The following is a 71,925-nucleotide window of genomic DNA, read 5'->3' on the forward strand; positions in this document are numbered from 1 at the left end:
ATCCTGGCCACACTGACCTGACAACTGAAGCTAGGAGCCCTCACAGAGCTGGTGAATTCGAAAAGACAATCAGAACAACGTAGGGAAATATACAAAAATAACTAATGTATACATCAAACACTAAATAAAGAATTTGATAGAAATATGAGAAAACTAAAGAGTGTCAGTGCTTTTACTGTTGACATGTGGCTGCAGCTGTGACAATGAAACTCAGGTGTACTAAGATGTTTGTTGTAAACATTAGTGTGAACAGATATCTGGAAGGTTACTCCACACACTGCGTTGGATTGGATTTATGATTGACAGAACTGCTCCTTGTGTTTCTCGTGGGTTGATTCTGCACAGTTTTGCTAAAATGCAATGAGAATGTTGCGGTAACAGTTTGTTTCTGACCCGAACAAATGCAGGTTTAAAGCTTCATCTTCCCACAGCACCATGGAGCAGGACCGCAACCTGGCAGAGAATCAACACTGACAATGTAAATGCACGATAACTATTTGAGTCACTTTTATAGTAAACAGCCAGCCTTTCATTTATTTACATAACTTCCAGTGGAAATTGTATGGAAATGTTTGAGAAATATTTTATAAGTAGAAGTATAGTATATATAGAAACTTTTGGCATTCGGTTGGGGTTTAAATCCTCAGGTTGCTTTCTTAACGGTTCCCTCTAACTGTTACTGTCCACTCTTTGTGCCTTTGAGAGGCTACTTCACCTCCACACTCAGCAACAGTGAGCGGTTGTGGGCGGCTGGTTACACTAAGAAGCTGATTAGACCTTAACAAATAGAACCTCACAACGTGCTGAGTGTGTGTGGGTGTGTGTTGTAGGGGAGGTGAGCCTCACTACTTAAGACATGTGTTAAACATTACGGCATACACATACACATACATCCAGATTGAGTAGGCAAATCACGGCAAATAGATTGTGGTGTGGTCAAAGTGATGGATAGATGCCGGGATTTCTTTCCTGCTTCTCATTCCACACCAGCCATATGGAAATCACACAGACACACACATATACACACAGGCACACGTACACACACACGCACGCACAAACACACGCACAAACACACACGCACATACACACACACACACACACACTTATACATACATATGCACACATGGGTTTGTTTATTTACAGCCAGTGTCAAATGTTTGAGATTGATTATAAATGACCACTGGCTCATGATTAGCTTTAACATGATGGTGTACGTGTGTTTATGTGTGGGTGTGTGTGATATATATGAGTCTCAAGAAGTTGTGGGTTAATGACTGGCTCTACCTTTATCACGGGAATACTGACTTTCTGTGGTATAAGCAAGTGTGTGCGTGTAATATGACATAAGAGGAGATGCAGACCTCCACCTTCAGCAAGCGGTTTCAATTAGCTGTGTTCTGTCCATAAATTCCATGAGCGTGCACACACACACACACACACACACACACACACACACACACACACACACACACACACACAGAGTCAGTCACTTTATCCCTCACACACATGCCCAGGTTTGTCAATCACACTGTCAAGCGTCGCCACCACCATCATTATCATCATGTGAAACTGCTCAGGTTGCTGTTTGTGTTTCCCAGTCGATTGTAAAAGAAACAGTTTGTTATATATGTCCAAACTAGTGATTAGCTTATAGTTATTCACTTTGTTTGGATAATCATCTTCATCATCATGTGTTCATGGAGATCACAGAGGATGAGCTGTGTTGCCTTGCATTGCAGAACCCACACTACTGTGTGTTAGAAAATATAGAATGCAGCTTGTAGAGCTTTGTCATCTACAAATAACATTCATGCACAGATAATTCCCAATAGCAAGTATGTCTTAAAAGAAATCCCCTCCATTTGCTATGCTTCTTATCCTCAGAGGGTCGCAATGGGAGATGGAGCCAATCCAAGCTGACATTAGGCGAAAGGAGGAGTACACCCTGGACAGGTCGCCAGTGTGTCACATGGCCAGCAACAAACAGAGACAAACAACCATTCATACTCACGTATTGTAAATTTAGGGTCTCAAATTCACGTAACCCAATCTGCATGTATTTGGACTGTGAGAGGAGGCTGGACTAACCAGAAAACCCACACAGAAACTAAGAGAATCGGCCAACTTCACCACACACCACCATATTGATCCACACAGAAATGTAATGACTACATTCTATTGTCTCATAACACAACTGGAACTGTTGTAAATTTGGTGAGTCAAAAACTAACCCAAAAGTAAACAGAGAATGATCATGGTCTGGAATCCCAATATGTTCATTGAGATTAAATGAAGACCAAAATCTTTCTCCGACCCTAAACAGAGGGAGGCCTAAATGCCCAGAGCAAGAGGTGAGGATTTGAACCCTTCACTCTGGCTTCAGAGATTTACCTTGTGTATGCCCACATCCACCCTGACCATATCAGCTACTCTGGTGCAGTTCAAAGTTATGGTTTCCTATTAATTAAAATTAATCACTTTAAAAAGGATTATACTAATTTATCAAAAAGGTGTTACAAAAATTGTCCCCAAGCATAAGGCAGTAATTACAAATTTGCCACAAAATAATTGGGAGAATGACGGCACAACTGCTCACACCCGCTAACATCTGGCTTTTGTCCAATGAAGCCTGGGTGGATGTGCTAATTTGCCCAAAAGATGACAGAGCGCCTCAATCTTAGGTGTTTGTGATGTCAAACATGATGCACTGGGAAAAAAACAGAAAGGCAAGCTCTTCCTCTGGCAAAAGAGAATGAGTCAATTGCATTTTAAGGAGGTTTACACACATTTAAATACCTGTGTATACCTGCTTATTTAGGGGTTAAAGAGGAATACGAGGTATAAGTCATATACTGTCTCACCCTCAAACAACAAGCCCCACCTACATAGGCCCCTGCACGGTGTGGACACAGTTTCTGTGTCCGTCTGTGTTTGGTCTGAATCTGCACTCCCCATTGATTTTGCTCTTTCAATTTGCTTTGTTGATGGTGGCAAGTACAGAGCTGGTCAGGATATGGAAAACCAACTCCAGCTAAACACTGAAAGCAAAGGTAAAAAATCTGTCTGACCCATTCCTCTCCAGCTCATTCATTCCACCAGCTCATTCATTCCACAACTTCCACGTTGTTTCTCATTAGTATGGAAAAAAAGCAAAAACACACACCAAGTTGAAGCTGTAGTGGTAGTGAAATTACAAATACTGAGAGAAGTTGAAAGGGTTGCGAACTGTAAATCCTGGATGACGATGAGCAAAATTAAAGCGCTGAAAGAAGTCTAGATGTCAGTTAGTGGTGATGAGGAAAATGGAGGTCGGTCTTGAAAGAAATCAAATCTAATTTTGAGCTCATAAAGTGAAGGATGATATTTGCTAAAACAATTGGGTGAGGAGAAAACACTGACCTCAGTTAAAGTAAACGGTGTAAGAAGATGTTTGAGCTGAATGTGTTTTTGTTGGATAAAGTAGAGAGCTGAAAAGGTCAGAGGATTCACGCAAATTATAAGCACTGAAAAGAGTTGAAAATTAATTTGATGGGAGGATTAATGCGGCTAATGTGTCACTGGTAAAATTAGGTTTTGAATTTCATTTGAAGTGGAAACACTGAAAGAAGTGTCAGTGAACTGTCAACAGCTGAATGGTTGCATCTGCATTTACATCAACATAAACAGCTAGACATTTAAAATATAGTGAAACAAAGTCAGTCAGTGCTTATTGATTATTTTCAATGCTTATCTGATATATTCAATCTACATCTGGTTGAACGTCGTATAGTTTCTTTGTCACTGTGTCGGCTGCGCTGCTCAGCAACAAACACAAACAAACAGCAGCATGGCTCCCACAAAGCCCACCCAGCTGCCATCACATGTCAGTCAAAGTCTGCCATGACCAATCAGAGGAGCCTGTCACTCCCCCTTTGTCCTCCATAGCCTTTGGTCATTTTAGACAGGCGGAACGGACAGCTATTCAAACCACCTGTCTGTCTGTGTGCGTGTGAAAATAAAAATGTGAGTGAATGCCATTGTGACAATCACAGAGGAGCATTGACAACAAGCCTGTGTGTGTGATTGTGTGTGTGTGTGTGTGTGTGTATGTGTGCGTGTGTGTGTGTGTGTGTGTGTATGTGTGTGTGTGTGTGTGTGCGTGTGTGAGTGTTTGTGTGCATGTGTGTGTGAGACAGAGCGGTCACCATTTGATCAAAGCTGATCAAGGCGCCATGGTTGATGCATCAACACATAGTAATGTCATGGCAACACACTGCAATAATGAATTTGACCAATTTTCCATAAATCACTGCACATAAACATGGGTGTGAAACATGATACTGGATATCACGGATATCAAGGCACTTTTTTTGATGGGAAGACAAATGATCAAAAATCAAGCAACAGAAACTGAGATTCTAAAAGTTATTGTGTGTGTGTGCGTGCGTGCACTTGCTTCAAATTTATCATTCAAATTAATTACTTTATCACTTATTACACAATAATAAGTGAAGCTGAACAAGATGAATGTATGACCATTTATGCGAGCATCTTTCATTTCTCGTGTGGCAGCAGGACAGTCAAAGGCCCCTGTTCAGAGAGATTCTGTGAGTAAATCAATCTGAAGCTGTGAAAGTGAGAGGCGCTTCATTTTGGAGGAAGATGATAGAAGTGAACATCAATCAAAGGTAAAGCAGTGGAGCTCTTTGTGATGAAGATAAAAACATCAGGCAGCATTAATTATGAGAAGCTATCAGGTCATTATCATACATGGTCATGTAGTTCATAAACTACAACTACTCCAAAATCAAATATTGTGAAAGCGTCCACAGGGGTGCATCTCTAACATGGAACGTTTGTACAAGATGATGTAAACAGTAGATACACTACAACATAAAGTACACAGTTGATCATTCATTTTGCACAACACGTATAGTTACCCACAATCACTATTATTGATTGCTGATTAATGTGTAAAATGAATGAATTTCTCAATGAGTGAGAGAGAGAGAGAGAGAGAGAGAGAGAGAGAGAATAGTGATTGTTGTCCTTGACTGTAAACTGATTTTTTTGCACCATCTAGTGGTTAATGGGCCAAAATGCATGAATGGCTGTGCCCATTTGTCAAAACATGAACTACATTGTAACATGACAAATCTGCAGAAATATGAAACCAACTGTTATCGCTCATTCTATTCACAAGGATACATTCAGTAAACAGGAGATTTGACCGGTCTTGAAGGTGATGGTTTTCAGGCAGAGCATTTGGCAGAGCAGAGACAAAAAAAAACTTTCATAATCTCTAAAAAGCAAATGAAAATGTCTCAAATTTGGAACATTCATGATGATATTATTTTGTTATGTAAATGCTGATCACTTGACAGAACCATTGCATTTTCTAAGAATGTTGGGTACAGACCTGGTGCTTTGTTCAGTTTACTGTCGTAGTGAAAGAATCCAAAAGTCACGGAGTTAATCCAAAGCCCTCCCCTGCTCTCTGGCTTTTTTGCCCCACCTCTGCTTTCCCTCTATTTTCATTAACTTGTCTCCACATGTTTACCTTCACACTGGGATAAATGGTTTTCCTGTTGCTAATTGTGGCCGTGTGTTTTTTCTGCCGGCTGGTTTTGTGTTTCTCCAATCAGAGCATGAGACCCTGCGTGGAACCAGTTTGTTTTCTCAAGCACAGGGGCATCATTTATAACCCGTGAATGAGCATTCATGTGTGTGCGATCCCATTTTTTGCTGTCTCATGGGTTTAACCTGTCCCACAAAGTACAGCAGATCAAGTGATAGATTATGAGTATTTCCTAAGCCTGGTACATTTTAAATTTTAAATTTAAAATTACACTTAGATTTAGGCTTTAGTTAGAGGTTCAGGTTTAATGGATACAACATATATACTCTTTAACCCTGATTTAAGCCTAAAACTCATCATAAGTGTGATGTGAAGCTGTGCAAGGCTGGACAGGGATGTGTGTGTGCTTCATGGGAAGGTGAAATGGCTTTTTGATATTGAGTGATTCATCTTGTACAGATGATCTTTGGCCAGATGGGGACGTGAGGCCCCTCTCTTCGCTGCAGCCAAGACTTTGGTTATATTTATTCTGTGTCTATTTATTTAAAAAAGGAGCCATGCTGCTGAACAGCATAAAGGCCATGTGTTGCGTTTCTCTTTTCACTGCCGAGGGAGGATTGATTGAGTTTGTCCATGAGGCCCACCTTACGCCACTTGGGCACACCGACAGCTCTGGATTGCTAGAAGTCTCTACGGATCATGTTTTAATTTATTGTGGTGGTGATATAACCTCATTGGGGCTATAAGGCTGAATAAACTAGACAGATCTGGTCTGGTATTATAAACCAGTGTAAAACCAGCCCATCTATACAGTATGGTGAGGACTATGGGCAGAAAAGGTCTCTGGTTTGTCTCTGGTTTGACTCCACAGAGAAAAAACAAAAAGACAAACCTGGATTGATCCGTCCAAAAATCCAAGCGGATTCTCCCTACCCTGTCTAGTGCCCCTGAGCAAGGCACCTTACTCCCCCAACATCTGCTCCCCGGGCGCCGTACATGGTTGCTCACTGCTCTGTGTGTCCTGCACCAGATGGGTTAAAAGCAGAGGTTACATTTCCCTACAATTTCATGAGTGTGTCTGTGCATGTCTGTGCATGTGTTTGGGATAAATAAATGCATCTTAATCTTAATCTTAATCTTAACATTCTGTGGAGACTTTCAAAAGTTTCCAAAGTATCTGTGGACTGTTGGGGACTTCTCGAGGTTTTTAGATCTATCTGAACATTGTGAGAGTCGTAGGAGTTGAAAGTATTGAAAGGTCCTCCACTGGCAGTTCTGAAAACACCCAGAGGTTTTATTCTAGGTTTATGAAGGTTTGTTCACAGGTTTCTCAACATATTTTGACATTACAAGAAGTTTCTTTAGGTCCCTGAATGTTTAAAGGTTTCTAGACATAAGTTCCTGATCTTTAAGATGATTTTTGAACTGAAAGATTGAGTTGGGTTGTGGAGTTTGAGTATAAGGTCTCTGGAAGAACAGGAATTTAAAGACATTCTCTTGATTTCAGAGCTCAACTCTTTAGAAGGAGAGAAGAGAAGGTTTTGTGAGATACACAATCGGGGTTGCTGCAGAGTTACATGAGGTTGAAGCCTGATTGAAGCTAATCGTCTGCTCGAACTGCTACATTTAATGCACAAACATGAGAATGCTATCAATCTCATCTCATTTTACTCTTAGCAAGAACATGAACATTAACCAAAATGTCAAACTACTACTTATAGTGGCTACTTCTGGGGGTCCCCAGGGGTCTTCAGATTTGCTCTCAGTCTCTCTGGAGATCCCTGGAGGTTTCTGGCGGCCGCGGTGTCTGGCTGTTGTTGGCAGTGCCTCCTGACTCCTTATGGTGTCAGAGGCTTGGCGTTTCTTGGTGCTAATTAGTTTTTACAGCCAGGCTTCCAGCTGGAGCCGGCTGTAGAAAAAGCACATAATTACATTTCCCCATCAGATTAAAGGTGATGGTTTGCAGGCAGAGCATTTGGCAGTGCAGAGACCAGCCAAAATGACACACAGCTCAAACAACACCTGAACATTGAGTGACAGAAGCCAAATGGAAATTTAAAACGTCAGTGTAGAGACTGAGTAGAGATCTATCCTTTCTCACTCATCCAACCCAGCTTTTTAAATCTCATAAATTAAGATGGATAGAGCAACACACACACATACCTCTCTCTCTCTCTCTCTCTCGCCCTCTCTCGCCTCTCTCTCTCTCTCTCTCTCTCTCTCTCTCTCTCTCTCTCTCTCTCTCTCTCTCTCTCTCTCTCTCCTCAATTGTATCCCACCCACTTTTTCTCTCACACTCATACTCAATGTCTCTCTCCCCTCCATGTTCCCATTCTCTCTCTCTCTCTCTCCCCTCAATTTTATCCCACCCACTAACTCTCTCCCACTCACACTCTATGTCTCTCTACCGTCCATATTACTATTCTCTCTCTCTCTCTCTCTCTCTCTCTCTCTCTCTCTCTCTCTCTCTCTCTCTCTCTCTCTCTCTCTTTCTTGCTCTGCCCTCTGCCTATCCTTTTTATCCCGCCCACTCTCTCTCTCTATCTTACATACACACTCTATACCACTCTCCCTTCCATTTTCTCTCTCTCTCTCTCTCTCCTCATTGGTGTCTCTCTCCCTGTTTTGCCCAACCCACATTCACTGGCATCACAGCTTAATTATCCAATCAGAAGCTGGCCAATTTATCACTGTCAAAACCCTGGCCAATCAGCGGCTGTATGTAAATTCCCTCCGGCCAGTGGTAGTGAGAGTGACTCTATTAGTGTGGTATATAAACCAGGCAGTGAAGCAGGCACACACACGTCATGGCAGTGAGAAGGAGTCTCTATTCAGCCCGAGTCTCTTGTCAACAAGCGAATGACGACATAAGTGGAAAGAACAGAAACAACTGTGAACACAAACTTTAAGGAGTCCTGCCTGTGCTGTCCGACAGGTGATCCGTCAAACTGTCTACTTTCATGATATCATTTCCTTCAGCTGTGGTAATGACTTCTAAATGAAAGGAAGTGATCCCTTCATACACACACACACACACACACACACGCACAGACTTCAGATTTGACAACTGCCATATCAGACAGGATGAGGATAAAAACCTGAGTTTACTGTCTTTATACACATACCTGCACTGCTGAAAACCAAACCACCTGTTGAGGATGATGATTATGATGAAGATGATGAAGATGAGGACGATGATGCTGCTGCTGAGGCAACTCTTCTATTGTTGTGTAGTACAGTCAGTTTGGAACAAATTATGAATATTTATCTAATGCTGCAGAGAGTTACTAAGAACTTTAACCTGGTAGACTGCTGTGCATTTCCAATTTACTATGTAAACATGTCCACACCCAAGCAAACTTTGTTCCATTAACTCAACTGCAGTATATATTTATTCTTAAACCAATTATGGTCCTGGTTCAGGAAGTCTACCACTGTTTTTGCAAACCAACAGATTGGAGCACTTTTTGAGTCAATCATATAGCCCATACCAGGTGTAACATCATCTGCCCGCTAGAAAAATTAACAACAAAAATTCAGGGAAGAAACAGAGAAACAGGACAGACAGAGGTGCAATAGACACCAAATGTAACAGAGCAATTCAACAAAATAATAATATTTACAACTTCCATGAGAAAAGACAGTTTCTAACATAAATGGAAAGGTGTATCAATTGTTATAAAGTATTTATACAAAAAAAGAGATGAATGGGAGCCATGCAAGGAAGAGCAGAGACAGTAACAGTAATAGTAATGTAACAGGTGGTGAGTACAACTGGTCCAACACATACTTCTATGATACTGAAAATGAATTCCGCTTTAAGTTGTGTTACGCTGGGTTACCATTGATGTAGAGACTGAACCATCTGATGTGACTCCCCCAAACTTCATATCAACGTCGTTCTGATCCCAATTCACTGAGAAGACAGTTTAACCCATAGTGATGTGTGGATGAAAGATAAGTGAGCGTGTTAACATGACAGCTGTTCACCATGTTTATCGATCAGAGGTGTCGCAGGTTATATATTTGTCACCCATGCTCACAGAGGCACGTTTCATTATTTGATTGGTCCTCTCCAAGGCGGCTTATTCATTGAACACTTGAGCACACAATCATGGCCTCCTGCATTAGCAGACTGTCTGCTGCCTTTCTTCACTGAAGGAAGTCAACTTTGGAGGCCGGACACTGACCCGATCATCAGTTATCAAAATAAATATACAGATATATGAAAGCTGAGATAAATAACTCATCATAACCTAATACATTAAGAAAGAAAGAAATGTTGGAGATAAAATAAAAATCTTAAAATGGATTCTACAGAGCTTAACTTATTTATCTCTCTATTTCAAAATTTCTTCATTCTGTATTTCTACATCTATGCCAATGACACAGTTGTGACTTCGCTCAGGATGGACAACCAGACAACTGACAAACATGGACATCCTAAAATCCATAATTTAGCTCTGAGGCATTAAGTTGCATATACTTCTTTCATTCTGTGCTTTTTTTTCATCGGCTGTGATATAAAGACTCTCCCCATAGGACGTTTACACAGCACAAATCAATTCTTCAGACCATTGTCACAAAAACTGTGGGCAAAAAGTGACCAGGTCATCTACTGTTGTTTTAGCCATAATAACAAGGAAAATAAAAGATTGTCGGCTATAACCTTTGTAGCCTCAGAGTCTAGTTTCTACACTATCATGTCGTTCCACCATCTGCTTGCACTCTAATTAATCTAATTATTTCACATTCTGTAACCAAAACTAAGCTTAAATATGTGTGTAAAGAAAAGTTAAATGATTTTCAGCATCATGTCAGCCATATGTGCAACATTCGTTTAATAAGCCTGGGTAAAAAGCCACAGGCCGTAATGGAAGAAATGGCTTTATATCAGTCTCAAGAGATTTATTTTATACCATTCTTTAGTTGTTGAGAGTGTATCAATCAAAAATCCTCAACCCACCCTGAAATTAAGAGCCTCGTGCTCAACCAACAGAGACTGGTCGTCATTTACTCTGCTGCTTATCTTTCTAGATCAGACATTCATTTCCCTTAGGTAACCAGAAGCAACCATTGGCTTTGACATGTTTTTGGGCATATTGGATTAAGAAAAGAAGAAAAAAGCATAAAATTAAGTTGGAGTCAAAAACAGTTTGAAACGACCACAGTTTTATTATCAGCCTCACAAATATTAGCTTAACAAAATAACAGCTTCTTTTAATACCAATGTAAACAAAATTATGACTTTGTCTTTGGCTATTTCTTCTTTTTACCAACTCATATATTTAATATCTATAATACTTTTTGACTTAAAACATACATCCGTTTTAGGTCCCTTTTATTATAAAATCCATTATATGTGCAGATATGAACTTATCTTCATGTGGGAATTCTATTCAAAGGGAAGTTTTAATAAAGTTTCTGACAGTGCAACAGTAACATACTGCCTCCAACACATAATGTCATTTTTTTAGTGTTATTATCTTTACATTCATTTACAGTCTTTAAATAAACTTTACAAATCAGTAATGCTGTTTAAGGAGCCTTCACAAAGTCAGAACATCTGCATCTTTATTAAACTGAGCAGTTTAGTGCACAAATCATGTCAGGGTGCATAATTTAACATTGTGGTGTGTTACTTTTTTTTTCCCAGATTAGCCTTCCTTATTTAAATCTTTAGATCAAATACTGACTCCCAAACAGTAACAATTCACAGGACGCAGCCTTATGTCGTTTATGTAGATGCTGGTAACAAAAGTGTTCCATGATCATTTGGACATGTAACATTTTGGAGCTAGAGATGTGTAATCTGAAAATGTTTGCAAATCAACAACATGCAAACATGTAATTGATTAAGACTGGAAGATCCTGCTCCACCAAAATAAAAGCAATAAACAAAGCTTCCAGTATTCTCGATTTGTTTTTGACAGCTGCCCGGTTTTCAGCAGAGCGCCCGGAAAGACTCTACTTTAAATTACTGAGACACTTAAGAGTGAAGAGCGTGGATTCATTTAGCGTGTATAAATGTAAATAACATCTCTCCACGTGTGTATAGACAACGATCGATCCCAAACCTACTACATTAACCACCCACAATGTAACAAAATGCCAGTGCACTGGTTAATTTTTATATAAAGCAGCCTACTACCCAACAGGCTCGTGATGAGCTTCCCTTTACTCTGTTACTACAAAAATAGCTTTGGGACAAGAAACATTCTCAAGGACAATTCATCTGAATCCTAAATTTGTCTGGTCCAGGTCATTTCAGTATAGACCATTTGATCTGCTCCTTGGCTGACTGCAGAACCTAGAGACACGAAGCAAGAACAAAATGTTATATAACAGAGCACGGTAGTACAATATAACACATGAACAATACATAACCCCCAATCAAAATGAAACATAATACATTAAAATATCAACTAGAAAAGCATTCACTGAGGAACATGTTTTTGAATACTGTGTGATTGACATGACTGTTTGCAGAATTAGAAGAGAAAATCTCATTGATCTGCATTCACTAGTTTGGTTAAGGATCAACAGGAAAGAAAGCAGCTTGAAAACACCTTTTGATACATTATGGACTACAATGCATGCTGTATAAAAGTTTGTTTTATTCATGTTGAAGATAAAATGTATGTTTGGGGTCAGTGCAGTGATTTCTATGAAGTGTTGCAGTACAGCTACTCAAACACTAGAGGTCAGACACGTAGTAGATGGTATGATAGTAACATGTTGATACTTTACAAACAAAGAAAAGGGTATCAATTACTGATCATAATAAAAAAAAACTTGAATGAACAATGAATGAATCATCATCTTAACACACAGGCCTGCATATGATCGGATTAATTACTATAAAAATGCATCCTTTTTCAGTCATGAGTTACGATTACTGTAATACTTAAATAATAAATTAACTTTACCAGAATAGAAATTGTATTAAGGGTTAATTTATTTATTTGAATCAGCAGCATTGTTTCCACTGTGGGTTCAGTCCTCATTCCAAGACTTTCCAGCACTAAGGTTGTTGCTGCCTCCTCATCCTGACTGCAGGGGGCGCCTGGAGCTCAGGTAACAGGCTCTTCTGCCTGACTGCAGCGCATGTGTGCAGTGCTGAGGTCTGAGGCTTCCTACAGTTCTACATTATGTTGTTTTCTATTACATACGTTGATTGTTTGATTGTTTGTATGTTTGTTTGTTTGTTTGGCTGTCTGTCACTTAGTTAGCAGGATTATGCAGAACCTCCTGGATGTATTACTAAGGAACTTGGTGGAGGGATGGAGGATGGGTCAGGACCAGAAGGAAAGAAAAGGGATTTCCTCTTTCTTTAACATTGTGAGATACGATGTTTTACAAAATCAGGCATCTTTACAGGACTGATATATATGAGTGTGAGCAATTGGTTGAAGATCCCAAACAAAAATCTGGGTGTATTGAATTTATTAATGTAGTTCATAAGTGGAGTGTCAGGCCTTTGTGGAGTTATCAAATTACCAAAGAGGATGAATGAGGATAAAACTACTTGCTTGTTCAGAGGGTCTGAAATTAATAAAGTTACTTTTCATTTCTTGGTGCTTCATCTTTTCACAACAGTATATTGTAATGTTCGCATTACTTGACAGCTTTGGAGTTACTTTACAGATTTAGATTTTCCATACATACAGGAACATTTTATAAAATATGACGTACTGTAAAATTACTTTAAGCTCCTGTTCGAAAAGTAAATTTCTACTTACACAATAATGCATCACTAAAAGAAATTCAGTATGTTACTGTCAGTCTAGTAAGTTAAAGATATAATATGACATTTGAGTATATTTCAAGTGGATATAAGGAACTACACAGAGGTGAGTGTACAGAAAAAACACAACTACACCTCTGAGACCGTATCATTGGTACATATGACATGATAGATATCATAGCCCCTGTGTGGAGCTGCACATGGTCTGTCGTGTTATACTTTGCAGTGTTTCTCAGTCTGCTTCCTTATTGTTGCAAATCTGCCACAAAAGTCATCACATGTTTACCTACATATGGACTAAATGAAAAGCTGAACAAATTCCCCCAGCCTTCAAAAGGCTTTGACAGGCACTGCAGCGTCCAGAGTAATTTCATGCTTGTACTACAATAGACAAGTTTTGAAGTGTAGTGTGGGGATGTTAGTAGAAACTTACGTTAGAGGTCAAGGCCAGTTTCTCTGTTATGTGCTGTGAGGGTTCAAGCAACAGATAAAGAGAGGCTTAGAAGCTTGAGCACACACACACACACACACACACACACACACACACACACACACACACACACACACACACACACACACACACACACACACACACACACACACACACACACACACACACACACACACACACACACACACACACCACACACCCCCATGCACCCATGCACATGCACATGCACATCCTTGCGCATAAGCAGACATCAGAAAAACATTTGAATTCAAGCATGACTAGTACTAGATCCAGAGTAAATTCATGTGTTTTGGCAGAAGAGTAATCTGTGAAGCACTTCAATATCTGTCCAGTACTGAGAGAGCAACTCTGCTTGAGAGACTGTTAACAAAACCATTTATTCATTAAGCCATCAATTAGTTAATTAACTATTGAGCCAATTAGTGCTGTACAGTGCTTTGCAAATGAAGCCATGCTGGTTGCTATCTTAACATGCATGGTGAGCTACAGCGTTAGCATGCAGCCTGGCTAATGTGCAGACAGATGTTGAACTGCTTCTAATTATTCTGTGTGAGAACAGCTCCGTTCGTCTGTTTCTTTAAATTTGTTAGAGCATGTGAGAGTTAAGGTCCCTCGTCCTATGACCTAATATCATCACGGGAGGCAGATGTGAGAAGCTGGGCCGTAGTGAAGCAAACATGCAGTGTATGCAACCACAGGGTGAGTTCACATGTGCATCTGCTGAGGCATTGAGGGGTTTGCATGTCAAATTTTTTAAAGGACTCCTGCCCAATTATTTCATTCATTTCTACTTTTGTCTTTTATCCTCTGGTCTACACTAAGTACACACAGAGTAAACACAAGTTTGATCGGCCATAGGAGCTCCTCATGGCATTCAAATGGCTCAACACAAACACAATCTGAAGACATGGTCCACAGTTAAAGGGAGTTTCAAGGGTAAACAACGTTTCAGCCAAATCCAATCCATGCTGTAATTTACACCATGTTTTTGCCTCAATGTCCACTGTTATCCTCCTCTGGAACCGCGTTTATAGTCCCAACGTTGCGCGCAGTAGCATCGCTACTTCCGCTAGCATCACTGCATAGCTGCAGTTACTGCTGAGTATCGGAGATGTCTTCATGTGACCCTTGAGAGCAAAGAGGCGCGATCTTGTGCGGTGTGTGTGCGATATCAGAGGACATTGGGCTAATAACATCAATTTTCAATTTGAATGTCAGGGTTTAAGGACATTTGGATGACACCACAGGAGCAGAATGGAGGCGTTTTTCGTTTTTTTTTTTACATTACAAGGAGTCCCCAGTTACTTCAACTGTATTAGATTTGGCTGCAACACTGTTTACCCCTGAAAATAGGATAAAATAATAAGTGCATTAATAATTTCACGGTGAACTATCACTTTAAGTTGCTTTGCAGAAAAGTGCTAATAAGACCTTTATAGCTACGGGAAAAAGTAGTCCACTCCTAGTTCGTTCATTGTTGCGAGTGTGTAAAGTAAAGGTTTGCGTGTGCGTGTATTACCTGAGCAACGCTGTGTTCAGATAATGGGTTCTCATCCGCCTGCAAAACACAATATCATTGTTGGGTGTACAGAAGAAATGCAAAAACCGTACAGAATGCAAACTACTTTATGCAGACACAAACACACACACACAAACACACACACACACACACACACAAACAAACAAACACAAAACCCTAGCATAAATGCGCAAACAACATTAAATACTGTAAGTCAGTGATATTAAGTGTGCTGGTTAGTAGCCAATCACTACTCATATTAGAAGCTTAGAATTTTAAACAATTTATGTGAGGTGGTTCAAGAGTTAACAATGTTGTTCTCTCTGTCGATCCACAAACTCAAATATCTAATTTAAATATATTTCCATTAAATGTTCATGTATTCCTTGTCCCCAGAGGATAGGACCTGGGGAATGTTGTGCTCTCTGAACTTTTCCTCTTGCACCACCTGCTGGTAAATGTTTTAATATACAAAGTCCTGTCGCCAGCCTGTTTTTTTTGCACCCCTCTGTTAGTCTTCATGCTTTCTCACCATGCATTTACCTCATCTGTCTCGCCCATCCCTCCTTGGTCTCTCCCCTGTGTCTGACGCACTCTCATTCATTCATGCACTCACTTCACTTCACTATCCTTCTCTTTGACTCTCTCTCTCTCTCCCTCTCTATCTCTCTCTCACCCTCTGTCTGTCTGTCTACAGCAGCTGGCTCTTGTCTGTCTGTCCCTCTAGGTTACCAGTGATGTAATCAAACAGGACGAAGCCATAGGCTGGCTCTGACATTAGCTGACACCAATCAGAACAAAAGACAGGGAGAAGGAGAGAGAGAAAGGTAAAGCAGGTAAGAGGAGGCAAGAAGCCAAAGAGAAACGCTACAATATGAGTCTTAATGTAGTCTGCTCTGGTGTTTTTTATAATATAATAATTCGTCCTAATCTTTTTTATTTGATTTTGCATTGATTTACATAAATAAGTCAACGAATATGACAGGTAGGTCAGAATAATTCATAGTCTTCTTACCCTGTAGTTGACCTTCTGTAGAACCTGTTGGGGGTCACTCTCTAGAATCACCCTGGAAAAAAGATTAAGCAGCCAATCAGACCCAGAGGTAGAATTACATTAACTGATCAAATATTTATAAAAATTATCAACTGATCAATTATGATAAAAAACAAATCCAAGCTTAGCTTACACGTTGGCTAGTTTGAACACACGGTAAATTGTCACAATGTTTTTGAAGAGCATATGTGTTGAAGACGGTAACAACACATAAACATTTTCTCTTACCCTCCATCAATAATTTCATCCACAACTAGGAACACTCCTTCCATGTTATCAAGCAAACATCTCCGCTCCACATTTTTCCTGCAGATAAAAAACAGATCAATTAGTCACATCTACAACCGTCTGCATCCCGATGAGTATCATTATGTTTTCACCTCTAGTTCAGTATTCTTCTAAACTGCTATTTCTCATATGATGTTGACTTAGAACAGTTAGACATTTTGGGCACCGCGGTTCTACCCTTTAATTACAAAGCTGGAGTCATAGATGGTTAGTCTTGTTAAGCATGAACACCAGAAACAGGGGAAACAGCCAGCCTTTATAAATAATACCTCAGAACTAAAAGTAATTATTAACATTGCTTGTTACCCTACTTGTATTCTTTGTCCCAGCAATTAGTAGCAATCTGCATATGTTCTGGGTTGCCATGCGTTGAAAGCCTCTCATCTCCCTCTCTTTTCTCTTTCACGGCAAATTAGATCCTATAATCCAGTCGTTGCCTGGAACCAGGGCATTTGTGTTTGTTTTCTTTGCTTCCTTTGTTCTTTAGTCAATATATTTTGTATAGTTTCTCATCTTCTTAATAAAATAAAATAAAATATCACTATAAATAATTATATCAGCTCTCAATTCTTTCAAATATGAATTTTAACAGCACCAGGTGCCCCACACTCACATGTCCTCTTTGATAATCAAACCATCACTGAATACAAAATACTGGCTTTCATAAAACCTGATGAAGTGGTTGGATTTCTCGATTCACTTTAATTTGCAGCACAAACAAATACATGTTATAACCCCAATTTCCCTGTAGCTACATTGGCTATTAGCTAGTTGGTATTACCTGGCCAGTATGATGATAAAACAATTGCATTTACAATTGATACTTAAAATGAAGTTCGACTTCATAGATTTTATATTGTAACACTTACATCTTCTTATTGTCATCATTATTCTGTCACCTTTCCTACTCTCAGATAATATAATCACTGATTGTCTCCATCGCTCGCACTCTGCATTGCTACAGCATCGGTTCCCATAGCAACCACATCAGCCACGCTTTGGCTGTTAATGTCGCATTGAGCGATCCCAGTGTTGAATTTCACAGCCGTCTCAACACGAAGACTTGTTATTTCTCTGAGAGGGGCTCTGGCAGTGTTAGTGTGGAGGAGTACGTGGACTACCATGAGCACTGATGGTGCCGAGGCTACACGCAGGATAAAAGCTCTAATATCTCGAAAGGACAATGCATTGGTGAGCACTGAGGGTCGCTGTCAGAACTATTCTGGATATCAAACATTGTGAATTTCTGTGTTAGGAGGTGGATTTCTTTTAAGGTTTTTCTGAGGGAACGTACCTGAGGATGTGAGTGAGGGAGTCAAACAGGCAGTTCAGCACTGACATCAGCATCAGCTACAGAGGGGGAAAAGGAAGATTTGTAAAAATGTTGACTATGAAGCTGCCTCCATGAGTTTTTTTTATGGCCACTTGGGGGCAGAATTCAATCAAGTTAAACCTGTTTGCCACCACATTTTTGCCTGTTAAGAAAATGGGGTTAGCTGAACAAACTAAAAAACAACAGCTGCATTCCCTTTAACACAAAAACCTAAAAAGCTCTATATACACATGCAACAGACCTAGAGCAATAATAGCATATCATGTTATCTTAATGAACATTAGTTAAAGTACAAGTTCTCTTTTTAGCTCTATTTAGTTTCCCACCAACTCCTGTGAAAAGAGCTTAAGCTGCTATATACTCCACAATAGCCACTTGCTAACTTTGTCTCTCTGCTATGATACAAATCGGTTAGCATAAAGTGGGTTATCAGAGCTTCTTTATTTTCCTTTTTTTATGCTGAAAACTGAAATCCTCTCTCTCAGCTTCAGTATGTATAACATCAGTGTCAGGCTCATAAATTAGCAGGAAGTCCCCCTGATGTCGTGGTGGAGAGAACATTTTCAGGATCACAAAGGTCCGGAGAAAATCTCTCAGAAGAGTGGTCAGAAAATGGCACCTTCAAAAATGATCATGATATATATATATATATATATATATATATATAGTGTAGTGATATGATACATCCTCTGAGAGTGTCTCAGATCATAATTATTTTTCTGAAAAAAACTTCATTGTTGCAATGAGAGAGCAAAGCTAACCCTACCTCATTCTCCTGAGCACTTCCCACCACATAGAAGAAGAGGTCTATACTGCCTTTATAGACAATGGTCATCCCCTCCAGGAAAGCTATCTCATCTATAAAGAGAAGGAGATAAGGATGGGTTAGGGATGAAAGGAAAGACCCAAACCTCTGTTTTTACTAAGGAAGAAGATGTAATTGAGAGAAAAACACTGAGTTGGAAAGGAAAGAAAAGAAGAGAAGAGAGAGAGAGAGAAGAAGACAAGGAAAGGAGAGAGAAAACAGGGAGTGAAGAAATGCCACACACAGAAGAACAAAACAAAGGGAGGATGAGATGGGGGGAGAGAGAGGGGATATAGTGTGACAGGTTTAGAAGAAAGAGGAGAAAAGCTAAAATGAAGAAGGAATTTTGGACAAAAGGAGGGATATAGTGGGTTGGTGATAAAGAGGCCTGGGGTAAAGACTCAGGTATCAGCTTGGAGAAAATGAAAATCCCACTTCACCTTGGCACGCAAAAACCTCAGAAAGTGTGTGGTTTCTCTGAACAGATAAATGAATGTGATTTTGGTTTAAAGGTTATATAAAGACAAATTACAATAGAAAGTCCAAAGGCTCTATATCTGTAGATTTTCAAGAACGGTGCTAACACCTCCATCAATAGGGCATGACCAAATATGGCCTAGATCCTAAGTGGCTTGTGCTTGGTTTAATGGAAGCAGATGATGAAATGTGTGTGAGTGTCAGTGTTAAATATTCTAATCAGGCCCGGTTTCAAAAGGAAAAATGGCAAAACAGTTATTCCTCTACTCTGTCAATTTTTGCATTTCTTTTTTAGCTCGCTAGTTGTAATATAGTTGCATAGATGCAAACAATCCCCTATCTTGAGGACCATGGGCCTAATGTGACTGGGTTTGGGCTGGGATGACATTGTCGGTGGCTGGTTTGCGTTCTTCTGGGTCTATTAACCTGATGGAGAGGCTGGCCTCAGCTACACAGGTTGTTTATTTATTCTCAAATGTGGAATTATTCATGAACTGCTTTTTAATTAAGTAATGTATATGCAATTAAAGCAATGGCTAAAGTCTAAAACAAATAGCCTGAGTATGAGGGCTTTGAATTTTTCAATTACTCACAGGCTCTTGCATAACATATTATCCAAAGTCTGCATGTGGTTATATTTAAGATCAGAGATCAGGAACAACTGGGTCTAACAACATAACTTTTTATCAACTCCCCTCTATTCTTAAGAAACATCAATTCAAGTTCAAGACAGATAATTAATGATAATCACAATACATTTCCCCCTTTCAGTTCAAAACTATAGGTACAAAACATACAACTGCCAGATCTGCCATTATTTTCACTTTATTTTAATTGCCATTGATTATTTGCTTGTTGATTGATTTCTAAAGAAGGAAATCCCCCCCCATGCACCGAGAACAGTTTTGATGGATGGTTGTGTCCTGTGACACCGAAACAGAAAACCACAGAGAGGAGCTTACTGTCTGCTTTGTGTGTCTTGTTGAAAATGTTCTTCTCGAAGCTCCTCTGCTCTTTCATGGAGGGGTAGAGCTCAGGGTCATAATACTGGAACAGAAACATAAAGGAGTAAAGTTACTCTGGCTCCTTTTAAGTGTTTCCAAACCTATAGGGCTACAAGTACATGGCACTGCAAGGATGTGTGAGCAATCCTCTAAATTTAGTAGGGACCATACCGGCGATATTTGTAATTTTAAGTCATAATGTTTAAGTTCCATTTTTAAGTGATGCATTTCTTTCTTGAGATTAACTGTAAACTATTAAAAAAGAAAAATATGATAAATTATATGATAAATTGCACGAGCATGTCATTTGTCAAGTGTGCATTAGAGTACTTTGAAGTGAGCATAGATTCTGTTCTTAAATTAGAAAAAATCCCCAGTTAAGAAAACATTGTTGGATGTTAAAATCTTCATAAAAACTGTAATTTTAAGAAAAGATTTCTTCATAAGAACGGTTGATGAATGAGGCCCATTATTAATACAAGTTCATCAATTTAGAATGGTAAAGAAATAGCAATGCCTTGAGTGTCAGGTGATCACAATTGTATCCACACCTTCCAGCCAATCAGAGTCTACACTATTCAGCATTCACGACATATCATTTTGGTAATTTGCAGTAAAGGGGCGAAAGTGTTTGAGTTCACTGGTATGGCCCTTTATACCTTACCTTTGACAGAAGTCTGTTGCCATCATTGTCAAGAATGAAAACAGCTTTCACTGTGTAGAGGGTAGGTTCCTGCAATAATAAAAGACAGACCATCTTAAATATTTCAGCTTTGCTGAGTCACTTCAGGCAGATATCTAGGACATAATGCCACAGTCAGCCAGTCCTCAAACACCTGGTCAGAGTGGCGTATCAACCTATATTTTCCAGATAACCTCTGATTTCCCAGCTCCACCCTGCTTTGATTCACTCTGGGCCACACATCAGACAATACGCTCCCCAATCCAACCAGTTTATACACTTAACACCAGACTGCAGTTTCTTCCATATTGTTATGCTTCTGGTTTTAGTTCAAGATGGTTTCACGTTTCCATTCTCTTGCACTCATTTATTCATTCCTCCATCCGTCTGTAGTACGTCCTTGCGAAGTGTTTTAGACCCGGGTCAAAGTTCTGTTATGCACTGACTAGCATAGATTCACAGTCAGAGTGTATCACAGAACTTAGACCAGAAACTTACAACATCCAGACTCCAATATTATCAGAGGATTACCTGTATTTAAACTGAACTTGAAAGGAAGATGTATTTAAGAGCTTTGTTTAAGAAAGTAGGAAATGTATTCATTTATTAATGGTGAAGTATATTCATTTCCATTTTCTGTCATCATTCAGGTTGACTTAAGACTGGTGCGTCGCTGATGGATGGACAGCTGCTACACTTTTTAAGTTGCCACATTTAAGGTGGGAAATCTGAACATTTCTTCAATTCCACTACAAATGGCGAAGTATATGTGCTAATGAAGCTCTTGCAATATAGTTAAAATCTTCAGAAAGGCTAAACAATGACATTAAATAACCAATAACCAAAAAATGCATGACAATTAACACAGACATTTATTGGTGTCATGGTTGCAGATCTACATCACGTTAACAACATTAAAGTCACTCCCTCTTTAAAAAATTTAAGTCAAAGTCAAGGGACATTGGTTGTTTTGTTGCTGCAATAGTTTATGAAGAACTTAATTACAGAGCTTTTATTTTTGAAAAGTTGTCAAATAGGTTCTGAAGATTGTGTCCATTGCTTAACAGACCTCAGAACTAGCCGACATGCCATGAATGAAGAAGTCAAACATGCTTATTGGAAATATGCCACACACATAAACAGTAATAAAGCAAATGGGAGCACAACAGCTTCACTGCAGATAAACCAGGTAGGATGAACACAAAGTCTTCCAACTGAACCATAGAGTCTGCACACAAATCCAGTACACAAACATCATAGAGTCATCAATTGATAAATCAAACCTTCACCTTCAAGGGGGCAGTTGTACTATTTTCTCCTATGAGTGGACAATAACGTTTTCTATTTGTTAAACATAATTTAAATTAAGTGTCAGTCATATTTCACTCTAACTGCTTTGTATGTTAGCAAACTAGATTCATCAATACGTTCCACCAGCCTCGTAGAAGTAGGAAGGTAACAATGATTTTGTGAGAATGAGAGTTTGTGTGATCAAACCTGTTGGAAATAATGACACTTAACATGCACCAAACATTAACAAGACAAAGATGAAAATATATTGTTATTTGTAAACTGCCAGCACAACCACCTGCTGATTCTGGGGGAGCAGCTCTGTACATTAGATTATAACAAACACACCATGGCATCTGTTTCACAGCAAATATACCAACTAAATGTCTACTGCAAAGGGAGAGGGTTGATTTCACAAAGTATTGTAAGTCAGTCTGCATCAACATGAAAGCTAATTTCCTGTCTGTTTGGTTAAAACATATGACAGATTTTGTCAGACGTGCGTGTATAAATAAGTCATGGATTCAGACTATACCAGAAGACTGGCTTAGCAGTCTGGAGTCTGTTCCCCGTAATAAGAAAAAATACATAAAAGATTGCAGCCTCATACAATTTGGCCTTGGCTGTATTTCTAGACTGCTTTTTTCATTTACTTTTTCATTTTGACCACATTATTGGCATGATACACTGTACATACGAGACATTCTAGCCATGTAGATGCTGTAATAATACAGAATTACTGGCAGTGACTGCGGGTTGTTTCATGACCTCTATAATAAATATGACATTCGATTTTCAGACTCTTTTTTAGGTTCCATACAAAAAAAAACACATCACTGAAAGTTGAATTTAAAGGGGCTGATACTGTATACTTAAGAAACTCCTTACTTTTAACAATTAGCAAAAAAAATTCTAAGCTAACTGTGGTCTTATATTGATTGAAGATTACACACTTGTGTCAATCTTCACTTCTACCTGGGAAACAAAAGTGATATGAGGGTGAAGGTGAACCTTCTAAAACAAAGTTGGTTTTGATCTGAGTAGCTCATTAAGCACATTACGGCTCCTTTAACAGTGTTATATTATTATACAGTCAGGAAAATGTCAGTGGTGGAAAGCAAAGCACATTGGATACTTGTGCAGTTCATTTAGTTTTATACTTCAACTCAACTAAACTTACAAATTACTTTGCTGAATACATTTTTCATTCAAAACACACAATGAGCTGATAAAATATAACTGTGAAGAAATAATCTTTGAACAGACAATAAAGTAATTCAAATAAGCTCCATCTCATTAACCGTGAAGGCCCATGCAAAAATACTATGTGATAACTTTTAAACTGTAGTATCAGTACCTAATACCTAATACACTCAAGTAAAAAGTACACTGGAGTGAATGTTACATCATATGAATTCATGAGGTTAAGTTATGTATTCAAATCTTTAAGGAAAAAACGACATGGAAATACAAACCAGGCTGAGAGAAATGGTGCGCAAGGCAAATATATGAGAGAGAGAGAGAGAGAGAGAGAGAGAGAGAGAGAGAGAGAGAGAGAGAGAGAGAGAGAGAGAGAGAATGGTGGACGTGGCACGTACTCTGCTCTACACGTCAACTGATCTGTGGACACACATGCTCAACACAAGCAGACATTTAAACACACAGACCTGCTTTAACCACACACACGCACACGCACAAACACACACACGACCGTGTCTCCTCACCGGTGTCTGTCTACAAGTGATCCCTGCAGGATCTGGAGCTTTGGCTTATGTGCCGTCCTGTTGAGCTCTGCACGGGATTCTCTCTCTCTCAGTGTGTGTGTGTGTGTTGTGTGTTGTGTTGTGTGTAACAGCTGTGCCAGTTACCCACTTGTGGCAGCCAGTCTGTTGTAGTGGAGTTAACTAACTAAATAAGTTGTCGCAGTGTAACCAGCACAGACAACCTGTAGTATCTTTACACTCAGAATGAAATCAAGATGTGTGTGTGTGTTTTTGTGTGTGTGTGTGTGTGTCTGTGTGTCACATCAGGCCTGAGCGTCCACAGTGGATCACTGAGGATCCCACTCACATGAACGATGAGCATAAATCAAACCTTGTGTATATAAACAACCTGCAGCTGAGCCACCTCCCCTCTTTTTCCCCGATGTGTCGCTCGCCACCGAAACTGTCACGATGCAACAAATGTCCCGCACTCTCACACAAACAGTTCACATGTACACGCGTATATTTACACACAGACACACACAGGGACGCCGACATGACACCCCTCCGTCCCGGCAAAGCAAAGCTCCCCGGGCTCGGAGACGAGAGGCTCACCAGAGACGAGGACTCCATCGCCGCCGCTGCTCGCTGTGTTGACGTGGAAGCTCTGACTGTCACTCCGAGATCCCTGCTGCCAGCGCTCCCGCGAACACAGCAGCCAACCGGAGAGCAGCACGGGACGGAGTGTGCAGCCGAGCGCGCTCCCGACACTCTTCCTCCTCTTCCTCCTCCTGCTCCTCGGGCTCTCTGGCATTTCACAATAAAAGTCACTGCTTCCTCAGGGGCGACATGGTGTTCAGCTGAGACGGCTGGTCATACAATCTATTTGGGGGACGCAGTGTTGGGGGCTGGGCAAACAAACTGAAGCCAGACTCAATAAAAATAACACAACACACAATTTGCCAATCCTTTAGCCTTTATCGAGCAATGATAAGCCTGTCGAAAAAATGTAGCCTCATTGTGTAGCCTCAATGACTGGGGGGACCTTCATGTTGATTGCGTTTTTCAGAGACATGTTTTAGGTAGCCATAACAGACATTACTGACACCACATCCAGTTAGTCAAGTCTGTTTCGTCTAACCGGAGCAGGAGAAGCCCCGCAGGTGTGAGCCTGTCCTCGATCACTTGCCTGCTGCTGAATCTGTAAACTGGGTCAGTCCAAACCAAGCTGCTTTAATCCAATTTTTTCGTGTGAAATGGTGTTTTTTTTATTAAGACATTTATACTGAAAAAGAGAAGAGGTCATGTTCAGTCTACATTGTGTTCAGTCTACCAGGATGAAGTTGGCCATAGGATAACACTGTATGTAACATACACCCATAAGCAAAGTGTGGGCAAATACTAATTAAACAAACACTTACCCAATGTACCCTCTTCGAACCACACAAAGAACCAACCAACCCACTCTTTATAAAAAAGCACGAAAGGTTAAAACCTCGGTCAAAAAGTCAAATCATTTCACACTTTCAAATCTCATTTCTTGAGAATTGCCTTCAATGAAGTTATGTTTTTGTCTTTATTGTTTCTCTCTTTTGAATTCTATGTAAAGTGTGCTATGTAAATAAAGTGTTTTATGAGTTTTGTAGGTGTGTCTGGCTTGATAATGACATGAGGAATGCCAGTGGAAACTGTGAGTCTGTTTTATAATTTTATGTGCAATTATCATATTTCAGATATTCCACTCATATCAACCACTAGTGTCTATTTTAACTGTAGTTTTGATGGACTGACACTAGTATCATATTTCATCTGATGTGTCACAACGCCAGGGCTATTCAACCTCACACCTCTAAAGCCAATATGGTGTTTGATTAATGCCTATGTAATCACAGATCTACAAATATAGCTTAGTGGTGTAGCTGTGGAACTATATGGAAAGAGAGGTTGGTTTCAAGTCTGTCCAGAGCAATGTTCTCCCTTCTAACCTGCGTTTCTTATTTAAGCCAGAGGGTGTCTCCAGACCTTTTCCCGTCTCCTCACTGAGTCTGCAGATAGTCCTGAGTGATCCATTCATAAGTGGAGAACCGCTTAGGACATGTGTCAACGCACCCCAGGGCATCCTCAATGGGTCTTGAAATCCGATCAATCACACCACAATTGAAGATGTTCTGGGATGCATGCGGCCAAGTCCTGTTGGATGTGTGAACAAAACATATCCTAATATCTGGGAACTCCTGTACTATGACTATGAGTAAAGCTGCAAAGCAATTTGTCATAATGAAACTTGACAGAAGTTTTCTTTTAGCTAATTCCTCCTCACCTGACAACCACAGAAGCTTGATGTTCCACTTAGTAGAAAAAGCTTTCTTTTTAAACGTTTGAAGTCTCAACCCCTGTTGCATTGAGATAACCTTGGTGACATTATCAAGGGTTATTTTCTCAGGCTATAGGTGCCACAAAAGACATTATTCAAATGTTATTTATAACTATCCTCCACGAGACCAGTCAGCTCAACTCGATTTGAAAAAAACGAAATCAGTAGAATACCACTATTAAATAAAAAGAGAGAAAGATTAGTTGTTGTAAGTCTTTTGTAACAAGTGTCTTTTTATAATCAATAACCCAAGTTCTTCTTACTTCATCCAACACATTTAAAAAGGAATCAATGGGCCTAATGAACATCACTAACATTATTTCACAGAGAATGATGTTTATTATTGTTAGTAGCCAAAGGTTTGTTTCCAACCTTGCCTTTTCCTGCTTTCTCTTTTCGCGCCCCCAAAAAAGTCTAATCAATGATGTCCAATCCCCATATGCAACCTATAATAAAATAATAATAATCACAATCATAATCATAATCATAACCCATGACCATAATAATACTTTTTTAGTGTCTATAAGACTAAAAGTGGGGTCTTGATATATTCTTTGAATTCACATAGAAATTCTGTGAAACTGTCATTCTGCATTTATGGGTGTGACCATAACGAATCATTCAGTTTGTAATGACGAAATGTTTTAGTTCTCATTTTTAAAACGTGAATTAACTTTGAAACAATCAAATTTCTCAGAATATATCAATAATCCTTTAACACAGTCAATACACACAGTCACTGATCGGGTGACGTACCCACCCTAGCACAACACGACCCCGCCCCCTTTCCCCGCGTTGCATCCTGGGAAGCCCAGTATATTATCTTAGGGTAACGATGGAAGGCGTGCGGCCGCCTCCCCTGCGGAGCCTGGATGATTTCCTCCTGAGCTCGGCGAGGTTCGCGCTGCCAGATGTTCGCGACCTGGACCGCTGGAACAACCGGATCATCAACAACCTGCTCTACTACCAGAGCAACTACTTCCTGTCCGCGCTGGGCCTGCTGCTGCTCGTGGGGTGAGTTGTGTTATCCTGACGTGTCCCTCTCCTCCCGCACCTCCCCCTGTCTCCCCCTCTCGTCTCTCAGAGCCAACACACCGGAAGTACACACTAAACCTCACTTACAGTTTGACACATCTGATAAGTCTATTAGTCTGATGTGTCAGACCAGACTGACTTTTCCTCTTGTATTTCGATGTGTTGGAAACAGAGGGAGGCTGCCGATCCTCATCATCTGTTTCCACTGTCGGTCAGATCACCGTTCACTTAAGGGAACTCCTGCCTTCATCACTGCTATAATGTACAGTGTTGATAACTTCCCTGTGTCTCACACTTCAGTGTAAACATGAAACAGTGAGACATTTTTTACGTTTATAGTGACACAAATGTATCAGAGCTGTAGTCTGTATTTATATAGCTAAAAGTACTTCACAGTACAATTTTACCATTCAGCCATTCACACACATATTCATACAGTGCAGACATCGACCCTAGACACCTGTGAGTCAGGACAAAATATCAGTGTGATTAACGCACTGGCGAATAACGGATGCTAGCATTTTCTAGCTATATATAAAGTCAAAATAACAAACTGCTATGCATCTGATGTGGAGTAAACTTGCATTTATGTAAATAATATTTTAATTGATCCATTAATTGTATTCTTCCTCTCAGCTTCCGAAAGGCAGTTTTATTGATGTGTGTCCCAGTAAGATGTGATATAACTCTGAGGCAAAGATGTTTCCATCACTTCCCATATGTGTCTTTGCTCTCAGGTATTTCCGACCCTTCCAGTTGTTTGTTGGGGCAGTGGTGGTCTCCTTGTTGTTCCTTGGCTTTGTCTGGGCTGCCGAGAACCAAGCTCCCATTCGCCGTTTCCGTAGAAACCACCCGTTGATGTGTGTGTTGGCTGTCCTGGTGGCCAGTTACCTCTTAATATTGGTGCTGGGAGGGGTGGCTGTCTTCCTGTTTGGCATAGCCTTCCCTATACTGAGTAAGACAACAGGAACAAACAAACACACTGAAATATGTTGCAAATAGAGGGCATTGTTCACTCCTTAGAAAATGTTTTGTAATTTGAGTTCAGCGTGTTGTGACCACTCAGAATCAGCTATTTTTAGTTAAAAAAGATTCAGCTCATTTAACTTAAACTATTCAGAGTGCTGAACTTCATCCCTCTGTCTGTATCACTACTTCACAGTGGTTCTGGTCCATGCGTCGATGAGACTGCGGAGCCTCAAGAACAAGCTGGAGAATAAACTGGAGAGCATCGGTTTGAAGAGGACACCCATGGGACTCCTGTTAGAGGCCCTGGGACAGGAACAGGAAGCTGGATCCTAGAGAGGAAGAGGAGGAGGAGGAGAAGGAAGAGAAGGTGTGTGCGGGTGTGGAGGAGGACAGGTTGGGTGCAGTCTAAGGGGAATGAAAAACGAAATTGAGGTTAAGAGGTGTGTGGGAAATTGGCAGAGGAGAGGACGAACATAGGCGGAGAGAATTACTAGAACAAAAAGCATTAGAAAAGAGTTCATGGAACAAAAGGGGTTATTTATGTAATGAACTAATTATTATTCAGAAGTGAATGATGAGACCTACTCTGTGGTCCTATAGGAAAACGACAGGAATCATCATTAACACGTTTAAAGTATCCCTGACTGTTTCCTGCCAAAACTTGCACTTTCATTGTATTATTTCATTGTATTACTGTTTTTGCTCTACATACATGACGTGTGCAGCACTGTAGTTGCAGTGTGGAGTGTGTTCTGCTCTCTGTTCAGCATAGTCATATTGAGGTTCTTTTCACTCTTTTAATTATAGCAGTCTCATGAGGAAGAACTGTGGTATGCAATTAAAGACTATAACTTCAGTGTTTTTAACTAAAACCTCTGAACACACTGCAAGAAGCATTCAATATAAGTGAAGTGAACTCACCGCAGTGCTTTAAAAATGAAGAGTCGAGAAAAATCCAGGAGAATCTAGTTGTAAAGCTCGAAGTCTTAAACGTGCTTAATTTCAAGGAAATCTGAGTATTCGTGTGAAGAGAATCTGCTCCCTGAGTTGGGGAAGTAGGAAAATATGAAGGAAACCAATCATTTTAGTTCCCACATTTCTAAACCTGTATCTATTTCAGAGAAAAGGCTTCACCCAAAGAGCTACCCGAATTCTTCACTGCTGGTCAGTGGGATCTGCCCAGTCTCCCTGTGCTGGGAGAAGCTCTCCTGTAGTTTAACTAGCAACAAAACACTTCGAACGTCCACGTTATTCCATAATCATTTCAATTCTTGTTATCTCAGCCATTAAGTAGTTCGCAATTTTCCTCTGTCACTTTTTGTTTTTAGACCCACTTGCTGCAGCTGCTGCACATATTCAGTGCTTATCCCCAGTGGATGGATCCTATCATTTCAACCTCTAATATGTCACAATTGTAAATTAGTCAGTGATGACTTTGGAGCTGGCCATACAAAATGTATCATTATGAACCAAGTGACCTTCGTTAGCATGCATGTGGCCCATTGTTACCGCGATAGATTAAATAATTTCTGTGGAAAAAACTGATTGGCATCTACTTCAGCACAAGACAATTAGGATTGATTCACAATGTAATCAGTTAGCGTACAAAACCACTACAACTTCCTCCAAATATAAACCAGTGCTCTATCTAAGTTAGTTTAATTACAGACATGTCTAAACCAATGACTCTATATAAAGATGGATGATGCATCTCCACTTCTTCCTGTTGTGCAAAAATCAGCCTTGTCCCATGTACTAACATGGAAAAAGTTGGATTTATGACCTTTGCTGCGTCCAGTCACAAGGGGGCAATCAAGATGGTCTGGCTTCACTTTTTGGGCATTGTCATGTCTTCCATCTTTATATAAAGTCGAAGGTTTAACTAGTAAAGACCACCCGCCTCACCACCTATTGTGTTGTGCCAAACTTGTTAGCCTTACAGTGATAGTCCAAGAATAATGGGAAAGAGTTATCTGTAAAATACAACAGAAATAGGTTCAACGCTATTAGGTCATTTTTATGATATGAACTTCATGACATAATCGCCTTATTGCTGGCTTGTTGTTGTCTTTGTATTATTATTATTACCGGTTAATATTTATTTAAATTAAAGTTATCTCACCTCGAAGTTCCAGTTGAAATATAAATGAAATGTGGAATTGCAAACCAGCCATCATTAACTGTAATCCAAAATAAGTATATCATATAACATTATGACGGGTCTACCATTTAATGCAGAAAAGGTCATTGCATTTAAACACTCCATAAACACTAATATTCTACTACTTCATTGTTTGCAGGTTGTCCAGTATTGCACATAATTGGTTTTCTGCTTTGTAGATGTGATGAAGGACTGTTCTTGTTTGAAGAAAGATAAATAAAAAGCACTCCTGCGTTGTTTTTATAAACCAAGAAGGATTTAAAAAACATTAAGTGTTTTTTATGCTCATGGAAGTTCTACTTTTTTTTTTTTTTTCAAGAATAATTTCTTAATATTACGAGAATAAAATTGTATTTTATGGAGAAAAAGGTAATCAGAATTACTACAAAAAAGGAAAGAAGCAGCAAGGAGAACTCACCTCTGAAATGAAAATTTTGAACCACCTAATTTTTGTTTTTAGTTTAAGTACCACACAGATGTGACGAAAGCATTACAGTTGACCTCTACCCAACATTTTCTCCTCCACAAAAGAGACAATTTCCTCCGGGTCTGTGTCGTTCCTTCTCCAGATCAGACTTCCTGTCACATCTTTTCAAAGTCCTGCTACTTAATAATGTGGTGCTGATGAGCCAAAGGATCTCCTTGCTTTTATAACCTTTAGCCTTAAAGGTTCTGTGTGTAGAATTTAGTAACATCTAGTGGTGGAGTTGCATGTTGCAGTTGAATACCCCTCAATTTACTCTCCCCTTCAAAATGTGAAGGAGTGTTTAAGCCATCAGTTGTAAAAAAAAAACTAAAAAGGTGTTTAGTTTGTCGAGGTTGGGCTACTGTAAAAAACATGGCGGCCCGCGTAGAGAGGACCTGCTCCTTATGTAAATATATGATATTTAAACATAAGCAGCCCATTCTAGGATAAAGAAAACAACAATTTGTACAATTAGATGATTACACACTAGTGAAAACATCACTTAGATTATTTTATATTCAATTTCTGACAATAGATCCCATCACCTAAATCTTACACACTGGACCTTTTTAAATATAATTTAACACGATGATCCACGTTTCTCATCTTCTGATATTCCCCCTCTGAAATGAGATGCAGCCTTTACTTTAATCTTGTGATATTATGACTTTATTCTCGTAAAATTACAATTTTGTCGTGTAACGTTCTCACTTTATTCTTGTGAAAGTGTTGTAATATTACAACCTAATTCTTGTCTATTTGTCAGCAGTGTTATAGTAAATATTCATTTTGTACTACAGAAACTCCTTTGCTTCCATGCAGTCGAAAGTTAGAGCTATTTTGTATTGAATATATGCTGCCTGTTGTGGACTCATCCTGTATCATTCCCTCTGACTCCTCTGGAACACTGTTTTTTAAATTGGCCATAGGAGGTTTTCCTCAACTATGGCATTTTCCTCTGGTCAAAGGGTGTTAGTTGATGGAAAGCTGTATATTAATATTATAGAATATTATTATTATTTTACATTGTTAGCCTCTTTACTCTGAACAAAAGAAAGACTCTGTAAGTGGCTAAATTGCATTTTGTATGTGCCATTGCATTGATATTTGCCTTGTATAATTATGTTTTCAGAAAACACTAGAGAATGTTCGCACAGTTGGTCCTGGACTTTCTCCAGAGGTTACCTTATACACATGTACAATGCAGAAGGATTATATTATTTACATTCTGCCTAGCTTTTACAGCTTAGTGGTAATGAATAGAAAGAAGCGTGGTGTAGTTTACTCTGTAACTCATAAGCATTAACTGAAATACAAGAATGTAAACTCAGAGTAAAGTTTTCTGCATGACTGTCATTTATCTAATATCACAGTTCAAAATTATTAATGTCAAGTGTTGCCTTCTGTTCAGCGAAATGTTTGAAGTTTATTCACCAAGACCGTGTCTTTGACCTTTTGTCAAAAGCTGCAATTAAATGTGTTTAAAAAAAAAATTCGAAAGAAAAGGAATGTGTCTATTGCCTGATTTCAGTGAACATACACACAGCCAACTAGACAATTCTTACAAGGATCTAATATATCAAGTGAAGACTAACGGGAGAGATCACTGTTGCCAATCATAGCTGCAATGGAAACTAAAGATTGTTCTCCAACCTTTACTCATGCTGCCCATCTTTATTGAATCTACTCTCAGTTATATAAAGATAACTTTACAATATGCTCCCAATTCCAGCTCCCTATATATATATATATATATATATATATATGTATATATGAACAGTATAGGAGAACCTATTGAAGAACAAACAAAAAAGTCTCAAGGGACATCATGAAAAACGCAACAGGAAGCCCCCGCCATTTTGCATTAGTGGCCTTTTTGGCCATATTCCACAGTTTTACTTTGAGGTACTTGTACCAGGGCTTACATCAGATCAACTTCAAATTGAGATGAGTGTCATCACAACAAGACGGAGATACAAACTAACTCAAAGTTAGATTTTTCGTCAGACGGTGTGACAGTGGCTTGGCGTTAAAGTTTAATTACACGCCATCATAACACGATGTTCTGTATCTCGGACATACATGGTGCAATCGACTCCAAACTAGACATGTAAAACAAGAGTCCCGGCCTGATGACATTTACACAGAAATTATGAATAAAAATCACAGCCTCCCATGGTGGCAACAAGAAATGTCTTTTTAAACATCTTACACTTGGAAGAGGTATTCTTCATCATCACTGACTGCAACCATGTGAAACTGTGTCAAAAGTGCCTCAAGACATTGATAATGGCATGAGATTACTCTGACTTTTCGTCAAACACCATATTAGTGGCGTGGCATAAAAGTTCATCAATTCGCCATTAAATATGAAATTGCTGTAACTTCAGTGTTCATGCTTCAGTCTCCCTCAAAATACATTTGTGTAACAACAACACCCCTCTGTAGATATTTATATGGTTTTAAGGAATGGGCGTGACAAAATACCTTACTAGCGCCCCCTAAAGTGTTAGCCCCGGCACTAAGATGGCCGACATGTAAAAAAATCGATAGGGACGTTTGTCTTTTCATGACAAACAAATAAGTCTGATGAACTTGTCCTTGGGCTTTCATTAGATCAACTTTAACTTCTGTGAATGTCATCTCAACAAGATGGAGATATAAACTACCTCGGTATATATGATTCCATCACTAGGTGTGACCGTGGCATTTAAATTACCTGGGTATATAGGATTTCATCACACGGTGTGACCCTGGCGTGGCGTGACATATTGATGATTCGCCAAAAAAGATTATTACTCCTCTGTGCATTGTTCTTTCAGCCTCAAACCTCATTCACACATTCACAGTCCCGCCCTGATCAGATCCATTTCAATATTGACTCATCATTACAGCGCCACCTGCTGGCTACAGGAAGTGACATGTTTACACTTTGATGAACTGCTCTTGGCTGCTTTACAATATACAGCTCAAATGAGTTAATTATATAAAAGAACACTTCAAAGGATTCATTGAGCAAATAATTCTTTGTTGTCAGTTTGCTTTAATGTCACAGTTTCATTGAGGTTAGAATCTTTTGATGTCTTAGATGCAAAGGAAAAAGATGTATACGATCTGAAGAGATAAAAGAGGGTTTTTGACCTGGACATCTGTTCAGTAGTATGACTGTATTACTGCCAAAACAAGGTAAGCCTCGTTTTAAAACTAAATTCGATTTAGATAAAGTTTTCACTATGGGGTCTAACTTGATGGGGTGGACTGTAATGTGTGATTAGTGAGCGTGGTCCAGCGGTGCATGACAGAGGCAGAAAGTGAAGCGTTTATCCTTGCCCCTGTTTGCAAAACGCATGCAATGCAGAGACGTGCACTTGGTCATTGATTGCTCTCTTCTCTAACCGCAAAAGGCTTCAAAATGCATGTCAGTGCTACAACCTAGCCTTATTTACTATTGTAGCCCCAATCAATTGGCTTTTTGAGGGCCCTAATATGTTTTATGTTTGCAAAGGTGACGTCTCTCTCTCTATTTCTCTCTCTCAGAATTGGGACATTTCCGCTCTGCGGCGAAGGTTCATACTTCGCCAAAGGAGACGATGTTGTCCTAACTCCACTGTGCATTGTCCTATCAGCACCAAACGTATGTCTCATGATCAGAGTCCAAGCCTGAACAGCTCTATATGTCAATATTTCCTCAAGGTCATAGCGCCACCTACTGATCAGTGTGAAAATGAAGTTGTTGTAACATTGTCCAATTGACAAAATTGCTCGCTACATCAGAGCCCCTACTTGAACAGATCTATTAGTCTGTATGTAATAATACTGATGGCGCCACCTACTGGCAATAGGAAATAAGCTTTGTTTTATAAATATCAATCCATTTACATGCAATGTTCACAGTGTGATGTGTGCGATTGATAGCGTTGACCATAATTAGCAATTAGCAGGTGAGGATCGACATCACGTGATCGACGCAGGAAGTGAAGCGTTTGTCCGCACCGCAGTGCGTAAAACACATGCAACGCTTCAAAATGCATGTGCTCGGCCCGTTCAGTTCTGCTATGCAGTCCTAGAAAATGTAGTTGTTATTATTTACTTTTTTCAGCCAAATGAATTGGCTTTTTAAGGGCTTTAATTATAATTCTATTTGGCATTGACACTTAATTTCCTTTATTTCTACAGTATACTGATACCTTCATTATACAATTAATAAAGAATAAATATCAATGCTTGTTTATTATATTTTTTAAACTTGCTTCTACTATTAAATATTTATTTTTCAAATATAAAAAACATGGTACAATATTTGTCTCTGCTCGCTTCTTGCTTGAACCATAGACTGTATAGATGGACGTAGGGTCCGTGACGTCACCCGTTAATTTCTGAAGAGTGAAAATGAGGCTTGATCTACTTGGATTTATTATAAGCGTCTATGTTTTCTAGAGTGGTGACATCACACAAGGAACTCGTGACATCATCGAGTTCCACCATCACACATTTTCAGCTTGATTCAGCGAAGTACTTCAGCAACTCAGCATTCACAGCACACTTTCAGCGGGAAATGCATTTTGTAGTTAAGTAAACAACTCTGCAGTGGTGTAATTTTAGATGCTAAATGGACTGTATTTATATAAACTGATTTGATTCACACTTGTACTTTATTCTTATTTCTTTATTGAGGAGAAGGCTCCCTTGACGACAAAGAAGACTCATCTTCTACATCTATGTCATCAAAAGAGCATTCTCCATTTAGGAGAGCTGGATTCCAAGACACACCCACAACTTCAGCTTCATCCTGTGGAACACAATCTAGGTGCTCAGCATCAGATTTTTCTGACTCAGAATGAAGTTCAAAAATGTTTACTCATCCTGTTCTTCATACAGCATCTTTATGAACATGTCAACCATAAGTCTGAAATGATTGCGACCAGCCATTCTAACACTCTAGATAAAGAAAATTAAAAGCATATTTTTAAATGCATATCAATTCTTCTATTACTGTTATATTTCGAGTTTTATTATGTTGATCTAGATAAGATAAGATGCATTTATTCGTCCCAAACACATGCACAGTCATGCAAAGGCACACTCATGCAGGTAGGGAAATTTAATCTCTGCTTTTGACCCATCTGGTGCAGTACACACAGAGCAGTGAGCAGCCATGTACGGCGCCCGGGGAGCAGATGTTGGGGGAGTAAGGTGCCTTGCTCAGGGGCACTAGACAGGGTAGGGAGACTTTTGGATTTTTGGACAGATCAATCCAGGTTCGTCTTTTTGTTGTCTTTCCGTGGAGTCGAACCAGAGACGAACCAGAGACCTTCTCTGCCCATAGTCCAAGTTTCTGCCACTAGACCACCGCCTCACCTAGCTATGGTTGCTAGCCAGAAAAAGAAGCCACCTAGCTAACAGCTAGTTAATATTGTTCATATTTCTTATTTTCACTAGTAAGGGATTGTAAAATAAGACTTACATGCATCAGATTTGCAAAAGCAACTGTGTGAAATGAATGGTAGGTGTTCTGTAGTGAATACATTCTGTTCGGGGTCATTTTTGACCCTGCTGTGTAATAGTGATTCAAATTACGTTTGTTTATGAAGTAAGAAAGGAAAAAGAGAAAAACTGAATTTGTGCTAATCAAGAACAAGATACTTAATGAATACTTAGAATATTAAATGACCTAATACATTTATTTAAAAATATAGCATAGAAACACCCATGAATTAACACAGGAAATTAATAGGGTCATTTTTGACCGATGTTGTGGATTAGAAGTAGCCTGGATGCCAGTCGAATTTAGGCCCGCCCACAACATTTTTGTTCGGGCAGTTCGGTCTGGAGTCGCTCCATTGGGAAAAAATTATGGGGCGTGTTTCAACTGACCAGGAAGTAATATTCCTCTTCGCTCAATTGGATAGACCTACAACCAATCAGAGCAACGTAGTATGTGACGTATGCTAAGCAACGCATTGTGAGATATTTACTAAAGCCTGAAACATGCTTCTGCGTTTTCACGGGCCCGTAAGCGCAAGAGCCCTTCCGGGTCCCTTACGTGCTTATGTATCCCTCCTTACGTGCTGACGGGTGTCGACCCCCTTTTCTAAAATTTACGGCAAAGCTCCGCAAGCTCACTCAGCCCGCAAGGCTGTGATTGGTCTGCTCTACATCCCGTCCGGTGTCTAGTTTCCGGTTTCATGCCCCACAATACGCGGAAATCACGGAAGATTTAGAAGAACGAATATGGACCAAATAGAAGAGCACTTGGCAGAAGAGATCCGAAAGTATGACCACTTGTATAACCCGTCACTGACTGGCCGATTTGTCCGCCAGAAATAGGCTATGAGGAGCCGGAGTGGCGATGTAAATAAACAGTCTAATTATAAGAAGTTGCTCTTCAATGTCCAGCAGCTCCATCTCAATCAATTGTTGTTCGGTTGGAATCGTGAATACACTCTCTGCCATGGTTCACCGTGTGTTTGTAATGGAGAACACGACTGGTAGAAGGTAAATAAACAGTCAACAACGATTGCCACACCCACAAAGAAGGCGTCTCTCAGGTCGCCTTCGACAAAAAGCATTACTCCGCTTAGTGTTCTGGCGCGGAATTGCTTTGTAAGACGCGCAACGGTTGGGGAAGCATGAATGAAAACGAGTCTTGCGCCACAGCGGCGTGAAAAGACGCAGACGCAGTCGCAGAAGCATGTTTCAGGCTTTACGCCGGGTTCACACCGGACGCTTCAGCGCAGCGCCAAGCCTTAAATAACAGCTGGCTCCCATCCACTCCCATGTTAAAACTTTGTGCCGGTCACACCGGAGGCTGAAGCACCGCGAGGCAGCCTTGGCGCAGCGCGGTGCTTCAGCCTCCGGTGTGACTGGCACAAAGCCGTGCAGCGATCTACTGGATCAACGGGTGATATTATTAGCGCTGCCCGGCGGTTCAGCGTCGCTTCAGTGTCCATTGTGAACAGCCAAGCGCCGGGGCGATAGGGATTAGCGCGGTGCTTTGGCGTCGCCTTCACGTTCTGTGTTCCTCTTTCAAAATGAATGCGCTGTCGATGTCTTCTAAAACAGACTCAATGGCAGCATCTACACATCTCAGCTCGCCAGCGGCAGGCATGTTTGTTGAAAACGAATTCAACCCGAGGGCACTTTGATGACGTGGTTGATTACGTTACCGTTGATCATCTGTCAATCATCGTATAAAGCCCGCCCTGACAATCTGATTGGCCCGGTCGGGCCATAATTTGTTCCCAATGGAGCGACTCCAGACCGAACTGCCCGACCAAAAATGTTGTGGGCGGGGCTAAATTCGTCTGGCATCCAGGCTAGATTAGAAGGGTAGTGATACAAATACGATTTTTATTAAAAATGAACAAAGGAAAATTTAAATTGAGGAATTGTATTGATCAAGAACAAGTTAATTGGGGAATACCTGAAATACTGAATGATATAGAAAATACAAACTGAGCCGGGTCACTTTTTATCTATGTTGTGTATCATGTCTAATGACTGTGTCCTATGAAGGATGAGCATCGGTTTGTAATTCATTCTGGATTTAGTTTGGTTTAATTTATTTGTATTCTTTCAATCTTCATATAGTAGCCTAGATGGAACATTAGATGGTTAGCATGGAAATACCTTAAGAACAACCATAAGTGTTATTGAGATCGCTGAAGTCTTTTTTCAGAGCCAGCTGCTCTGTGACTCAAATGTTGAGGTGCATTGGAGGACCCAAATTGAGACTAGTGGAACATTGCAGTGATATTAAATTGTAAAATAATTAATTATACTTATTTGATCATAAAAATATGAGACACCACCTCATTGTTTTCATACATTGTAAAATAATAGACTTTCTAAGCTGAAATTATTTATAGTTTTTTATTTGACAGTTCTCATATAATCCCATCAGCTGTCAAAGGTTCAATACAGTGGCAGTGATGGGAATTTGATTTCCAGCTCGATCTTTGTACAGAATCATTGATACTGTTGTGTTGTGAAAACATCTATACAGACGTATTTTTAATAAGAAAGTCTAAAGTGCTACAACTTCAGTTTGTGTCACCAACATCACATTTAAAGTTTTATACAGAAATTAGCATCTTGAAGATTGGATTTATTATTATAAATTTTATAATTGCAATATATGGATATAGGTATATAAGTATATGTTTATATGGAGGGTTTGTTATGGTGATCAAAAACACCTAAAACTACAGTAAACTGGTCAATGTTCTAAGTCATTGATTTTACAGTTTTTTCTTTCTTTTTCAAGATAATATACATATATACTTTTTTTCATAACCATGTTTTTGCTGGATATAAAGACAATAAATACCATTGTTTCAAGTTTTTCATCATATAATGCATCATATAATGCATCATATAACGCATCATATGACGTGTGTGCGCATGCGCACCCGTACACGCACACCCACAAACGCACAAACATGCACACGTGCACACACAAATATACACACCCACATACTCACTTACTTAGTGGGTTTTCCCGGGGAGGAGTTATATACGTCATGACGGGGTGGCGCTTTAAAGCAGTTGCACTCTCCGGAGAAGCAGAAAAACTGAAGCCGGCACAGAGTCACTGTCAGACAGGAACAGAAGCCGAGACTCACCGCCACCTCCTCCACCTCCTCAGTCTGGTGAGACTCATCCCTCATATCTCCACTCTGTTGGATCTAATAGCAGCTGCTTCTATCTCTTCTTCTTCTTACTTACCCGCCAGCGGAGGGATATTCCTTTGTTTTCCTGTGAGTTCATGTTGATGTTGTTTGTTTGTGTGTAATGTTTGTGTCGCTGTCATTGTTTATCACAGCCAGAGTTCACTCTCTGTCACAGACTGGCGGCAGCATTGTGAGTCTTGTTGGTCCGGCTCGTGTAGATTTCCTGGGTTTTCAGAAACACGCAGGAGGAAATCAGGAACAACAACGACAAGCAGACAGAAACTGAGTTAGTTGTACTTGACAAAGTATAAGGCTTGTTAGTGTATTACACAGGGCTTGAATGTATGCAGCCTGTGTGTACCATTGTGTACATTTCATGTACTTGATACTTAATACACAACATTTGAACTTTTTATACAAATTATTATTAAAAATAATACTTTTGTTTCTAATTAATTCTAATTATAATAGTAATAGAAAATATTCAAATAAAACGTTACTATTAGAACAAAAAATTGGTATTCATATTTAACTTCTTATTGACTTTATTTGACCTGTGGAGCTTTACTGAGCGGAGAGCAGGATTTTAAACCCTGATTGTTTACCAGTGTGGAAATGTGCCTCTGGGAGGGTTTATGAAAAGATACACCACACACAGCGTGAAACAACAAGGTTGGGAAGAGTTCTGAGTCTCTAAGAGCTGAGGAAGGGATAAATTACCTGCTGGGTTTGTAGGCTCCACCTTTGTCTATTGTTGACCTTGTAACCATGGAAGGCTGAGACCATAATCTCCTCAGTACAACACAGTATGAAGTCATAATTGACTACACAGGGTATGAGTTGATACATTTCAATTACGAGTATAGTTGGTTTTCTGTAAAGCTGGGTATTGTAGTCTTGCTGAAGACTTCTCAGACTTTGTCAACAGAATATCAGAGCATGAAAAGACAACCCAGTGACTGTTGTGAGGGAGGAGACAGGGAAACACTGGGAATTGCATCATGTGGCAGCAGTGAGTAACCCAGGCAGTGTGGGGCAGGCAGGTGGTTACCAAACCCTCTCTGGAACTAGGTCGAAGTTTCTGAGGGTGGTGCAGCAAGCCTGCTCTGCTCGGCTCTGCCCTGTCTGTGTGTCTTTCTGCCTTATCTTCCCACGCTCACTGTCAAACCTACAGTACAACTGCTGTCTCAGACAACAAAAGACTGGACCTGCTATTATCATCATTAGCACAGTGGTGGCGGTGACATGATAAGTGTATGGCAGAAGACTGCAGCAATCATAGTAGTGAACTACTTGCCTAATAGCTATAGGAGCAATTGTTGAAGTAATGGCAGAAGCACAACATTCAAATACCATACAAAGTATTAAATGTTAATAAAATCATTTTTATAACCAAACACCATAAAAGTTAACTGGTTTTAGGTTTGCAGACATGAAGATTTTCTGTTTCCTGTGATTTCAAGCTGAATGTTGTAAATAATGTATTGATTAGTTGAGCAAACCATTATCAGATTGAGAGAAAAGCTAAAACATTAAAGGAAGTTAACTTTCAGCATTGCACTTTGTTTGTCTTCTACTCTGAAGTAAATTAATGTATATGTTCACAGGAAGCGTGGAGTCTCCAAGACGACCACCTTGTGTTGGATGAGCCTGTGAGAAGAGGAATCTTCTGCGGCAAATCTCTGTTTTAGATTTTTATTAATAACTATCAAGTCCTATTTTAAATTAGTATCTAAGTTATAACAAAAAGGACTTTAATTTTAGAATTTTTTAGTACTGAAGAGATTTTCGAGTTTAAGCCCAGTGTGAATGGGGATTTGAGTTTTTTTTCCCCAGCCCCTCCTCCCTCCACAGGGAGGTCTTCTTACAGAGCAGTGCCAGACAGAGCTGCTAAGGACCTTACAACTTTCCCGAGAACACTACAAACTGACTGGTGGTGACTAGGGGTCCCACCTGTTACTCCTTTTTTTTCTCTTCGGAGACAGCAATGACCATGCTGTGCCTAAAGAAATACTTCACAGAGGGCCTCATCCAGGTGGCCATCCTGCTGAGTCTCTGTGGAGTGAGGGTCGATGTGGAACTGGAGACCTACCTGCCTCCCTCCTTGCAAGAGATGATCCTGGGTCAGACCTCTGCACTGACCCAGACGCAGTTCCACAATCTCCGCAACCACCTGGAGGATGGCCACGGCTTGCACCCCAAGAATGTAGACCTGGACGGATTTTTCACAACAAGAAGGCTACTGGGCTGGGTGCGCTCTCTGGACAGACTACAGGTAGGAATCCTGTCAGGCTCTACCTTTAGTAGAGTATTATAAGTTATTATATTTGTCCACATAATATGAACGGCTAGATTAACACTCAGACTTTCACCCATCACTTCTGATTCTCATTAATTAACATCCTCTGAAGCTAAACTTGTGATTTTTACTTGAATTAAAATATGAACTGCAGTTTCAGATGTTAAATGGAATAAAAGCTACTTCAAGGGATCTTTTATGGTTCTTCTCTAACTAATTATCAAAGCTATGAATAAAACTGTTCTCTACTGTTAAACGACTCCACATTTTTAAATGTCACTAAATGCCTGGAACCATGTGAGCTATACAGGTCCAATGCATGTAATAAGCTGTTTTTGGTTGGACTACCAGCAGGTCCTGTAGTTCATGAGGGGGAAACGAGTGCCAATGTGTATCCTCACTTTCTCCACAGATTCCTCATGCTGAGCTGGAGACATGGCTGGTCCAGAGGGAGCCAGATCCTCTAACTATTGATCGTCCAGATCAGTCCTCCCTGCTGGAGAGAGCTCCTGCCCGGGTGGAGAGAGACCTGATTGGTCTGACTGTGGAGCCTAGACCTGGACTTGGTACCTTGCAGGAAGAAGTGGAGGCTGAAGAAAAAGAGGTACAGCTCTTTAATTCGCACAGTCTTGTTTAGAACATTTAGAGTTTAGAATGTTCTTGAGTATCATCAGAGTTGCACGTTTAAGGATGTTTATCGGGTCAAATAGTATTTTAAGACCGGGAAAGTTACTACTGTGTTGAGCAGGATTTTTAAATCAGCTCAGGCAAATCCAACTTTATTTCTGGGAATTATACATTTTATGACCAAAAACATCAATCTTAAAGGATTTTTGTGTTAGGGTTAGGGTTAAACCCTAACTCGGCTCATTGTGGGGGAAAGCGAAGCAACATAAAACCAGGTTTTATCTGCAAAAACACTTATTGTGCAAACAAACAAGCAAAGGTGAACTAAAAGGGGAAATGGGAATAAAAAATGCTGTTCTGATCTAAGAAATAGATATAACCAAATGAGGACTTGAGTAAAAACAGTAATCATTTACAGTACGTAACTAGGGTAAAATAGAAAATGACAGCCACACCTATCTGGCTCCTCTATTTCAACTAATTGAAAATAGAAAAAACAGCACCCTACTGGTTCTCTGTGGGTGAGTGCAGATCAGTGTATGTGTTAACTCAACCTGGGCAAGTCCCCAGATAGTTTTTCCTTCTAAGATAACTACTTATCTTAGAAGGTATATAGCTATAGCTATATAGCTACAGGATATACAAACAAATAAAAGCGAAAGCTTTCTCGACTGTCGAGCTGTCTTAACCAGTCCCGGATTCTGATTGGTTGCACTGGATGGGAGCCCATGACCGCAAGCCGCTTCAATCAGGACCCTTGAGGCACGAAGCAGGAACATGATTAGTTACACCGTCCAGCCACCTACGCCCCTCCCACACATCCTGTTATACATATTACAATTCTCCAAAGAAAGGGTTAAACACCACAGGGAGATGGGATGTCACACAGAAAGTTCTAGACTAACTAAATGCTGGCAAGGTAGCAAACTGAAGTCTGAATGAGAAATCGCCCACACAAAACTCTAGCTCTGGTTCTTGAGTGTCAGTGTAAACAAGTTGTTACACACCAGAAAACTACTTTGGGTTTAGCTGTAGAATTCCACTAAACAGTTGTTTTGGTTCCTACAAGATATGAGATGTGTTTTCATGCAGAAATAGTTACCTGATTACTGAATATTAACCAGGTCAGAGATTTCCTCAGAGTTCCGCTCAGGTACAGGGGTTCATGCTGATAAGTTCAGTTCAGATCAGCTGTGTCTGTTGACATTGACCCTTGCCATAAATCTGTGGGATCTGGAGCAATAATCTTCCTCGTGCACAGTTTGACTGCTTTTACGAACGTGAGACTCAAGCTTGGTGTCTCTGCTATTATGAAATAGTTTCCAGCTACTTTGCTTGAAACAAACTGTTCCATACAGCAAGTGGCCCAACTGCTTCTGCAGTCAAAACTATTAATAGCTGTTGCACTCACACTCGAAAGGTTGGAATGGGTGGGAGTCTAGAATAATGACACATCCTAGTTGAAAAAAATATATTTTTATCCAAATTTTGCTTGGTAAGAATCAAACAAGAGAGTTTGGGAGAGATGTTTCAATCCTGCCTACTTTCTTTCAACACCTCATAAATCACTGTGTTTAGTGGGCATCAAGGTCACATTGACCACATCTATGAGTAAAGCAGACACCATCACCACTGAAATGTAATCCTCAAGCAGCCAATGATTCAATATGGCAAGAGACAGTAGTCAAGTGTCCAATTAAGTTTGAACCATGGCAATTTGGGCTTTGTATTATCTCACATACTTTTTCAATATTGACTAAAACCAAAAAACATGGCAGTTTAATGTAGAATCCATCCATCCATTATGTCCAATGCTTATCCTTTGAGGGTCACGGGGGGCTGGAGCCAATCCCAGCTGACACTGGGAGAGAGGCGGGACACCCTGGACAGGTCGATTATCACAGTGACTAACATACAGAGACGTTCGACTCTCACATTCACAACTACATTTATTTTAGAGTCTCCAATCAACCTAATTCCATCTGCCTGTCTTTGGACTGTGGGAGAAAGCTGTAGTACCAGGGAAAACCCACAGACACGTTGAGAAAATTCAAACTCTACACAGAAAGACCCTGGCAGAACCAGGGAACCTTCTTGTGGGGAGGTGACCTCTGCACTCCCAGAATCCATCATTTCAAATTCCAAAAACCTGTAGTCTAGATTGTAAAATTAAAAGTACAGCCATGCTAGTTTTTGCATTCAAACATGGTCATGGTGACTGTGCAAATATGCAGAAGTTTTCAATGGGTGTGATCACCTTCTTGGTTTAGCAAATAATAGAATGTAAGTCCATTCAATAGCTGTTGAGATTATTACATTAAAACCAAAACGTTGGGTGGTCTAAGAAAGAAAAAGCCAAGAGATCACCAAAGTCCTTGGCTCTACTATAAAAAAAGGTTGCTTCTAGAAGTTCAAGTCATTTGTTTTCAAACAGTCTCTTTGTAATATACTAGTACATTGATTTGAAGATTCTAGATTTAAAGATTTGGGAATTAACTAGCTATTCATTTATGAGTTTATAGTGTGAGAAAGGGTGCTGTTTTTTTCTGTCACCAAAACTGACTGTATTGTCACGTGAAATAATGAGTCAGAGTTAGATGAGTCATCAGAAAACCTGCCTCACCATAGATGACCTCACCAGGAAATTGTAACTGCACCATCAGTACAGTTAACGCACCCTGGTGGTGGGAATACGGTTAAACACATTAAAACACAGGCACAAACAGCAGCCTGGGTGCTCTCATCAGTCATGGTGCTTACACTACTGTAGCTGTAAATGTTTACAAGGCCCACATTTAATGTCATGGTTTAAGAATAAGCTTGTTAGGGTAGTTGGCCTTCTCAGAAAAAGTATTAGGAAGGCGCAGATGAAGCTTAAGCTGTTTTCAGACATGAGCTTTGGAAAATGTCCAGAAGATTGGGAGATGGCCTTTGACATGAAGAATGCAGCAGGAGACTATTTGGGTCACATGCATTCACAACAACAGGAAGAATCAGACAAGGTCTGGTGCCTCGGAATAGCATGCAGGTGGAAGGACCTCATGTCATCTCTGTGTTGACACTAGTGTTGATGTGCTGTCTACACAACACAAATCTCGAATTTCATTGTCTTTCCAGTTGAGAGCTTAAGCTTTGAATTTCTGAACTCCGTTAAATTGTTCTTATATCATGTCTTTAATCTTGTACCTGATTTAAAGGATTTCTATGTAATCTACACTAGAAGGACAGACAGAAGCAGAGAAACAGTTAACACTGTTCTTGATTTCCACCACGATGGCTTATGGTGAACCAAAATTGCAACTCTGAACATGCTGAGCTTTCACTCGTTAATGCTATTGTTGACAACGAAGCAATAACAAAAGTTTAATATTGCCCCTTTTGAATGTTATCTATTCTATTTGAAGGTAGATGTAGGTTAGTTAGTTAGTTAGGTGACCTGGGTAGGTCACCTAACTATCCTACATGTGGGTACCCTAAATAAGGACGGGTGTTATGGATGGAAGCGATCTGTTTGGTACCACTGACCTCATGTTCCTGCTTGCATGAGCTTGTACTTTGAGTGCCATTTATTAATGGCCACACCTCAGACAGGCCTGGACAAGTTTTGTCCAATGACCCCAACTTATAGAACCTGACTTATGTTGTGGCCATAAAAAACCTGTTGAAACTTAAACCAATCTGTAGAACTCTGTGTGTATGGAGGGACATCAAAAATGGCTAAAGGAGCCATTCTTCACCCCAACGCTTACAGAGTTGACGAGAAATTACACATAGTGAAGCTGGATGTAACCTTACTACACTGTTAGGCACAATATTATGCTAAGAAGAGACATGTAAATATTTCTGATTGTTGTAACACCAATCATCATTTACAATGAAATTAACAACTTCAATCACATCATTTAGAATCACACAGTAAAGTGTAACAAAACAAAACTCCTAAAGACTCCCATAATTTCACTTGGGACAATGCAGGCCTGGCGCACACAAACAGTCTGTACCATATATAAATAACCTAGATACTGGCCTACTTGGACACTTGGACACACACACACACACAGAAGAGTTCCCGTGTCAAGTAGAGCAACAAGCTCCATTTACTTGGGAAACTGTTGCATGTGTGTACCTATGATATTACATCACTTCAGTTTAGATGTTTGTGGATTTATTTTGGTTCACAGCAGCAACAGGATAAAGCCTACATGATATACACACATAGGCATCAACAATGGCAACAAGGAGGCATATTCAAATGCATATTTTGTATTTGTTTGAGTATTTAATTTCACAACAACCTCTTCTCTTTGTAGGAAACTGTATATTATGAGTATGAGGTTTTTTTTGTTGTATTTTTTTGTGACACAACTAAGGAATGATCTCTTAATGTGCTGAAGGCACAACAAATGAGAAACAATTTTGGGACTGAAGCATTTCAGTGTGTTATGAGCTGCACCTACAGCTGAAGCTCAGTGTCATTTTACCACAAACACTCACAGGACATATCAAGCCTGATATAGCATACACAGATACACACAGATCTGCTCCCCTCTTTGCCTCAAAATGAAAGTAAATTTTAAAGTGTTGTTGAATTCCCCTCATATCAAATGGCACCCGTACACAGTCACGCATATGCAGAAAACACTTAATCACTTTCCTTCCCGCCTTGTGACTGACTGGCTTGTTTTGAAACCTGATCACTGGCCTATTGCGCACTGACACACATTTACCTCTTTCAGTTTTGCAATCCCCCTGTTTACTGCAGCTACAGACACACACACCCACACTCAGATGCAAAGAGGCAGAGACCCGTAAATAAAGAGCTTCTAACTTGTGCCTCCTTATCCAGATGGTGCAGAAAGAAAACAGAAATTTGCTGGTGCAACAAACCATTATGAACACAACGCAATGACTCTAAACCCTTTCCAGCTTCATGCAAATCAACTTATCTTGATCTCCAATCAGATATTAGATGTTTTCTGCAAGGCATGCCTCTCATCAGCAGATGTGAATACACACACACATTATTTGAGCCTCAAACCCTATTTTTTTTATAAATATCTTTTAGCTTCATGTCATTTTTCCAACTTACACTGTTAATGTTTATTGTTAATTGAATGAAGATTGTGATGGAAATCTGGAGATACAAGAGGCTGGAAACAACAAAGTTATCTACGTGTATTTAATAAGGGGCTTTCTGCAGAAAGGATCAACACAGGGAAACCACAAGGGTCTCAGAGTGAAGATCCAGAACAGTCAAAAGCACGGATCTTATATAGCAGGATTTAGGGCTGTCCCTCTGAGCCAATCCAGACAGGTTCCATGTTGGGGGAAGGAGAGGAACCTAAACATTAGCAGCTGATTCACATGTGTTTCCTTAGGTGATAAGAAGACATCCACTCCTTCCTTTGATGGTTAATTAAGTAACAAATGTTCTCACCTTATTTCAACACTAACAGTGCCGACCATAAAACAGCTCAAGTCTTAAACATTTGGTATATGTAAATACAAGTCATAAAAGTCTCTTACAAGGCTGCAGAAACTTACTATCCAAATACAAAATAGTTTGTTAAGCATGTTTAGTTAATTTTTCTACTACAAGATCTAAATATATTTTAAGATGAGGTATTTTTAAATACCTGTAATTCCAAAAGGTGTAGTTCAGACATGCACTGAACTCCGGTTAATCATCTGATATTCTCATGAGGGGGTGTATGTGAGAATGTGCATGTCCAAGTGAGAGGCTCCAGAGTTTCTCCTGCCAACCCCTTGTTAAAACTCCAGATAATGTCCGAATGAGCCCATGTGAGAACACAGCAGGGGATTCTCCGCAGGATTCACTGCGAGCGAGTGGGAATTGATGAAGTTTCTAACAAGAAAGCAAATATCTTCGGATGAAAAGCGGAGCCACACACATAGAAGACACAGGCAAAGATATCAAGAGAGGTTTTGGTGACAAGACTCAACGCCGGTGCTGATGTGCTGTGAACAAAAACAACAGCTCTCCATAGTGGAATGTATACCTTACATCCTGCCTCTGACTGCTGCTCCACCCCTCATCCGAACACTCATGAGATGTCTGTGTTGAAACATCTGAACCGATAATCTGCTGCATTGATTATGTTTGAAAGGCAAAACTGGAGTTCATGTCTCAAAAAGGCTTTTGTTTTTCATGCCACGAGAGAAGAGATAATGTGAAATTTGAGTGTGTGATATTGTATTTGAACATGTCAATCAAATTTTATCTGCATAGCCCATTTTCACAAATCATAATTTGTCTCATAGGGCTCTGTCCTTAACCCTTAACAAGAGTAAGGAAAACTACCATTGGAAAAATAGTTCTAGACTGACCGACTGGAATCAGCTACAAATGTAATAGGAAAGATTTTATTACAGGTTTCAGTCACATCTCTGTATTTAACAGGGCTCTTAATCTTCTGCAGGTAAACAGAGTATTTTCATTCTTTCACATGTCATTTTTTTTGCCAGGTTTCTGCAGCTGTTATTTAAAGTCCCAAGAGGTTCCATGGGGTAAAGGTTATCAGTCCTGCATTGTATGGTTCACCTTTTGGTTAGAGACTGGTGTCACGCTGCTCTACTTCAGCTGTCAACGTTCTGCCCATTCTTTTGCTGCCACACACCTTAAGGCTATGCTGTCCTCAGCTGCCACTGTCCTACATTCACATATAATCTGTCCCACTTGAGTTGGCTGACTGAACTCTTATATCCAGTGATTACTGGCTGAATAGAGTGTTCCATAGGGTAGTGGTTATCATGTCTGCTTTACACGCATAGTACCTTGGGTTCAAAACCCTGTGAGGCTGTACTGGCTGCAGAATATATTCCAAGTTTGACACTTAAAAGAATTGTCTTTGATCACAAAATGACTGAGGGAAACATTTTATTTAAAGGTTTTAATGGGAGGCTAATGAAGCCTAGACTGTAAACTTAGTCATCCATTCCCAAATCTTCTCACTGCAGAATAGATCCAAACCCTTAAATCCTGGTACTGACCTTAACTAGTCAGTGCGGTTCTCTCTCTGTTTCTGCTGTACCTACACAAACATCAGAAGAATAAACGAGTAGTTATATATGACTTGACAAAGAATCATGACTCATCGTGCCGGAGAGCGAGATCATCTAGCTTGAGTGTCAAGCTCTGAGCATGTGTCTAGTTTTACCACTTTGATTTGCTGTGTAGTGTTTCATATTCTACGTTTAATTTTAGGGTCGCCTCATTAAGATAAATAGGCAAACATTCCCCAGTTTGTGTTTTAAGGCAAATGCGTAAGATAAGTAAAATTTAACGACTTTGGTGCTTTTAGTGAAGTGAGCAATACGTTCAAAAGGAGACTGGCTTTGGCTTAACCCATATGTATGTACATGTATGTTCCAGACTACATACGTTTCAGGCCAGCTGCTGCAGGTCTCTGGGTTTGTCTGTAACCCCAAAGCCAGGTCAGGAAAAGGTTAAAGCTATTCTGAGCCTGGCTGTCTGTCTCTGGGCAAAACCGGAGCCTTTACATTCAAAATAGCATGGAGAAGTTTGGAGCTCGAATCCCAGCCCATGCCGAAGTGTCCTTGGGCAAGATGCTGAAATCCACCCCCCCAAAATGTATAAGTAGTAGTTCTTTTGGATAATCATTTTTTGGGTAACATAGTTTTGGTCTCCAACCCTGCCGGTAAACAAAGTATGCTGGGTTCAGATCTTTGTCCTGCAGTTTACTACATGACATTTTGTGGGAAATCCTAGTTATAAGATTGATAAAAGAATGTTTTAAGGCCTCTTAATTTATTTTATTTTATTTAAATGAGATGTGTGCCATTTTGCTAATAATCCATTACACATAATTGATTTTCTTTTACCAAATATCCCAAACTGAACTCATTTACAAATGTGTTCAGACATTTGCCAAGACATCCAAGTGTGGTCAGGTGGAGCATTGTTGTTTTAATTATCCTTTATGTGTCTATCTTTACTGGAGTCCAAATTGTCTGGGCATTATGTACACCATTGTACACGATATAAGGAGGTGACCAGGAATCTAACAATCACTCACACAAAGCTTCACAAATCCTTTAGAGAGACAGGAGAACCTGCTTATAGAACGATAGTCCCATTAACACTATATCAGTCAGACCTTTATGGGAGAGTGACAAGATGGACTAGGGGTTGCAACCCAGTGGAACCAGTGCTTTGAAACCTCAAGCTGGCCTGTTTAAACCTTAGCTTACACTGAAGAACTTGCCGTGTTAACCCACTGTTGAGGTCGTTTGGCACATTTGCTTGTCTGACTTGAGCATTTATCCTTTTTGTCTCAACCAGGAAGAAATACAGAATGAGCTTCATTACAGTGATGATCTGGATGAGAGTGGAGAGGAAGAGGAGGATGAAGAGGACGACATGGCCAGGATGCATAGCCACTACATGAGGACACTGGGAGGAGGAAGAACAGAGGGTTCTGACAGCCGTGCTAACAGCAGAGATTTGACTCACAATGAAGCGGAACAGGTAAGACGTTGAGAGCCAACTCACTAACTAAAATCCTGCAAAAGTGTGTTTTATCTCTTTATGTATTCTTTATAATCATTTGCCCTGTAAATGTTTTTGAAAATGTTCTGATTATATTGAAATTAATTCACTTGTGCCATAGTGAAAAGGCTCATGGAAAAAATAGTTAAGCAAAATGGAGAACATACAGTTTTGCTAGAAACTGAGGGTAAAGCAGAGGGCGAACATTCAGTTTGGCATTCGGTATTTTGCTAACACTTCGAAGCCCTTTGAAAGAACTCTGCCTTAAAGTGCAGTTGCATTTTTCTGTCCAAAACTGTATGAGAGCGAGAGGAAACTAACCGGGCCCGACCTGAACCCAACAAGCATCCTGTCTTCTTTATCTAAACCAGACTAAAGCCGGAGTCAGTTAATGTTAGTTAGTTAAAGCACTGAGTTTGTATCTGTACATAGCACACATGGCCATTGCTTGTTTTATGCTATTACCTCTGTAAAAAAAATCAGCCCAGCCAACGTTACAGACCCAAACCCCCCCAAAAAATTGGTTAGCTCCAGGTGTTCCTAAAAAGTACTTGGCGAGTATAGAGTATGTATAGGCTAGTAGAAGGTATATGTAAACTTTGGTGTGTTAGTCGAGCTGATCAGAGTCTTATATGCTTGAAATCAGAGTCAGACGCTTCATCCTTGAATGCTGGACCAGGGCCAGCTCAGCAGAATAGAGAATAGTGGGGGACACACTTAGGCAGCTGCATGCCAGGGTGCCTGTTACACTTGGTTTGTAATACTTATAGCTATGCTTAACTATGCGTTACAAATGAAAATTGAAATAAATCCGATATGGTAAAGATCAGTGTGAGAAAGAACCTGACTGGTTTATTTTGAGTCACTCCTCTCATAATGACACATGTGGGTTAAGCTGAGACTGCTTTTTGGTAAAGGAAGATTTGTGAGAGGCAACTTGTGGATACCACATACAATGACATTTTGGACTAAAATATATCTTCAACTGTTGGATGGATTGCATAACATTTGATACATGTTTTCAGGGTCCCCAGAGGATTAATCATTTTGAATGTGGTTATCCCATGGCATATCCTGTAGCAAGCATTAGGTTCTCACATGACATTTTTTAAATGGGATTGATTGCCATGACTTTTATGCGGACATAATGTTCTCGACAGGATGTAATTACTGGAACAAGAGTAACAAACCACAGCCATGCTGTAAACCCCACAGTGTCATTAGAGGAAACATCCTTAGAGCATTAACATATTTGATGAATTGTATGAGTCTCCATTTAAGAGTTTTTTTTAATATATTTTACTAAAAGCCAAAAATATCAACTCGTTGGTGGAACTAGACAAATAATCAGGAAGCCCCAAGTTAAGTTGGATTCGTCCTCTGTGGACCATACAACTCCTTATAAGGTCCCATGATGTTCTATCCATGTTGTCTAGATAGTATAGTCTGGAATGGTTGACAGACAGGCAGGCAGACAGACCAACAGTGCCTCCCCTTGAGCTATGCCACTAGCATGGCTAATAAAAGATAGATATTACTGGAGAAGTCAACCAGCTAGTCAAACACAAATCGATATATTTGCCATTTCTCTCTAAACCTCTTTGCCTATCTTTTTCCTTATTTCCAGAGTTCTTTCCCCCTTCAGGAGTGTTTGAGGCTCTTGGAGGAAACCTTTCCCTTCACAGAGGAACAAGAGGTATGGCCATAGCCTTCTCTTCTTTTCAGTCCGTTCAGATGATTCCTTGTTCAGCCTCAAACTGTACTTATTAAACTGCTTTATATGTCCATCAGTTAAGTGATGATGGCGGTAGAGGGGGAGACCTGGGACGTCACCACTCAAGCAGGGAGCCCCTGCTTTCCCCCATCATACCCACTGATAACCCCACTTTGGACCTGGAGCTTGACTGGCAGGACCTGTTTGCTATCATGGAACCTGAGGTCAGTGGAAGAGAGAACAAATGCGAAATTCCATTTAGCATAAAAAGACGAGTCAAGAAACAAACAAAACTTGATTGGTTGTGTATCCTTCCTCTCCAGAACACAGATGCTGACACAATGACATCATTAGACAACGTCTTAGAGTCAAGACCCCCTGGGCCGCCGCCGCCTGTTGAGTCAGAAACTTTTAACCTAAACTGTAACAACCTTGACAACGGCATAACCGATGCTCATCAGGGTGCCCATCTAGTAGAAACTCCCCTGCAGCATGGTAAGTCATTCAAAATCAGGATTTGTCAGAATTCCTAGCCAGTTGACAAACACTTCACCTCACATCGTAGCTGAAATATTGATTCTTAACCTTGGAGACAGCAATTTGACAATGAAAGTCTCAAAAGAAGGTCAAACTTATTTATCTACCACATCTTGTAGTTTTCCTCAATGGATAAAATTGCTAATTGGTCTGGACATTATTTAGTTGTCGAATTCCATATATAGACAATGTGATGATTGTCATGATAATTGAGAAGCTCCATGAAAAATCTATACAAATTAGAGCTTTTGGTCAACATCGAATATTTGGACCTTTTATATAATATGGAAACTAGACAATAAATCGGCTTGTTTTTTTATTTTATCAATCTTCCACGAATGCTCAGATGAAAAGTTCTGTTGCATATTCTATAATCGTTTACATTTTACTAAACTACCCCTCTGTCTCTCTAGGTTTCTTGTGGCCTGCCAGCCAGCCCCGGCTCGAGCCAGCCCTTCTCTCCCTCACTCCCAGTGCGGAGTTAGATGATCACACTTCAGCCTTCAATACGTGGGATGTTTCGAAAAACTCAAACGTGAATACCTTACACAGGCCTCCAGATCACATGGATCTCTTGGCTGACGAACCTTCAGAAGATTTCTCTATGGGACAAAATGCAGATGATAACTCGAGTACCTTCAACATAAACCTGTTAGCTCAAGATCCAGTGGATAACTTGGAAGAAAGTCAGAGAGTAGAATATGCTCTCTACCCTGGAGACCTCGCTAGCTTTAACGTTAACTTAAATTCACGTGACTTAAAAGCTCCCAGTCCTTCCCTGTCCCCAGACAGGAATGATATGTCTCAGAACCTTCCGATATCTCCCTCCAGTGTCTTTCTAGTTGATGAGGAGGATATTGGTGATGAAGACCTCCCTGGCCAAATTAGTGACCTCCTACAGGATGCTGCCATCTTGGATGAGATGAGATTGTTGGACCTGGCTCTGGAGGAAGGATTCAGTCCAGAGATGGCAGCACGGCTGGAGGAGGGCGGCTACCTTGATACTGACAGAGATGATGATCACTCTTCCATGGCAGTCACAGAGGATCAGAGTGAAACAGGACTACACCAGCAAGGTAATAAATAAGCAGCCAACTAACACTTTTAACTTTCTTTTGTATTACAAAACTGTGAACATTCCTTTGAGGGCACAATACTAAATTTGAGTCCTTATTGTAAAGCCATAAAACTTACATTGATCTTTGCTTCTAGATGGTGATGAAGCAGACACTGACTCTGGTCTCTCCCTGGACTTCAGCTACAGCCCTGCTTCTCCATGTGCTTCTGAGGCCTCGTATTATTCATCTTCCTCCTCGTCTGCATCAAACTCCTCATCATCCTCTATTTCCGATGTGGAAAGTCCCTTCTATGAAGACAAGGAAGAAGATGCTGAGGAAGGATTAGTTGCTTCAGATATGGAAGTGGAGGTGACCATAAAGCAGGAGGAGCTTGATGAGGAGGAGATGGGGGCAGTAGGAGGAGGGTATCCTGAAGACATTAAGAAACTCTTCCCTGTTAACTATGGTGATCACAAGCTGTCAAATGGCTTTACTTGGCTGGAGCAGATTGACCATGATCACACGTACAACCAGCCCTTCCCCTCCGCCTCCTCTCCATCACGAAATATGCCCAGCAAACACACAAAATCCTCTCCACATCATCCCAACCCCAGGAATTACCACTACTCCTCTTCCAGACACATCTCTGAAACCAAAATGCGGAGCCGAGATGAGCGACGTGCTCGAGGCTTGAAGATTCCTTTCTCCAGCGAGCTGATTATTAATTTGCCAGTGGAAGAGTTTAATGACTTGCTATGCAATTATAAACTCAATGAGGAGCAGCTAAGCCTTATCAGGGACATTCGGCGCCGGGGCAAGAACAAGATAGCAGCCCAGAACTGCAGGAAGAGGAAACTGAATGTGCTGCAGGGACTTGAGGACAATGTTTCAGGTTTGAGGCGCCGCCGTTCGCGACTGGTCCGAGAGAAACAGGACGCCCTGAGGAATTTGCAAGAAATGAAACGCCGACTGGGCACTTTGTATCAGGAAGTCTTTTCAAGGCTGAGGGATGGAGAAGGAAGGCCACTGGATTCTGCAGAATACTCTCTTAATTTTGCTCCCAATGGTAGTGTCATGGTGGCTTCACACCAACAAGAAGGATGGGTGCCACTGACGGGAGAAAAAACAAGCAAGAAACAGAGGAACAAAAAAAAGTGAGGAGGGAATATTCTCAGTTCTGGACATTTGAAAACATAGGGAGACTGGAGATTCATTTGAGGAATGATGTGGTGGGATACAGGGATTCTTTATTTGGTGTTAAATGAAGATGCTGAAAGAGAACATTAAATCCTCAAACACCCAAAGAGATAAGTGGCTGGCTAGAGAGGGAGTCAAGATGCAGGAAGCGTTCTTTTTATTGTCCTGATGATGTTGATGATAAGGCAAGCTTTTCACCATAAACATTTTTCTACACTGGAAAAAGACTTCCAGCTCTTGACAGGCGTGGGATACAACTGGGATAAATTTGGGATGTCTGTACTCATTGGACTCCAAACAACAGACAATTGATGATCTGGGACCATCATTAAAAACAAACAGCTCTATGCCTATGCAAAACCTTGCTTTCCTCACATCAGACACGAGAAGGGACAATCCAGCAGGCTGACAGCAGGCTGGACCCTGGCTGTCGGCTAATTCAGCCAAGTGCAGACGATGAAAGAGCCACCAAAGATAGATTGCTGGCATCACTTCAATGATGCAGAAGGACAGCTGATTGACGTGGCAGCACTTATAATTTACACCAAAAATACCAATGTTCGAAGGTATGATGAACTAATTGAGAAGAAGGTGGGATATGTCAGCATTCATCACGTGATTCAGCTGTGAACAAAGCAAGTGATGGAAGGTAGACAATGAAGAATTTAGTGGACAGGGAGCATGGAGCCCCACCCCAGGCCACTCACAGCCGATATAGGCTGGTGGACCCTCCCTTCAATTTACTGTTGTGTTGAAGAGGTACAAAGTAAAGTCTAAAAAACTTGGTGTACAAATATTTAAGGCTTTTGGGGTTTTGGAATCACAGATCGAGCTTTTTTGTTATACACTGTTTAACTGAGTGAAGAATGATTAATTTTCTGAAGAAGTTGTGTTGGCATTGGTTTTCTATTTCCTGTCAACTGGAAGAATTTTAGCAGTGGGTTTTAACTGTGCCTTCTTAAATGTGGATTTGGGTTTTTACAAATTTACCACATATCAGTCTCTGTGAAACTGTAGCTCTCCTGGTGCCTGTTCCAAAGAAGATGGCAGGAATCTGTTTTCCAAATGTAGCGGAAAGGGGGGGTCGGCTCTGCAATTAATGAAACCTACTGTCAATCGTGGCAGGTCTGTAAAATATGGGGTAAATACACCAAGACAGAGTTAAGTTGTGAAGCCATTAATGTTCCTGTATGGGAGTTGGGGATATTTAAGGTGGAAGATGTATCACAAGTATCGATTTAAAGACAAATTACAAAACACAAACGACAGATTTATAACATCAGGTTCTAAGACTTCAAGGATAGTGGGGGAGTTTTGAAGTCAGCATATCACCCTCTGGTGGTTGTAGAAATAGCTGAGCAAGACCGAACTCATTAGAGAGCAATTATTAGTACACGGAATTGGCAGCAGTTTGACCTGTTGGTGTTAATAAACTTTTAGGGGGAAGTCTTTTATTCAAAGATAGTAGTGAAAATGAGTTTCTCAGGAACGTGCACAGCCAGGACAAGCTAGTAGTTTTTCTCCTCCTATACAGTACAGTCAAAAATACATTTTCAGTTTGTGATAAAAAAAAGTTGATTCTTCACTTAGCAGATACCTCGTTAATAAATCACATTACTCTCCATATGCACCTGTGCCCCTTGAACAGCAAAGGCAATTGTATGGAATGAATGTTTAAACCAAAATAAAATATAATTTGACGGTGAGAACTTTTAAACCCCTGCATGCATGCCTCACTTCTTCAGATGGAACAAGATTGTATTCATTGTTGTGGTTGTTAAGCATTTTTTTTTGTGTTTGCCCACTGTGCCTGGTAGTATTCAAGGACATGCACCTCAACTTTTGTAATATTAAAACTTTATTTCCTTCTCTTGTGTTTACATGGTTAGAAAAATCAGCGCAAATGTTGCCATTTGCTGTTGTGCATTACAACTGGGTCTGTGTGCTTAAATGGTGAATGGTCTGTATATTTAGTGCTTTTCTAGTCTTGGTGACCACTCAAACACTGTCAGCGCAGCCATCAGGGGCAATTTGGGGTTCAGTATTATCTTGCCCCAAAGACACTTGGGCATGTGGGATCAAACCACCAACCCTCTGGCTAGAGGTCGACCTGCTCAACCTCCTGGACCACAGCTGCCCCACTGAGCTTCAATTATGTGTATAATCAGGACAGTTGGCAGAACTTGGCAATCAAATGTTGACTGTATTAACAGAATATACACTCTTGTTAGCATTGGCTGCAGACTGGGTTTTATACATTCAGGGAATATTAAAACTGATACCATGTTGATACTGACCAGGAGTTTTTAATAATGTGACACTCACACTTGTTTTGTTGGACACAAATGGCAGCACAAAAAAAGGCAGATGGTTTTAGCCATCAGACAGCATCTAAATGTAAAGAGATGTGGTGGCTGTCTTTCTTACTGTAAGCCATTAGACCGGAAACATTTGAGACACCACAGTACAAATTATTATGAAAACAAAAAAACTTTATTGTCCAAAACAGACAAAGTAAGATCAGCCTGACAGTGACAATCCACGTGAAACCAATATACAAGCAACAAGATAACACAAGCTAATCTGCTAAACACTGAGAACAGTTTCAGAGACAAGATAGAAAAGCTAAGTAGCGGACCCAGATACAGCCAATTCAATCCCTTCCTGTCAAGGGGGAGTCCGAGTGAAGGATATTTCAGTCATAAGACTGTTGCACACTGTGAAGACATAAGAGCCTGTAACAACCAAAATTTTTACAGCTAAACAAACACTGGCTAAAAGAATACAATTTTCAGATTGACATTTAGACCTGTAATTTGGACCCAGATGAAAAGACAAACGGATGTTGCAGTTTCCCACAGAATTAACTAGGAAGAAGTTGGTGTTAGCAAGGGGAGCGCTGCAGATTCACAGTGACAGGTATACAGACTGAAGGGTGACAGCTAGGTTCTCGCGTGAGGTAAAGAACTGCATTGCATGCCACAACTGCTGCGTGGACGGTTGACCTTAGTGCCAGCTAGCGGTAGCCTGAAAGCTCGGGCGAGCACTCTGAAAATAGCGCTGTACTGTAAATTGGGCAGCAAACGAGTCAGAGATTTAAAAAACATTTTTGGTTCAGAAACATTAGATGTGGTACCAGTTAAATGTAGAACAAGTATTTTTGTGAAAGACAGTAGGAATTTGATTATGCTTAGACAACCTGTCGTCACCTGTAAAGTCTTTAATGCAACTTACTGCTTAAGGTCATTATATGCCTTCTTCAACATGTCACACGTGGTTAGGGTTCACTAAAAATTACCAAATTCTTTGGGGAAAAGGGTAATTTTATTTAAAAATAGCTGCTCTGTCTAGGATCGTGATGTGACGCAGTGTGAGGTGAAGCAGAGAATAAAACATCCACTGGGAATAGAAAAATATAATTATGGAAATATATTTTTCAGAATGTTATTCTCTTTTCAAGATAACTCAAAGCAGGAAAAGGTCACCCATAGTAAACTGTAATGGGAAAGGAGATTTGAACTTACTAACCTAGGTCCGCTAACAGAGTGAGCTACAATATTAGCTTTAATAGAGTATACCTGGAAATAAGCACAGCCGGGCTACATTCAATATGAAGTGATTATATTGATCATGCAGAATTCAAAAGTTCTATCCTATTACCCTATTTGCAAATATGAAAGGGAGTGTGGAACATAGTACGATCTGCGAGCAAGAGGAACCAGGAGCTACTGAAAATTTGCAGTCATTATGTCTTGAGTGTCGCCCGGCAAGTGCAAGCTAAATAATACAGCCTAGAAAATATGTGTGAAAAGATTAAAAACAAGGTTGTGGAAATTTGTCGCAATTTTTTATTTTGTCCTCCATGGGCAGGAGAACGCAGTTGTATTTGTTATTGAATGCACATCCACTAAGTGATAGAACATTGACCTCATTGGGGAACTTCCACCTAACCGGCCACACAAGAGGCTGGAGGTGTTGGTTTGACAAAAGCAGTCTGAGCCAAGTCTACACGGCTATGAGAATCTGCTCCATGCAAGTCTTCAATTGAGGTCAAACTGTGTACCCATCACTCAGTGGAAATGACATCCAGTCAGCTGCTGATCTGTCTGAAGCAGTTCAGTGTGTACACACACACCAGCCATCTGACAGCTCACCAACCAACTTTAGAAGTTTTGGGATCAAACCTAATTTACATTAAGCCCACTCTGTATATTGTAACAGATCAACAGACTTACATTCACAAAAAATGCTTGCCAATGAAACTCTGTAAAATGAGCACAAAAAAACTAAGCTCAGGTTTGATAAAATACTGTTTTTTAAACAGTTTTGATTTTCAGAAATTTTAAAATAAAACTAACAGGAAGCAAAGTACAATCTGGAGCTTTGTCCATGGCTACAATAACGAAAAAAGCTGTCAGGTATTAAAAACAAATGGAAATAAAAGCTAAGCACGAAAACGCAGGACATCTGAACACTGGCTGGTTGGTTGCACAATTGGCTGGTGGGACGCGCAAAGGCTAAAGCCAACAACTGGTCTGTTCACGTAACGATTGTGTCTAGCTAGTCTGAAATTTACAGTCTTTTGATGTGTGGAGTTTCAAATGTGAAACCGGGATAATGAGAACTTGGGTGGCACAAAGAGAACGGATACTGTGAGAAAGGTTTCTGTCCATTCTTTAACTCCTCCATAATACCTCACTTCTTTCCCATTCAAAAGAAGTTCCCGCCTGTGTCTTCAGTCAAAACAGGGAGGAAAGTTTGTTCTCACCAAACCACCACAATTCACTTTCCCCCTCTTATCTAATACAGGACATCTAAAAGCAAACCAGTGACTGGGGGGAGTGGCAAACTTGCCAGCTACAGCCAAACTCTCTGTTTGCTTCTCACATGAATACATGTATTAAAGAGGTAACTTGACAGCCGGTTCTGTATCCCTATTATTTCCAACACCAAGCACTTGTCACTAAATGTAAGACAAACACTTTTAATAATTTCCTAGGATTCAATTTAATAGTTTGTGACGACAATGAAAAATACTAGCAGAACAAAGGCACCGACTCCCATTAAGTGACATGTACTTGGTGAGGGAAGTAAAGCGAAGGAGAGGAACTTAAGTGTCAACATACCTCTTTAAAGTGTTTCTTACGTGTTCAGTTGACACACAAGTGGGAGCATCTTTTGAGGAAAGCAGGGCTGTCTCCTTCCAGGGCAGGAAAACACACTTCTTCTCTCTCTCAGCTACATTGGCAGTTCAATCCCAATGATTTGGGATTTTTTTATTTTTTTTTATCACTTCTCTGCCAAAGTGGCTGCAAGAGTCTACTAACTTGGATAACAGTTCACCAGCACATAGTTGAAGTTGGTTTTCTGCCCTACAACTCCGCCTCCTCATCCTCTACTCATCTAGTCTTTTTTCTCCTCCTCTTTCTTCTCCTCCTCCTCCGTGGGGTAAGAGTGCCAGGTGAGGCGCTCCTCGTAGAAAGAGATGACCACCTGGGGACATTTGACATTGGCCTCCTTGGCTGGGACGAGGTCCGCCTCATCTGAATTTTTCCTGTATTTATAATTTGAAAGAAAAATATAAAAGCAGAGGAGAGAAAGAAAGTGAGCGAGTGTAGTGACAGAAACTTTCATCCAAAAGCTATGACATGTAGGGTATTTTTATATACTTTCCCCAGTTCTAAGTGAGCAGGGATACTACAACCTGCATAATATATACATACAGTGCCTTGCATAAGTATTCACCCCCTTTGGACTTTTCTACATTTTCTCATGGTATAACCACAGATTAAAATTTATTTCATCGTGAGTTTATGTAATGGACCAACACAAAATAGTGCATCATTTGGAAGTGGGGGGAAATATTACATGGATTTCACAATTATTTACAAATAAAAATCTGAAAAGTGTTGAGTGCATATGTATTCAGCTCCTTTACTGTGAAACCCCTAACAAAGATCTGGTGCGACCAATTGCATTCACAAGTCACATTTGCAAGTCACATAATTAGTAAATAGGGTCCACCTGTCTGCAATTTAATCTCAGTATAAATACACCTGTTCTGTGACGGACTCAGAGTTTGTTGGAGATCATTACTGAACAAACAGCATCATGAAGACCAAGGAGCTCACCAAACAGGTCAGGGATAAAGTTGTGGAGAAATATGAAGCAGGGTTAGGTTATAAAAAAATATCCAGAGCTTTGAACATCTCTCTGAGCACCATAAAATCCATCATAAGAAAATGGAAAGAATATGGCACAACCTCAAACCTACCAAGAGGAGGCCGTCCACCCAAACTGAAGAGTCGGACAAGGAGAAAATTAATCAGAGAAGCAACCAGGAGGCCCATGGTTACTCTGGAGGAGTTGCAGAGATCCACAGCTGAGGTGGGAGAATCTGTCCACAGGACAACTATTAGTCGTCTACTCCACAAATCTGGCCTTTATGGAAGAGTGGCAAGAAGAAAGCCATTGTTGAAAGGGATCCATAAAAAATCCCGTTTGGAGTTTGCCAGAAGCCATGTGGGAGACACAGCAAACATGTGGAAGAAGGTGCTCTGGTCAGATGAGACCAAAATTGAACTTTTTGGCCTCAATGCAAAACACTATGTGTGGCGAAAACCCAACACTGCCCATCACCCTGAGCACACCATCCCAACAGTGAAACATGGTGGTAGCATCATGCTGTGGGGATGCTTCTCTTCAGCAGGTACAGGGAAACTTGTCAGAATAGAGGGAAAGATGGATGGAGCCAAATACAGGGAAATCCTTGAAGAAAATCTGATGCAGTCTGCAAAAGACTTGAGACTGGGGCGGAGGTTCATCTTCCAGCAGGACAATGACCCTAAACATACAGCCAGAGCTACAAAGGAATGGTTTGGATTAAAGAATGTTAATGTCTTAAAATGGCCCAGTCAAAGCCCAGACCTCAATCCAATAGAGAATCTATGGCAAGACTTGAAGATTGCGGTTCACAGACGGTCTCCATCCAATCTGACTGAGCTTCATCTTTTTGCCAAGAAGAATGGACAAACCTTTCCATCTCTAGATGTGCAAAGCTGGTAGAGACATACCCCAAAAGACTTGCAGCTGTAATTGCAGCGAAAGGGGGTTCTACCAAGTATTGACACAGGGGGGTGAATACTTATGCACCCAACAGATGTCAACTTTTTTGTTCTCATTATTGTTTGTGTCACAATAAAATTTATTTTGCACCTCCAAAGTACTATGCATGTTTTTTTGATCAAACGGGAAAAAGTTTATTTAAGTCTATTTGAATTCCAGTTAGTAACAGTACATAATGGGAAAAAGTCCAAGGGGGGTGAATACTTATGCAAGGCACTGTATATATATATACAATTTGCAGTCATCGCGATATTAACATATGTAAAGCACAAGACTGTTTGAAATGCGAAAGACAGTATTCCATGAGCCCAATAACTTATTGTTCTTTCTACAGACAGTTATATATTTTTTTTTTGTTTTGTTTTTATGTCCGATGCACCAACCGCACCAAGTAAATTTCCTGTATGTGAAAATATACTTGGCCAATAAATAACTCTGATTCCGATGCATTCGCGCTTTGCACGTCAATATATCTGGCCATTCGAGGGAAATAAGTAGGTATCAATTAAGTAGGAATAAATTAAATGCAGGAACTTTTTGTTGTAACGTCCTCAATAGTTTGGTTTCGATACTGCAAGTCGCCCTATCTTAGCCAGTGGCACCAGACTTCTGTAGTAAAAAAAATGGGTTGGCAAAAGCAGAGGGTTTAATTAGTTTATGAGGCTACCAGTAGTGTGCAGGCTAATCCTGGGTCTGAGCTTAATCACCATGAAATGCCAGACTTACAATATCATTTAGGTTCATTATTTCGATGCTCAAAAACGTTGTAGTTTATTGTTAAGTGTTTGTTTATTTTTATGTAGGCTCCATTTTATAGCATTAGGCTGTATATTATTGTAAAGACCAAGATCATAACATGTCAACTTTAACAACCTAGATCATATAGTCATCGCAGCATTCAACAACGTCATTGAATATCCCATGTTATGTTATATTCAATGTATATTTCTGACCACTGATGACATACAGTCTAACCCTGTTTCTAATAGTCTCCCCTTTCTCATCGACATAAAATCCAAAAGACAAAAACAAAACTTGTTTGAGGGAGGCCACTGAGGCCAGTTCAGGAACAAACGACAGACAGCAGTCTCTCCTGTAGTCCACAGGAGGAAAAATCGCCTGCCACTTAAACAGAAATATTGTATAGCTGCATTGTGTACACACTGTCCAAGTCTGCATTGTTTATCTCTTATTACAAGTTCAGGGTGAGGTTCTATTTTTGATTGTTTTGTACAGAGACAGGCTAATGAGACCGTTTTGAAACTATAAGATGGGGGTGTTCTTTTAACTTTATGCATTTCTTTGATTTAAGAGCACCCACAACCCCTTTCCTTTTGTGGTTCACCCTTTTGTTGTCATTTATAGATTGCCCCTAAAGCGCAATTTTTTACCCTGGAGAGATGAAAAATATGAATATATACATATATCGTGTATCGCGATATAGCTTAAAAATATCATATTAGTTAAGATGAGCTTTAACCTGCATTTGATTCTTCAGTTCTTATAACATTATCAGCCTCAGTACTTCGTATGCAAGGATGGGGATATTACATTTCCTGATAACTAAGACTAGACAGAGGTCTAAATTAAATTAAATTTGCATTGTTTGTAAAACTGACAGTGAAGACCCACCACTTCATGAGGAACATCAGTTCTCCACTCGAGTCTGTTGCTCCAATAATCCTCTCCGGCTGCAGACCTCTACCAAAACCTCTGGCTTTCTCCCCCTGGAGATAGGAAGTAAAAGAAAACAAGAATGACGTAAGAAGACAAAAACAGACTGGCAGGAGACTCTGCTCCTAGAATGAGCATTAAAGCCCCTGTGTGCTGATAAGTTGAAAATAATAATGTTTTTGTAATCTGGCTGGCTGCTGAGATAGTTTGAGGCAACCTCTCCTTCATTTACCTCCTCCTTCTTCTTCTTACTCCCTCGTTCTGCTGAGTCTCCTGTGGCCTCGGTGGGAGCTTTTCTCTTGGTTTCTTTCTTTTTCTCTTCCTTCTCTTTGTGTTTCTGCATGTACTCTGCGATTAGGTCAGGACAGTCCAAGTTGTCCTGTGGTTCCCAGGTATTGTCCTCGCTGGAAAAGGCGCACACAAAAAGTGTAGATGATTTGATAAAACCTCACTCAAAATTGTAAAATTCTAAATTCTTAACTGTTAAAGCAAAACTCGATATTAGATTATAAAACTTCCACCTGTGACAAAAACATCCAACCAGTACAGAAATCATATCCTAATGAATTAAAGTGAACGTTATTAGCTAAGACAGACTTGTACTCACTCTGAGAACCCCTTCCATTTCAACAGAAACTCCACTCTGCCCTTCATTACCCGGCGGTCCAAAACCTTCTCCACCACATACTCCTCCTCCTCTTCCTCCTCAGCTGCTGCTGCTGCTGCTCCTTCTGCCACGGCCGGAGCTGCTGCTGCTGCTGCTGCTGCTGCTGGTGGTGGTGGTGCTGCTGCTGCTTCTGGTGCCGCTACTGCAGGTGCAGCAGGCTGCTCCTCCTCCTCGGCCTTCTTGCCTTTCTTGGCTGCTACGGTCGCCAGCTTGACGTCTGATGAGGGAGCCTCTGCTGAACAGAAAAGGAAAAGTGCAGAAATGGTGAGAAAATGATTACAACTAAAGTTGCTTACGGCATGCCCTGAACTCTGGAGATCTTCCACACATTCTCCAGAGGTGAATGTTGTAGGAAAAGTGAAAATGCAAATGTCTAAGTGAGAGCCTCCGAACTTTGGGCAGTTTATCCCCCCAGCCCCTATCAAAAACTCTGCAGAATGTCCTAAAGGAGCTTATGTTAAGACAGCAGGAGATCCTCTGGGAAATTCAATTCGAGCAAGTGGGTGTGCTGATGTTTCTCCCACAAGACAGACGCACAAGTGAAAAGAAGAAAAGAAGAAGAAAAAAACAAGGACGTCAAGAGGGGACGTCTTTGTCCCCTCTTGATGTAGACCCAATTCTGGAGACATTCTTTGGACTTAATGTCTGAAAACTGCTCAATTGTGATAAGTGAACTACACTTGAGCATGTTTTTAAAGCACAGATTGGTAAAGCTGGAAATGCTAGCAAGAGTAGGCTAGAAAATAATGCAACCGGCACACCCCTCCCATCTAATCACAGCCACGCCTCAAAAACAAACGAACGAGAAGTGCCTGACAAGTGCTAGAGACTGAATTCTCTGTGACTGGCTTGCTAACTTTTGAATATCGTCTCTGATGGAGCCGTGTTTGTCGGCTGAAAACCCCGGTCCTGTGCAGTGCGAGCGTGCAGCCATCTTTCCAAGAGACTCAACTTCTTTGCTACCAAATCAAGAGCGTTCCACAGGCTAGACTGAAAAGCATTGCATAACAAAACATATTGTACCCTGGAGCATGCACCTTTCAGTCAGCGTGGTCACACATTTTGGCTCTTCATGGGGGTCCATGTGTACTCTTGCAGACAGGAATGGATGATGACATTTATGCCACAAGGGCCCAAATAATTAACAGTTTACTAGAGTTAGCCAGCCACTATGAAGTTGCACTATGCTAAGTTAAATTTAAGCATCTTGAATAATGCAATATATGCAAGTTGGGGCCTTGTTTAACAGCCCCCCCCCCCCCCCCCTTATCTACCAACAACAGAATACCGAATCATACCGATTCACCACTTCCAGCTGCATTTGCCCAAAGCAAGCCAGGTACATGCTTCAAGGATTTGCACACAGCCACGGACACTTGCTGCTGCAGCTGAGGTGCATGAGGAGGAAGCACTCTGGTGACAGTATTCGGACGGAGCCCACCTGAGAGAGTGGGATCTCTGCACAGCAATGGCGCCCCCCGAAACACAAGGGGGGAGGGTTGAGCACAGGCTCCTCTTGAACTCACAGGCTCCGACGAAAAGCACAGGAGCCGCCATGTTAAAGTGAGGTTTTACAGCGCGGAATGGTGCCGTTGGTCGGATGAACCCGTGGAACCCCATTCACTCGTACTAGTGACCCGGGGAACCCCATTCACTCGTACTAGTGACCCGGGCCAGATGTGGAAGAAAGGACACGAATGGCTGCGGTGGCGCCGAGCCAGCTCGATTTGGAGCGGCTCCACGCCACCGAACATTCAACTATATACTCACACAGTTCGGTCTTAAATATGAAAACACACAACTATATAAAAAAAATTGAATTCTGACAGCCTACAAGTTGTGGGTTTGTGTGTGTGTGTCGTTCAAAAAACTCATGTTTAGTGGTTTGCTGTGGTAGAAGTAAAACGCCCCTCTCCAGCAACCACATGAAACACCAAAACACACCGCGACAGCCGCAGTTTCACACACATTTGCACGGACCTGTAACAGCTGCACACTGAAGGTTTGATGTGCACAAAGTCACACAAAGACCCACAAAGACCCCTGCTTCACGGGAGCAGCGTCAAACAAGCGCCTGCACGAGCACGTTGCAGCCTCGCGCGCTGCTGCTGCTGCTGCTGCTGCTGCTGCTATCACCACACAGCCGACGAATCGCGAAACAGAACCGGACATTTTCCAGATTACGCCGCGACATTTAGCGATTCACACGCGCACAAAAAAAACGCACAAGAAAACCCTATTTGGCGGCCTCCTCCTGCAGCCAGGGGGCAACATGGCTGGTGTGTTTTCTCACCGCGGCTAGTGAGTCTTACCTTCACGGGGAAAGCTTCGAGTGGGCTTGAGTTGGGCCCGAGGAGAAACACCGATGCGATCCTGCGTTGTGACCGGGGAACAGCTCGAGGAAGCGCCGGCTGCTGCACGGTGCTACCGGGGGCCTGGCGGGGGTCTGCGGGCGAGTTTTTCTCAGTGTGCTTCGCTGCTGAATCACACAATAGCCCCAGCGTCGCTAACAACCAGCACCAGCTCCCTTTCTGCCCGCCAACAGCACTGCCGGATGTTACGCCGGTGATGGACAGCGTGGCGAGTGCATTGTGGGATGTGAAGTTTTACTTCTACTGAGGGGGCAGAAATTGGTTGAGGGAACCGATGATCCGCTGCCTACACAAGCAAAACCAGACCCACCCACCCAGCAGGAGACATGGAGGTGAAACACACCCTATCCTCAAAATATAACCAAAACAATGGAACAAGACGACAAAAGGGAAATATGTCCAGGGGACCCGAAAAAGGTGCTGAACCTGGCTGTAGTTTAATGATTTGTGAATTTTCATCACCACTGATGGCTTCACAAAGCCGGGTTCATCACTTTTTTAGGTCCCCTGGCAACATTTCCATTGTCATTTTGCTATTTGCAACTCGTGTCTGTATTTGCGTGTGTTGTGACTTTTCAAAGTGCATGTGTCGTCAAATTGATGAAGATGATTTCTTGATTTGCAGTATGTTGAGCTCTCTCGATTACTGTTCATCCCGAAAGGTCCACAATAAACTAGAATGGCCCTCAGTGGAGCGCATACCACAACCAAGACCCAACAGTCCCCCTGTATTCAACTAAGCTGCACTGCACACACACACTAAATGGACAAAGGTATTGGGACACCTAGAGGAACTTTTATGACATCCCATTCTAAATCCATAGGTCATGATATGGAGTTGGTCCCCCCTTTGCGCCTACAACAACTTCCACTCTTCTGGGAAAAGGCATTGCACAAGATCTTGGATCGTGCCTATAGGGAATTTTTGCCCATTCACCCAGAAGAGCCTTTGGGAGGTCAGACACTGATGGTGGTTTTGCAATCTCCATTCTTGTTCATCCCAAAGCTGTTCTATGGGGTTGAGGTCAGTGCTCTGTGCAGGCCAGTCAAGTTCTTCCACACTAAACTCACCTAACCATGTGTTTATGGACCTTGCTTTGTGCACTGGGGCAGAGTCGTGCTGGAAAAGGTCCCTCCCCAAGCTGTTCCCAGAAAGATGGAAGCATGGAATTGTCCAAAATGTCTCGGTAGGGGAGAGCGGGGTAATGTGAGACATCAGGTAATGTGAGACACCCCCTGTATCTAGGCAACGGTACACATTTGTGGTCATGTGACCATTATGTTTTCAAGCCCCTCCCATTCCCCCCTTGCCATGAAGGGGAAGTTGGTGCTGGTGCTGTGGTAATTATGGTTTTTTTTTGCATGTAAAAGTAAATGTTCTTGTTTTGAACTTAATCAACTGTTGTGTCAAAAGAAATTGATTCAGGTAGAACAACTTATATCATACATGTTGGTGAACTTCCAACATATAAAACCATGTGATTGATGCTAGCTGAAGATTAGCCTGAATTGCTAAGAGATGTTGTTTTTTCTAAAACGGTGGCTGTGGGGTAAAGTGGGACAAATGCTGTGGGGTAAATTGAGACATGAAGCACAAGTTAAGTTTAGTCTCAACATACTTTAGTGTAATATTACATTACATATGTTTTATTTTTAATGTCATAAACATTGTAGAAAAGCCATCATTCCAAGAAATTACACCAGGAAGACAACCTGGGGCCAAACACCCCTCGCAGAGATGGAGAGTGTAGCCGCTGAGGTCATGCAAGGAAAGAAGTCCTTAAGAAAAGCTGGAAGGGATAGAAATATTGATAAGACAACCCTCAAAAGATTCATAAAGAAAAAAGAGAAAGGGGAAGTAAAATCTGTAGCCTGGGGTGCAGTAGCTGAGGCAAAGAGAATATTCACAGATGAGATGGAGGAGGAGCTTGCCAAACACTTGAAACAACTAGCTGTCCAGTTCCATGGCCTTGCTCCAGTTAAGTGTCGTGAACTGGCATTTGAATATGCAGAGAAAATCAATATCCCTGTCCCTGCCAATTGGACAGAGAAACAATGTGCAGGTAAGCTAGGGTGTGCAAGAGATCACATGAATCATAATGATCATAAATGTGCTTAATTGACCAATCCCCATGATTCTGTTACTAGTCCGATACTAGTTTTGGAATGTGTGGTTGTCCATCTAGCTGTCAGGATTTTAACTATGTGTTGTTATGGTAGTTCTAAAGTGAAAAAAGTAAGTGGATAACTTTACCCCCTTGATTTCCCCTTAGAGTCTAAGCTAGCCCTTAGCTAAAGCGGTTTTGCAGCGGATTTTTTCAAATTGAAAACTGATTTGGGGAAATAGTTCTCTCTGTAAACTTGTTGAAGCTTCCTCTGTTATAACAGGTACTTTCGATTTCACTGTTTTTTGTGTAATTCCAGGAGAAATAGCAGCAGGTGCTGGTGGTTATGGAGGTACGGAAATGATACGTGGATGTTGTTTATTTAAATTATTTATTTGCTCCTCAGGATATCTTCATAACCATACCATGTATATTCTCATTCATAGGGATTGAATGAGGAGGAGCTGTTATTTTTCATCCACGATCATGAGGGTAAAATTTGTGTGATTTGTTCCTATACAGAAGCGGGTGGAGAAAACCTGCGGCCCGATTATGGCCAAGGTCTTGACGGCATTAGCCTTTGGCATTAATCTGGTCATTAATGTGACCCAGTTCAGCTTGTTCTGCTACCAATTTAAAAAAAAAAAAGATTTATAAAAACATATTTTTCACTCGTGTTCATTTGCTGCCCTCAAACGTCATAATTAGGGCCGGAGCACCTACGGTGGCAGGGCCTGTTGTATTTCGAAGGATTTGTATTTCCCTTTTGGGCTTTTTCAGGGCCTAGACATGCTCAAACTCTTACCAAAGTTTGCAGGAAATTCAAAACCCCAAAAAGTAATTACATTGAAAAGTAATCATTTCGATGATTCGCCAAAAAAGAGGGATTTATTATAACTCCTCTGTGCATTGTTCTTTTAGCCTCAAACCTCATTCACACATTCACAGTCCCGCCCTGATCAGATCCATATCAATATTGACTCTTCATTACAGCGCCACCTGCTGGCTACAGGAAGTGACATGTTTTAAACTTTGATGAATTGCTCTTGGGCTACTTTACAATATACAGCTCAAATGAGCTGTATATATAAAAGAACGCTTCAAAGGTTTCATTAAGCAAATAATCCTCTGTTGTCAGCTTCCTTTAATGTCACAGTGTCATTGATGTTAGAATCCTTTTATGTCTCAGATTCAAATATAAAAGATGTATACGATCTGACCTGAACAGATCTATTAGTCTAGTATAGTGATAGCCATACACCACCTACTGCCAAAAGGAGGTAAGCTCATTTTAAACTAAATTTGATTTAGATAAAGTTTTCACTATGGGGTCTAACCTGATGGGGTGGACCGTATTGCGTGATTAGTCGGCATGGTCCAGCACCTACCACTGACTGTGTACTATAGTGGATCCGATCTTGATGATGGATCATGATCTTGGTGACTGCTGACCATAGACTTATGATTGCAGCAGGGCTGCTTGATATATAGTATTGAAGTCACCCTTCAAAATGTTTACCCTTATCAATGCTGCTAAGACCATTATCTTGATGATGTTTTCCTACATTTGACATCTATTGCACGTCTGTCTGTTCTGGGAGAGGGATCCTCACATGTGGCTCTCTCTAAGGTTTCTACGTATTTTTACCTGTTAAAAGGGTTTTTAGTAGTTTCTCCTTACTCTTGCTGAGGGTTAAGGGCAGAGGATGTCTCACCATGTTAAAGCCCAATGAGACAATTTGTGATTTGTGAATATGGGCTATACAAATAAATGTCATTGATTGATTGATGACCTACTGCCAAACGGAGGTAAGCCTCGTTTTAAAACTAAATTTGATTTAGATAAAGTTTTCACTATGGGGTCTACCTTGATGGGGTGGACAGAATGCGTGATTAGTGAGCGTGGTCCAGCGGTATATGAAACACGCTGGAAGTGAAGCGTTTATCCTTGCTGCAGTGCGCAAAACTCCGACTTTTAGTAGATCAACTTCAACTTCTGTGAATGCCATCTCAACGAGATAGAGGTATAAACTACCTCAGTATATATGATTTCATCATACGGTGTGACTGGGCGTGGCATTTGATCATTTGCCAAAAAATTGTGATTTTTTTATAATCAGCCTCAACCTCATTCACACATTAAAAGTCCCGCCCTGATCAGATCCATATCAATATTGACTCAACATAACAGCGCCACCGGCTGGCTACAGGAAGTGACATGTTTTTAAATTTGATGAACTGCTCTTGGCTACTTTACAATATACAGCTCAAATGAGCTGTATATATAAAATAACGCTTCAAAGGTTTCATTAAGCAAATAATCCTCTGTTGTCAGCCTGCTTTAATGTCACAGTGTCATTGATGTTAGAATCCTTTGATGTCTTAGATGCAAATATAAAAGATGTATACAAT

General features: G+C 40.6%; 4 protein-coding genes across 8 annotated transcripts; 2 read left to right on the forward strand and 2 right to left on the reverse strand.

Moving 5' to 3' along the window:
- Positions 1-10,709: 10,709 nt before the first annotated feature.
- On the reverse strand, positions 10,710-24,699 carry copz2 (COPI coat complex subunit zeta 2). 4 transcript variants are annotated; one of them, XM_053443151.1, is made up of 10 exons: positions 24,547-24,699; positions 20,921-20,989; positions 20,215-20,299; positions 18,737-18,828; positions 17,932-17,987; positions 16,578-16,655; positions 16,311-16,362; positions 15,296-15,334; positions 13,738-13,770; positions 10,710-11,867 (listed from the first exon to the last, which is right to left on the reverse strand). In XM_053443151.1, the coding sequence occupies exons 1-10, from the start codon at positions 24,562-24,564 to the stop codon at positions 11,820-11,822; spliced, it is 570 nt and encodes a 189-aa protein (XP_053299126.1). In that variant the 5' UTR covers positions 24,565-24,699; the 3' UTR covers positions 10,710-11,819. The 4 variants fall into 4 exon arrangements, with proteins under 4 accessions (XP_053299126.1, XP_053299128.1, XP_053299125.1 ...); XM_053443153.1 differs by lacking the exon at positions 13,738-13,770 and having other exon boundaries at positions 24,547-24,698; XM_053443150.1 differs by lacking the exon at positions 24,547-24,699 and having other exon boundaries at positions 20,921-21,028.
- A 2,403-nt stretch (positions 24,700-27,102) lies between these two features.
- On the forward strand, positions 27,103-32,441 carry praf2 (PRA1 domain family, member 2). Its single transcript, XM_053443050.1, has 3 exons — positions 27,103-27,319; positions 28,078-28,295; positions 28,503-32,441. The coding sequence occupies exons 1-3, from the start codon at positions 27,141-27,143 to the stop codon at positions 28,640-28,642; spliced, it is 537 nt and encodes a 178-aa protein (XP_053299025.1). The 5' UTR covers positions 27,103-27,140; the 3' UTR covers positions 28,643-32,441.
- A 7,004-nt stretch (positions 32,442-39,445) lies between these two features.
- LOC128457981 (endoplasmic reticulum membrane sensor NFE2L1) lies at positions 39,446-58,847 on the forward strand. Of its 2 annotated transcripts, none has more exons than XM_053442552.1 (9): positions 39,446-39,587; positions 41,216-41,883; positions 42,320-42,511; positions 50,858-51,043; positions 52,692-52,760; positions 52,856-53,002; positions 53,102-53,273; positions 53,729-54,391; positions 54,528-58,847. In XM_053442552.1, exons 2-9 carry the CDS (start codon positions 41,596-41,598, stop codon positions 55,529-55,531), a joined length of 2,721 nt encoding a protein of 906 aa, XP_053298527.1. In that variant the 5' UTR covers positions 39,446-39,587; positions 41,216-41,595; the 3' UTR covers positions 55,532-58,847. The 2 variants fall into 2 exon arrangements, with proteins under 2 accessions (XP_053298527.1, XP_053298528.1); XM_053442553.1 differs by having other exon boundaries at positions 39,492-39,695.
- On the reverse strand, positions 58,042-66,120 carry LOC128458359 (chromobox protein homolog 1). Its single transcript, XM_053443161.1, has 5 exons — positions 66,060-66,120; positions 64,977-65,271; positions 64,602-64,773; positions 64,328-64,422; positions 58,042-61,124 (listed from the first exon to the last, which is right to left on the reverse strand). Exons 1-5 carry the CDS (start codon positions 66,118-66,120, stop codon positions 60,974-60,976), a joined length of 774 nt encoding a protein of 257 aa, XP_053299136.1. The 3' UTR covers positions 58,042-60,973.
- Between the last annotated feature and the right edge of the window lie 5,805 nt (positions 66,121-71,925).

Source organism: Pleuronectes platessa, chromosome 16 (assembly GCF_947347685.1).
Source record: "Pleuronectes platessa chromosome 16, fPlePla1.1, whole genome shotgun sequence".
Lineage (NCBI taxonomy): Eukaryota > Metazoa > Chordata > Actinopteri > Pleuronectiformes > Pleuronectidae > Pleuronectes > Pleuronectes platessa.

Bases quoted from the DNA above. Each gene is read 5' to 3' on its own strand.
- praf2 (XM_053443050.1), top strand. From the start codon at position 27,141: ATGGAAGGCGTGCGGCCGCCTCCCCTGCGGAGCCTGGATGATTTCCTC. The intron at 27,320-28,077 runs GTGAGTTGTGTT...CTTTGCTCTCAG, and splicing joins GGCCTGCTGCTGCTCGTGGG to GTATTTCCGACCCTTCCAGT. The intron at 28,296-28,502 runs GTAAGACAACAG...ACTACTTCACAG, and splicing joins CATAGCCTTCCCTATACTGA to TGGTTCTGGTCCATGCGTCG.
- LOC128457981 (XM_053442552.1), top strand. From the start codon at position 41,596: ATGACCATGCTGTGCCTAAAGAAATACTTCACAGAGGGCCTCATCCAG. The intron at 52,761-52,855 runs GTATGGCCATAG...TATGTCCATCAG, and splicing joins CCTTCACAGAGGAACAAGAG to TTAAGTGATGATGGCGGTAG. The intron at 53,274-53,728 runs GTAAGTCATTCA...CTGTCTCTCTAG, and splicing joins AGAAACTCCCCTGCAGCATG to GTTTCTTGTGGCCTGCCAGC.
- copz2 (XM_053443150.1), bottom strand. From the start codon at position 21,013: ATGGTCTGTCTTTTATTATTGCAGGAACCTACCCTCTACACAGTGAAA. The intron at 16,363-16,577 runs GTAAGAGAAAAT...TCTTTTTTCCAG, and splicing joins GATGAAATTATTGATGGAGG to GGTGATTCTAGAGAGTGACC. The intron at 13,771-15,295 runs GTAATACACGCA...GAACCCTCACAG, and splicing joins CTGAACACAGCGTTGCTCAG to CACATAACAGAGAAACTGGC.
- LOC128458359 (XM_053443161.1), bottom strand. From the start codon at position 66,120: ATGGACCCCCATGAAGAGCCAAAATGTGTGACCACGCTGACTGAAAGG. The intron at 64,423-64,601 runs GTAAATGAAGGA...TCCTATCTCCAG, and splicing joins GTAAGAAGAAGAAGGAGGAG to GGGGAGAAAGCCAGAGGTTT. The intron at 61,125-64,327 runs GTGGGTCTTCAC...TTATAAATACAG, and splicing joins CTGATGTTCCTCATGAAGTG to GAAAAATTCAGATGAGGCGG.